Source organism: Leuresthes tenuis, unplaced genomic scaffold (genome assembly GCF_036924035.1).
Source record: "Leuresthes tenuis unplaced genomic scaffold, fLeuTen1.0.hap1 SCAF_4, whole genome shotgun sequence".
Classification (NCBI taxonomy): Eukaryota; Metazoa; Chordata; class Actinopteri; order Atheriniformes; family Atherinopsidae; genus Leuresthes; species Leuresthes tenuis.
In genome coordinates, this window is record NW_027325358.1 from 30,065,455 (window position 1) to 30,137,181 (window position 71,727).

Sequence of the window (71,727 nt, forward strand, 5' to 3'; positions counted from 1 at the left end):
CCAGTCGAGGGATCCTGTTCGTGACGCCAAAATTGTGGTGGAAATTTAGTAACGCACAGAGTCAGTTATTTTCTTCTGAGGAGATAAGAGGCTTTAATAATAATATCTTGAAAGAGAGAACAACACAGTACAGAATACAGAGTTGCTCTGACCACTGAAGCAAAAACACACAGTTATATTGCCCGCTCATCACGTCATCTGTCTTTGGTTGATAGTTGATTGTTCTTCTAACTTTCCTCCCCAACCATCAGTTTAGGTTACCCAAAAGGAGTGTATTGCTCCATCACAAGTATGCTTCTTTCACATACAGGGTAATATGAAGAATTTTATGCCTGAAACCTATTTAGACATGCAAAAATATGAAGGACAAAGCAGTTTTAACTTGGTTTGAGTGAAGGAATTCATTTTATAACAAAATCTGAAATTGTGTAGAACTCGTGAAAATAAGCTTATTCTCGGATTCCTAAAGGTTTAGTGTTGTTCTTTCCTATCCTGCAAAGTACAACGTTCTTTTTTGTTGAAAGCTATTTAGACATGGATAAATATGAAGGACAAAGCAGTTTTAACTTGGTTTGAGTGAAGGAATTAATTTTATATCAAAATCCGGAATTGTGTAGAACTCGTGAAAAGAAGCTTATTCTTGGATTCCTGAAAAAATTTAGTGTTGTTGTTTCCTATCCTGAAAAGTACTACGTTCGTTTTTGTTTAAAGGTATTTAGACATGGATAAATATGAAGGACAAAGCAGTTTTAACTTGGTTTGAGTGAAGGAATTAATTTTATATCAAAATCCGATATTGTGTAGAACTCGTCAAACGACGCTTATTCTCGGATTCCTGAAAAGGTTTAGTGTTGTTGTTTCCTATCCTGCAAAGTACAACGTTCTTTTTTGTTTAAAGCTATTTGGACATGGATAAATATGAAGGAAAAAGCAGTTTTAACTTAGTTTGAGTGAAGGAATTCATTTTATATCAAAATCCGAAATTGTGTAGAACTCGTGAAAATAAGCTTATTCTCGGATTCCTAAAGGTTTAGTGTTGTTGTTTCCTATCCTGCAAAGTACAACGTTCTTTTTTGTTTAAAGCTATTTAGACATGGATAAATATGAAGGAAAAAGCAGTTTTAACTTGGTTTGAGTGAAGGAATTCATTTTATATCAAAATCCGGAATTGTGCATTATGGCAGCAGAATTGTAGTCTGAATACCTTTATGCCAAACAGATTTGCTTTGCCAAGGGAAGTTTTATAATTGTTTATTGTTTATGTTTACAATATATAAACTAGCAGAATAATTAATTCATCCTCCTGGTCCCTCCCACCCCGGAGAGGGCAGCCAGAGACTGGCTGCAATAGGCATCCCCGCTACTTGGGACCCAACACAGGGCAGGAGGGCCTGATGTCCACCAGGCTCGGGGCCTGCAGTCACCATATTCCGGGAGCTACTGTACCCCCAGAAGGAACCCATCCCGCCCCACCCCACTCAACCCAACCCCACCCCGGAGGACCTCTACAAAAACAAACAAACAACAACAAAAATCAAACAAACAAACAAACAAATCACCCGGTTACACCAGTCGCAGCAGCCCGGGCCTGAGACCCACCATCACCCAGGCCCCCCCAGGCCCCCCCCAACAGGGATAAAGCACACCCCCATACAGACCCCCTCCTCCTCACCGCACGCCCCAACACCCTAAAAAAAACAACCACCTGCGGACACCTTGGAGTTCCCAGAGCAACAAGGCCGGCACCAGGACCTGCACCAACCCACGCATGCTGTGGCATGTCCAGGGCAACCCAGACCCCCCAGGCACAGGCAGGGCCCCGCCCCGGGCACAAGGCAGCGGCAAGCCACCAGGTCCAGGCCCAGCTCCACCACCCACGCCAGAGCGGCCCCGTCACCTGGTACCGCAAGCCCCCAAAACTGCCCTCCAAGCCCGACACACAGTCCCCCCCAGCAATGACCAACCCAGTCCCCACGACCCGAGAGACCACCAGACGCCCGAAGCCACACAGCCCCCCCCTCAGCACACACCCAACCGCCCAGAGCGACGGGACAGCAACCCACCACCAACACTATGTGATCAAGCTAATCAGAGGGGACCAGAGAGAATTAAATTCAGTTTTGAGGAAGCAGACATTGTTTCCATGCTAATATAATCTAAAAGAAAATTTCTAAACTGGTTAATACACAGATTGTTCTTCGCTTTCCAGTTCATGAGAATAGTTTTCTTTGCTATACATAACACTGTGAGGATCATGTGTGCTAAGCTAAATTCCACGTTGATGTTGTCTAAGTCACCCAGTATGCACAGTGTGGGGCATGCAGGAATGCTACACTTTAGCCATGTTGATAGGTCCGCACAGACTTCAAGCCAGAACTTCTGGACAGGCGCACAAAACCACAAAGCGTGTGCATAATCATCAGGTGTGTTATCTGTGCAATGTGAGCAGATGTTTGAGTGTGTTAGACCCATCCTGAACATCCTTTGTCCTGTATAGTGTGTTCTATGAAGAATTTTGTATTGTATGAGCTGTAAATTAGGATTTCGAGTCATTGTGAAGGTGTTCAAACATATTTGTGGCCAGAAGCTATGACTAGAACTGATGGATAAATCTGCCTCCCATTTTGAGGACGGTAGAGACATTGTGTCATCTATCTTAGACAATAATTTATATATTTTTGATAGTACTTTTGGGGTGCAGATGCTTAGAAATTCTGCTACCCTAATCGGGAGTTGTAAGTCTGGTTGGTGGAGGATATATTTCTTTGTTATTATAGACTTAAGTTGTTGATATTCTAGGAATTTATTGCTGCCTATCTCATGTTGTGATATGAGCTCATCAAATGAAATAAAATGTCCATTTTGGATTATATGTTCCAGATGTTTGATTCCTTTGATCTTCCACAGAGTAAAGTTTAGCATTTTTTTGTTTTGCAGGATGTCAGGATTGTTCCAGATGGGTGTAAGCTTACACGGGACAAGTGAAGACTTTGTTATTTTAAGAAATTCCCACCAGGCTGTCAGAGAGGTGCTGATGTTAATGCTTTTGAAACATTTGTGATTTTTTACGTTTTGACTAATAAGTGGCAGGTCAGAGATTTCCAGATTATCACACAATGCTTGTTCTATACTTATCCATGTTCATCTATTGGGCTAGGTTTAAACCATTTTGATATATACTGTAACCTATTGGCTAAGGAATAGTGCTGAAAATTAGGTAAATCTAATCCACCCTGTCCTTGGTCTTCTGTAGGGTTTTTAAACTAATACGTGGTGGTTTGTTTTTCCACAGAAATTTAGAGATGCATGAATCTAGTGACTTAAACCAAGTAGCAGGTGGTTTTATGGGGATCATTGAGAACAGATAGTTAACTTTTGGTAGTATCATCATTTTAATGGTTGTAACTCTCCCCATAAGTGATATAGGTAAGGACTTCCAACGAGAGAGATCGTCCTTTACTGTCTTTAATAATTGCACATTGAGGCGGCCTGTTGCCACTGCAGGTTCTTTCAGAGAGACTCAGAGACAGAGGACGGTTCAACGTATAGTTTATTTAACCCTTTTTCATGAATGTGGAGTCGTTCGCAGGCCTTCCCTCCCGGTTCGTGCTGCCGACTCCACTTCAATCCTCCTTACAGCTCTGAGTTTTTTAAAGAGGAGAGTGATTAGACAAGTGACTGCCGGTGTACTAATCACTCACCTAGTCCTGCTCCCCAGAGCTCTCTCCACAGCTCTCTCCTGCAGCTGATGCACCACGCCCCCTCCACATACCTCCACCGCCTGACCTTGGCCGGGGAGCGGTCCGGCCTAACCTACCCCCCCCCACACCTCGCCATGCGAGCTGTAAAGGAAGTCGGCCACCGCCATCTGTGCCCCCGGCCTATGGACCACTTTGAATTTAAAAGGCTGTAGTGCCAGATACCAGCGGGTGATCCGTGCATTGACATTTTTCATTCGGTGGAGCCACTGGAGGGGAGCAAGGTCCGAGCAAAGGGTGAATGGGCGCCCCAGCACCCACCGGATGGCCAGGCACTCCCTCTCCACCGTGTTGTATCTGGTCTCCCTCTCGGATAGTTTCTGGCTGATGTAAAGCACTGGGCGGTCAACGCCCCGCACCTGCTGGGACAGAACAGCCCCCAACCCCCTTCCTGATGCATCAGTCTGCAGGACAAATGGGAGAGAGGAGTTAGGTGTGTGGAGAAGAGGCTCCCCACAGAGTGTCTGCTTTACCCTCTCAAGTGACACCTGACACCGGATCAGAGGCACCTTTTCGGGTAAGGTTGGTCAAAGGGCTGGTCAGCTCCGCGAAGTTGGGAATAAATCGCCGGTAATATCCGGCCAGCCCCAAAAACCGCCTCACCTCTTTCTTGATCTTAGGTTTTGGGCAGGCTGCAATCGCTGCTGTCTTGTCTACCTGTGGACGCACCTGTCCGCCGCCCAAGTGGTACCCCAGATACCGTACCTCCCTCCATCCAACTGCACACTTCTTTGGGTTGGCCGTGAGCCCCGCCTGCCGCAGTGACTCCAGCACTGCCGCCATCTGCTGAACATGCTCCGCCCAGCTGTTGCTATGGATGATGACGTCATCCAGGTAAGCGGCAGCATACGCAGGAACTTACATCATGAAAAGCGAGATCAGAGGTGTTTGGCTGAGAGAAGGCCACAGTTTGCGATGCAATAATTAAAGGCCTCATGCCAGATGTCGCCACTGAAGTAAAGAACATTTACGTGGGATGGTGTGAGGGTCCTCGTTTGGCTGACGTTCGCCGATATGCTCGCCATGCTCATAACCAAGTTGAGACGCGTAAGACAACCAAAAGGGACAAGTGTGAAAAGGAGCTGCATTTGGCAGCCATGACCATGTATTACGCAGTGTGTGTAAACAGAGGACGAGGCCGAAGTCGAAGACGTGGACGTGTGGGAGAGGAGGTCGAAATGGGCCACGCCAGAGCTATGATCCGAATATTTGTTTTTACTGTGGCCAGACTGGACACTGGAAGAAGGATTGTCCACAGCTGAAAAGTGATGAAATTGGGCAAAAGGCTGACTGAGGGTGGGAGGCAGGTTCTGGACGTCACGCGGCAGCGGAGCCTCCACTAATGGGTGATAGCACAAACACACTCACACATTTTTCCTGCTCTGTGTAGTGAAGAAACGCTTGCCGACTGTGATTCACGTAGTAAAGTTTTGCATGCTATTTCCGTCCTAGAGCAAAGATATTTCTCTCAGAATATAGGAACTTATGTTCATCAGTAGTGACGTCAGGGGAGTTTGATTGTCCTCCAAAGTTAAGTGGAAACCACGTTTACTGTATGTCTGCATCAGGCCAGGTTGTGAAGGAGAAAATGACAATGCCCATTGCGTGTTGTCACTCCCGATGAGCTCTCCTTCAAACACTCATTTTTGTTATCAGAGTTGTGTCCCATTAACCTGATGGGCTGTGATCTCATGTGTAAATTAGGCATTATTTTAACTTCTACATCGGAGGGTGTTAAGGTTATGTTACAGCCTGACAAAGTTTTCACAGCAGTGCAGTTTGATTCATCGGCACTTACATATGCTTATGAGTGGAAACTTCCCAGCTCTCCTTTTTCACAACAACTAGTGGAAGAAGCAAAAGCGTTAGTTTCACCCCTTTCTGATTTCATGCAACCTACTGATTTGCACTGCACATCACACATTTCTTTGGGGCCTGACAATGACTATGAGAAGAAGTGAAAAAATATGTGCGCCTACTTTATTGGCTGTGTCGCTCACTCCAGAGCACTTCGATTTTTTTAATGTTTGTGGTACTCGCCCTCACATTTCCTTGGCCAAATGTACACACAGGCAGTGACAAGGTGTGGGAGAGTTTGTTGCTACATGTCAGAAAGAAATGGAGTGGACCGTTTCACCTGCTGATCCAAATTTGATGTTTTCTGAACGATTGTCAGCATACAAAAAAACATTTTTGAGTACAATGCATTGTCAAAGAACTGTGGACTTAATTCCTACCACAGAATCACATTTTGAAGCATGTTTTTTATCTGAAACAGATTTGTCTTCGATACCCATGTTGGCTGAAGTGCCCAATGATCTTTGGGCTAAGAGCAAATATGATGTGGGGTTGATAAAAGGCTGTGAACCAGTAATTGTCACCCCTAAATCAGACTTTTGTCCATGTAAAAAACAATACCCTTTTAAGCCTGAAGCAATTAAAGGGATTAAACCTGTTTTTCAATCTTTTCAGAAAACAGGCGTTATTGTTCCTTTTGAAAATTCACCTGTGCTTACTCCATTGTTTCCTGTTAAAAAGATTAAAGATGCTGGCCAGCCAGATGAATGGCGTTTTGTACAGGACCTCCAAGCGGTGAATGCTGCAGTTCAGCCACATGCTCCTACTGTGCCCAACCCACACACTATTTTGTCTCAAATTACATCAGATGCACAGTTTTTCTCAGTGGTTGACTTGTCGCCAGTGCACCCTGATAGCCCATTTTGGTTTGCTTTTTAGTTTGAAGGGAGATCTTGGACTTTTACCCGGTTATGCCAGGGGTACTGTGAAAGTCCCACTATTTACAATGCTGCCCTCAAAGCTAGTCTGGATTAACTTCAATCAACCACAGGCTCTGCTCTTTTGCAGTATGTGGATGACATCCTTTTATGTAGTCCATCTAAACAACAGTGTGAAAAAGACAGTGAATCTGTTGAAACATCTTCCTTCTTATGGCCATAAAGCCAGCCTTTCTAAGTTACAGTTTGTACAGGACGAATGTGTACAATGTGCACATGCTGGTTACAAATAAGAAAATACAAACAACAAACAGTTTCTGCCATGGTTCACAGCATGTGTATGATCACCTTCATCGCAGGTCTCAGTAAGGATGTTTCAATCTTCGGTGTCAGAGGTTACTAGCACTTAACACACCGGTGGAGTACAGCTTTTACTGCTGACTCTTATCTTTGTCCTTCCGGGCGTGTTGGTTAGGCTGATGTATGTCAGGGTGGAAGTCATCTACTGGTTCTGGTACCTTCTTACAGTGACTGACATGAATCCAGGTTGCTCTCTCTGCAACTTTAACAGCTGTATGAGTGACCAGTAGCACCTGGAACGGGCCTTGCCAACGTTTGGACTTCCAATGTTTCCTGCGAAGTTCCTTCACCACCTGTCATCTGGTTGGAGTGGTGTGTTTTCTGTGGCTGGAAGGGCTGCTTTTACTGTCTGTGAAACTTGAGATAGAACAGTGGAAAGGTTTCGACAGTAAGACAACATAGCATCATCACAAACAGTTGTGGAAGGGAGGGGTCTGGTTACAGGTCCCAATCCCAGGTTAGGAGGTCTGCCAAATAAAATTTCAAATGGGCTGAGATTCACTTGAGCTCTGATTCTCATTCTCATGTAGGTAAGCACAATAGGTAATGCTTTTGTCCATGGCAGACCTGTTTCTTCACAACATTTGGCTAACTTGGACTTTAATGTACCATTTTCTCTTTCCACAGCACCTCCACTCTGTGGATGATAAGCACAATGTGTGCGCAAGGTTATTCCCAGGAATTTACCAACCTCAGTCAATGCAGTGTTTACAAAATGTGTGCCATTATCACTGCTGATCTTCTCTGGAATGCCCCATCTAGGAATGATTTCTGTTTAGCAGTGCTTTAGTCACTGCATTACTGTTTGCATGTTTTGCAGGGAAAACTTCAACCCATTTACTAAACACGTCCACTATTACTAGTGCATATTTCTTTCCTTCAGCTGGTGTGAGTTCAACAAAATCCATCATCAAATGTTCAAAAGGTTTCTCTGGTGGAGGGTGTGCAACTTGCGATGTGTGTAATGCCTTTCCTACATTATGTGTGGCACAAACCATACATGACTGACAGTATTTTTGCGCATATGAACTGAACCCTTTTGTGAACCACTGAGCAGTGAGTGCATTCAGCATCCCCCCTTTTGACACATGGTCCAACCCATGTGTCAATTTTGAAAAATGAGGAAAAAAATGTTTAGGTAGACAGGGTTTACCATTAGGTCCCATCCAAACACCATCCATATGAGTTGCACCCACAGAGGACCAAATGCGTCCAGAGGACCAAATTTCATCTGCAGAGGCAAAAGTTTGCAAAGCATGGAGATCTGTGAGGGAGTCTTCTGCCTGCAAAGAGAGGGAAGAGAAAACAGGAAAAGATTTAGCTGCTTGCTTAGCTGCAGCATCAGCTCTGGCATTGCCACAAGCAACAGGATTGTCTGAGTTAGTGTGAGCCGCACACTTACAGACCGAGATTGCTGTAGGCAAAAGGATCGCATCAAGAAGATCAGAAACCTGCTTGGAGTTCAGAATAGTTTTACCATCTGATTTAAGGAAATGCCTGTGTTTCCACAGCGCACCAAAGTCATGAACAACACCAAAAGCATATCTGGAATCTGTGTAAATAGTGACAGACTTACCAGCTGCCAACTTACAAGCTTCAGTAAGTGCAATAAGCTCAGTAGTTTGAGCAGAGAAATGTTTAGGAAGAGAACCAGACAACAAAGTGTCATGTGAAGAACATACTGCAAACCAAACACAGTTAGTACCTGTGGCTGGATCACGCAAAGCTGATCCATCTACAAAAAGAATCATGTCAGAGTTTGGAAGAGGAGTCTCTAAAAGATCAGGTCGGGGTGTACAAACTTGTTCCAAAACAGCTTCACAGTCATGAGGCTCCCCATCCTCAGGAGTCGGAAGCAAAGTAGCAGGATTCAGAACAGTACAACGTTTAACAGTGACATTTGGCATATCACAGAGGTGTATCTGAGCCAACGAGTAGTTGAAAGATGTGAAGTTTTCTGCTCGAGAAGAATAATGGCAACAGCATGAGGAACCAAAACAGTCAAATTAGCGTAGCCCACAATATCTTGGGAGGCCAGGACAGCTTTCTCTGCAGCTGCAACAACACGAAGACAACCAGGCAGGCCTGCAGCCACAGAGTCCAGTTTTGCTGAGAAATGAGCCACTGGCCTTTGCCTGCCCCATGTTCCTGCATAAGAACAGATGTCATACAACCATGCTTCTCATCAACTGCCTGTATGAAAGGTTTATGAGGATCTGGAATGCCAAGTGTTGGTGCTGTTTGAAGAGCCAGCTTAAGCTGGCTAAAGGCTGATTCAGCCTCAGGAGTCCATGGAACACGATCAGCTGACTGGAGGCCTTTACCATGGATAAGAGCACCTAAGAGAGCTTCGAGAAAAGAGTAGTTAGGAATAAAGTTCCTGCAGTAAGATGTTATACCTAAGAATGACATAAGCTGTTTTTTAGTAACTGGTTTAGGAATGATCTGAACTGCAGCAACACGTTTAGGAGAAAGTGAGCGCCCATCCTTAGAAATCACATGACCCAAAAAGGTGACTTCGTCCTGTACAAACTGTAAATTAGAAAGGCTGGCTTTATGGCCATAAGAATGAAGATGTTTCAACAGATTCACTGTCTTTTTCACACTGTTGTTTAGATGGACTACATAAAAGGATGTCATCCACATACTGCAAAAGAGCAGAGCCTGTGGTTGATTGAAGTTAATCCAGACTAGCTTTGAGGGCAGCATTGTAAATAGTGGGACTTTCACAGTACCCCTGGCATAACCGGGTAAAAGTCCAAGATCTCCCTTCAAACTAAAAAGCAAACCAAAATGGGCTATCAGGGTGCACTGGCGACAAGTCAACCACTGAGAAAAACTGTGCATCTGATGTAATTTGAGACAAAATAGTGTGTGGGTTGGGCACAGTAGGAGCATGTGGCTGAACTGCAGCATTCACCGCTTGGAGGTCCTGTACAAAACGCCATTCATCTGGCTGGCCAGCATCTTTAATCTTTTTAACAGGAATCAATGGAGTAAGCACAGGTGAATTTTCAAAAGGAACAATAACGCCTGTTTTCTGAAAAGATTGAAAAACAGGTTTAATCCCTTTAATTGCTTCAGGCTTAAAAGGGTATTGTTTTTTACATGGACAAAAGTCTGATTTAGGGGTGACAATTACTGGTTCACAGCCTTTTATCAACCCCACATCATATTTGCTCTTAGCCCAAAGATCATTGGGCACTTCAGCCAACATGGGTATCGAAGACAAATCTGTTTCAGATAAAAAACATGCTTCAAAATGTGATTCTGTGGTAGGAATTAAGTCCACAGTTCTTTGACAATGCATTGTACTCAAAAATGTTTTTTTGTATGCTGACAATCGTTCAGAAAACATCAAATTTGGATCAGCAGGTGAAACGGTCCACTCCATTTATTTCTGACATGTAGCAACAAACTCTCCCACACCTTGTCACTGCCAGTGTGTACGTTTGGCCAAGGAAATGTGAGGGCGAGTGCCACAAACATTAAAAAAATCGAAGTGCTCTGGAGTGAGCGACACAGCCAATAAAGTAGGCGCACATATTTTTTCACTTCTTCTCATAGTCATTGTCAGGCTCCAAAGAAATGTGTTATGTGCAGTGCAAATCAGTAGGTTGCATGAAATCAGAAAGGGGTGAAACTAAGACTTTTGCTTCTTCCACTAGTTGTTGTGAAAAAGGAGAGCTGGGAAGTTTCCACTCATAAGCATATGTAAGTGCCGATGAATCAAACTGCACTGCTGTGAAAACTTTGTCAGGCTGTAACATAACCTTAACACCCTCTGGTGTAGAAGTTAAAATAATGCCTAATTTACACATGAGATCACAGCCCATCAGGTTAATGGGACACAACTCTGATAACAAAAATGAGTGTTTGAAGGAGAGCTCATCGGGAGTGACAACACGCAATGGGCATTGTCATTTTCTCCTTCACAACCTGGCCTGAGGCAGACATACAGTAAACGTGGTTTCCACTTAACTTTGGAGGACAATCAAACTCCCCTGACGTCACTACTGATGAACATAAGTTCCTATATTCTGAGAGAAATATCTTTGCTCTAGGACGGAAATAGCATGCAAAACTTTACTACGTGAATCACAGTCGGCAAGCGTTTCTTCACTACACAGAGCAGGAAAAATGTGTGAGTGTGTTTGTGCTATCACCCATTAGTTTGAGGCTCCGCTGCCGCGTGACGTCCAGAACCTGCCTCCCACCCTCAGTCAGCCTTTTGCCCAATTTCATCACTTTTCAACTGTGGACAGTCCTTCTTCCAGTGTCCAGTCTGGCCACAGTAAAAACAAATATTCGGATCATAGCTCTGGCGTGGCCCATTTCGACCTCCTCTCCCACACGTCCACGTCTTCGACTTCGGCCTCGTCCTCTGTTTACACCAACTGCGTAATACATGGTCATGGCTGCCAAATGCAGCTCCTTTTCACACTTGTCCCTTTTGGTTGTCTTACGCGTCTCAACTTGGTTCTGAGCATGGCGAGCATATCGGCGAACGTCAGCCAAACGAGGACCCTCACACCATCCCACGTAAATGTTCTTTACTTCAGTGGCGACATCTGGCATGAGGCCTTTAATTATTGCATCGCAAACTGTGGCCTTCTCTCAGCCAAACACCTCTGATCTCGCTTTTCATGATGTAAGGTTGGGCATTCAGACCTTGCTTCACCTGCTTTTCACCAAATATAGTCGGACATTCACACCTTCTTGCAGCCGAACATTTCCGCTCCACCTTTTAGTGTTCTATCACACCTTTTTTTTCACCGCATTTTATAGATTATGGTTGGAAATTCTCAACCACTCTCATCCGAAGACCTCTCCTCCCGCTTTTGTTAATATATTTGAACTTTAGTCGGACATTCACACCTTCTTGCAGCCGAACCACCTGTTAAAACCACCTGTTTTGATCATGTATGGTCTGGCAATACTACCTTTTCTTACCCGTTTGTGAGTAATTATGGCTGGACATTCACACCTACTTGCAGCCGAACACCACCTCTCCCGCTTTTGATGATGTATGGTCCGGCATTCTTACCTTTTCTAACACATTTTTCAGCAATTATGGTCGGAGATTCACACCTCCTTACAGCCGAACACCTCCGCTCCTGCATTTGATGGTGTATAGTCGGGCATTCTCACCCTTTCTCATCAGCTTTTTGCAAATTATGATCTAACATTCACACCTGCTTTTGATGATGTATGGTTGGGCATTCTTACCTTTTTTTTTACCCATTTTTCAGGAATTATGGGTGGACATTCAAACCTTCCTGCAGCTGAACACCTCCTCTCCCGCTTATGATCATGTGCGGTTTGATATTCGAAAATTTTCTTTCATGTTTTCTAGCAATTATTGATGGACATTCAGACCTTCTTGCAGCTGAACACCTCCGCTCCCGCTTTTGATGGTGTATAGTCGGGCTTTCGATTATTTTCTTCCCCGTTTTAAAAAAAATTATGGTTGGACATTCAGACCTTCTTGCAGCCGAAAACCTCCGCTCCCTCTTTTGATCATACATTGTCGGGCATTCGCACCTTTTCTTACCCGCTTTTTACAAACCATGGTCGGACTTTCACACCTTCTTGTAGCCGAACACATACGCTCCCACTATTGATTGTGTACAGTCGGGTATTTTAACCTTTTCTTACCCGCTTTTTACCAACTATGGTTGGACATTCCATTGCATGCAATACTCTCCCATGGTCCTGATTCATTACCCAAATCCCTTGGTCTCTGATGACCGCTGTGCTTGCTGACTTTCTCAAGGATGCGGTGTACAAAATCATCAGTCCCTTCACCAGGTTTCTGTTTGCAGGTGTAAATGTGGGACATATTGATTTTGGTTGGAAATTGAGTGGTGATGGCTTGACACAGTCTTTGGATGGCTGCTTCATATTGAGCGTTATCATTATGTCCTCGTTCACTGTTGGTAGGTCGCAAATCCAGTTGTAGCATACTGGCCTCTATTTTGCCGAGGTCGGTCGGTTTGAACTTTTTTGCCAATATGCGACGCAATTCAACCCCAGTCAGGCAGAATTGTGCGCAGAAATCTCGCAACTCGTCAGCAAAATGGGGTCCAGAAATCTCTGGATCTGGTAAGCATTGTTATGCTTCCATGATGTCAGTCTCAGTCCAGGGTCGATAAACCAGTAATGGTCCAGTGGGAACTGCAACTTTAACCATAGGCATGGTTTGAATCTGGTTTTGTTTTTTCTCACGTTTAGATCTCTGAAGTCCAGATTGTGGGTAAAGGATTTTTGTCACTTGCGTTAAAAGTTCTTGGGCAGGTATGCTGGAGAACCAAACGTCTTCCTTTTCCTCATCATCAGACCTATGTAACTGATGTTGTGAGAATGATGGAATTTCTTCCCGAGGGAGGATGGAAGAAGTCCCTTCTTCCCGAGAGCCAGAGGCTTGTGGCAGGGCTGGCTGTTGTTGTTGCAGGCGTCGTGGAGGGCAGGAGTCCAGGTCTGGATCCGGCACAGCTAATACTAAATTATTATCATCATTCCGTCATGGCATTTGTTTAACATTTTCCTTTCTTTCTCTTAATACACTTTATTTTTTCCAAAATTCTATACCTTTCTTACTTCTTATTTAAACTTAATTTTCTTTTTTTTGCTTCATCTCTTTCTCATATTTGCAAAACTTTTCTTCTAATTTTCTTATTTCTAACATACTAAAAGAACCTTCAGGTGGAAAACCTCTGGACCATATGTCTTTTTCATTTCATCATGCTCAGGTCCCCCGGTAGGGTCAAAAGTCTGAGACCTACTGTTTCCCATTCTCAGACTTGGAATGGGGAAATATATTCCTTCACTCAAAGGACGTCTCCAATGAGGACCTTAATCTGTACTCACACTTCTTCGGAGTACTTCACACTTCTTCGGACTGCTTCAAAAGTTTCACTTACCCATGAAATCTCTGTCTCACTAATGACACAACCGGGAAACCCTCTTTTATTCAAATAAAAACTAAAAAGCAGTCCTATCGTCTCAGACTATCATATTTCAAAAATGATCCCAGCGCTGGTATTCAGGAAAAGGACCTGCCAGTCCTCTCTCTCAGAAAAGGCCTTGGAGGTATGAGGCTGGAACAGCTACTTCAGTCCAGGCTGGCCATGCACTGCGATCCGGTCCAGAGACACCAGTCGAGGGATCCTGTTCGTGACGCCAAAATTGTGGTGGAAATTTAGTAACGCACAGAGTCAGTTATTTTCTTCTGAGGAGATAAGAGGCTTTAATAATAATATCTTGAAAGAGAGAACAACACAGTACAGAATACAGAGTTGCTCTGACCACTGAAGTAAAAACACACAGTTATATTGCCCGCTCATCACGTCATCTGTCTTTGGTTGATAGTTGATTGTTCTTCTAACTTTCCTCCCCAACCATCAGTTTAGGTTACCCCAAAGGAGTGTATTGCTCCATCACAAGTATGCTTCTTTCACATACAGGGTAATATGAAGAATTTTATGCCTGAAACCTATTTAGACATGCAAAAATATGAAGGACAAAGCAGTTTTAACTTGGTTTGAGTGAAGGAATTCATTTTATAACAAAATCTGAAATTGTGTAGAACTCGTGAAAATAAGTTTATTCTCGGATTCCTAAAGGTTTAGTGTTGTTCTTTCCTATCCTGCAAAGTACAACGTTCTTTTTTGTTTAAAGCTATTTAGACATGGATAAATATGAAGGACAAAGCAGTTTTAACTTGGTTTGAGTGAAGGAATTAATTTTATATCAAAATCCGGAATTGTGTAGAACTCGTGAAAAGAAGCTTATTCTTGGATTCCTGAAAAAATTTAGTGTTGTTGTTTCCTATCCTGGAAAGTACTACGTTTGTTTTTGTTTAAAGCTATTTAGACATGGATAAATATGAAGTACAAAGCAGTTTTAACTTGGTTTGAGTGAAGGATTTCATTTTATATCAAAATCCGATATTGTGTAGAACTCGTCAAACAACGCTTATTCTCGGATTCCTGAAAAGGTTTAGTGTTGTTCTTTCCTATCCTGCAAAGTACAACGTTCTTTTTTGTTTAAAGCTATTTAGACATGGATAAATATGAAGGACAAAGCAGTTTTAACTTGGTTTGAGTGAAGGAATTAATTTTATATCAAAATCCGAAATTGTGTAGAACTCGTGAAAATAAGCTTATTCTCTGATTCCTAAAGGTTTAGTGTTGTTGGCAGCAGAATTGTAGTCTGAATACCTTTATGCCAAACAGATTTGCTTTGCCAAGGGAAGTTTTGTAAATGTTTATTGTTTATGTTTACAGAGACTGGCTGCAATAGGCATCCCTGCTACCTGGGACCCAACACAGGGCAGGAGGGCCTGATGTCCATCAGGCTCGGGGCCTGCAGTCACCATATTCCGGGAGCTACTGTACCCCCAGAAGGAACCAATCCCGCCCCACACCACTCAACCCAACCCCACCCCGGAGGACCTCTACAAAAACAAACAAACAACAACAAAAATCAAACAAACAAACAAACAAATCACCCGGTCACACCAGTCGCAGCAGCCCGGGCCTGAGACCCACCATCACCCAGGCCCCCCCAGGCCCCTCCCAACAGGGGAAAAGCACACCCCCACACAGACCCCCTCCGCCTCACCGCACGCCCCAACACCCTAAAAAAACAACCACCTGCGGACACCTTGGAGTTCCCAGAGCAACGAGCCCGGCACCAGGACCTGCACCAACCCACGCATACTGTGGCATGTCCAGGGCAACCCAGACCCCCCAGGCACAGGCAGGGCCCCGCCCCGGGCACAAGGCAGCGGCAAGCCACCAGGTCAAGGCCCAGCTCCACCACCCATGCCAGAGCGGCGCGGTCACCCGGTACAGAGCCAGCAGCCACCACCCCAAGGCCCCTAAGGGACCCCGCCCCACACCGCAAGACAGCCCAACCCGCAAGCCCCCAAAACTGCCCTCCAAGCCCGACACACAGTCCCCCCTAGCAATGACCAACCCGGTCCCCACGACCCGAGAGACCACCAGACGCCCGAAGCCACACAGCCCCCCCCAGCACACACCCAACCGCCCAGAGCGATTTCTAAACTGGTTAATATACAGATTGTTCTTTGCTTTCCAGTTCATGAGAATAGTTTTCTTTGCTATACATAACACTGTGAGGATCATGTGTGCTAAGCTAAATTCCATGTTGATGTTGTCTAAGTCACCCAGTATGCACAGTGTGGGGCATGCAGGAATGCTACACTTTAGCCATGTTGATAGGTCCGCACAGACTTCAAGCCAGAACTTCTGGACAGGCGCACAAAACCACAAAGCGTGTGCATAATCATCAGATGTGTTATCTGTGCAATGTGAGCAGATGTTTGAGTGTGTTAGACCCATCCTGAACATCCTTTGTCCTGTATAGTGTGTTTTATGAAGAATTTTGTATTGTATGAGCTGTAAATTAGGATTTTGAGTCATTCTGAAGGTGTTCAAACATATTTGTGGCCAGAAGCTATGACTAGAACTGATGGATAAATCTGCCTCCCATTTTGAGGACGGTAGAGACATTGTGTCATCTATCTTAGACAATAATTTATACATTTTTGATAGTAGTTTTGGGGTGCAGATGCTTAGAAATTCTGCTACCCTAATCGGGAGTTGTAAGTCTGGTTGGTGGAGGATATATTTCTTTGTTATTATAGACTTAAGTTGTTGATATTCTAGGAATTTATTGCTGCCTATCTCATGTTGTGATATGAGCTCATCAAATGAAATAAATTGTCCATTTTGGATTATATGTTCCAGATGTTTGATTCCTTTGATCTTCCACAGAGTAAAGTTTAGCATTTTTTTGTTTTGCAGGATGTCAGGATTGTTCCAGATGGGTGTAAGCTTACACGGGACAAGTGAAGACTTTGTTATTTTAAGAAATTCCCACCAGGCTGTCAGAGAGGTGCTGATGTTAATGCTTTTGAAACATTTGTGATTTTTTACGTTTTGACTAATAAGTGGCAGGTCAGAGATTTCCAGATTATCACACAATGCTTGTTCTATATTTATCCATGTTCATCTATTGGGCTAGGTTTAAACCATTTTGATATATACCGTAACCTATTGGCTAAGGAATAGTGCTGAAAATTAGGTAAATCTAATCCACCACTGTCCTTGGTCTTCTGTAGGGTTTTTAAACTAATACGTGGTGGTTTGTTTTTCCACAGAAATTTAGAGATGCATGAATCTAGTGACTTAAACCAAGTAGCAGGTTGGTTTTATGGGGATCATTGAGAACAAATAGTTAACTTTTGGTAGTGTCATCATTTTAATGGTTGTAACTCTCCCCATAAGTGATATAGGTAAGGACTTCCAACGAGAGAGATTGTCCTCTACTGTCTTTAATAATTGCACATAAATTAGCTTTGTTAGCTCTGAGAGCCTGGAGGAAATGTTTATGCCTAAATATCTAATATTTCCTGACTGTAAAGTGATCGCAGGTATATTCTGGACCCTACAGTTAATGGGCAGAACTGTGGTCTTAGACCAATTGATAGAGTAGTCAGAAAGTGCTGAGAATTTATTTATGAGTGTGATCGTGTGAGTGAGAGACGTCTGTGAGTTCTGAAGGAAAAGTAATACATCATCAGCATAAAGACTTATTTTATGCTCAATATTTTGGGGTTGGATGTCTTTAATATTTCTATCTTGTCTGATAGCAGCTGCTAAAGGTTTGATGAAAATAGCAAAAAGTGAGGGAGAAAGTGAGCAACCCTGTCTTGTACTTCTCTGCAGACTGAAGCTTGGAGAAGTTTGATCATTTGTCCTGACACTTGCATTTGGGGAGTCAGTTATTTTCTTGTGAGGAGATAAGAGGCTTTAATAATAATATCTTGCAAGAGAGAACAACACAGTACAGAATACAGAGTTGCTCTGACCACTGAAGCAAAAACACACAGTTATATTGCCCGCTCATCACGTCATCTGTTTTTGGGTATAATTGATTGTTCTTCTAACTTTCCTCCCCAACCATCAGTTGAGGTTACCCAGACACCCTCGTAAATACCAGCCTAACCCTGTCCCCCCTAAAGTGCAGCTATCTCATTATAACAAGCCCACCATTGTAAAGAGGAATTTAAGAAAACAGGGCAGGTTGGTACCTTGCAGCTCGGTCATTTGCAGGTTATACACAGTAACACTCAATACAATGCATATAAGAATTATTTTCCATTACATTCCTCCCTTTTGATTATAATAATACCATTATATTAATCAACCCAAAAGAAACAAGGAAAATAATAACTTTATCTGTAAAACATCAGCCTGCATTTGCACACAACGTGAGTTTAAAATGCAGGCATCATAGTAATAAAGGGTCCAATGATAAACAATCAAAACATGAACAATTAAACATGATTATCTTCATCCCTCTCTAAGTCAGCGTCACTAGAGGAAAAATTTTGAAAGCAAGAAAGTTATTTGAGTCATTTGGTCTTTTTCACACTGTTGTTTAGATGGACTACATAAAAGGATGTCATCCACATACTGCAAAAGAGCAGAGCCTGTGGTTGATTGAAGTTAATCCAGACTAGCTTTGAGGGCAGCATTGTAAATAGTGGGACTTTCACAGTACCCCTGGCATAACCGGGTAAAAGTCCAAGATCTCCCTTCAAACTAAAAAGCAAACCAAAATGGGCTATCAGGGTGCACTGGCGACAAGTCAACCACTGAGAAAAACTGTGCATCTGATGTAATTTGAGACAAAATAGTGTGTGGGTTGGGCACAGTAGGAGCATGTGGCTGAACTGCAGCATTCACCGCTTGGAGGTCCTGTACAAAACGCCATTCATCTGGCTGGCCAGCATCTTCAATCTTTTTAACAGGAAACAATGGAGTAAGCACAGGTGAATTTTCAAAAGGAACAATAACGCCTGTTTTCTGAAAAGATTGAAAAACAGGTTTAATCCCTTTAATTGCTTCAGGCTTAAAAGGGTATTGTTTTTTACATGGACAAAAGTCTGATTTAGGGGTGACAATTACTGGTTCACAGCCTTTTATCAACCCCACATCATATTTGCTCTTAGCCCAAAGATCATTGGGCACTTCAGCCAACATGGGTATCGAAGACAAATCTGTTTCAGATAAAAAACATGCTTCAAAATGTGATTCTGTGGTAGGAATTAAGTCCACAGTTCTTTGACAATGCATTGTACTCAAAAATGTTTTTTTGTATGCTGACAATCGTTCAGAAAACATCAAATTTGGATCAGCAGGTGAAACAGTCCACTCCATTTCTTTCTGACATGTAGCAACAAACTCTCCCACAACTTGTCACTGCCAGTGTGTACGTTTGGCCAAGGAAATGTGAGGGCGAGTACCACAAACATTAAAAAAATCAAAGTGCTCTGGAGTCAATAAAGTAGGCGCACATATTTTTTCACTTCTTATAGTCATTGTCAGGCCCCAAAGAAATGTGTGATGTGCAGTGCAAATCAGTAGGTTGCATGAAATCAGAAAGGGGTGAAACTAACGCTTTTGCTTCTTCCACTAGTTGTTGTGAAAAAGGAGAGCTGGGAAGTTTCCACTCATAAGCATATGTAAGTGCCGATGAATCAAACTGCACTGCTGTGAAAACTTTGTCAGGCTGTAACATAACCTTAACACCCTCTGGTGTAGAAGTTAAAATAATGCCTAATTTACACATGAGATCACAGCCCATCAGGTTAATGGGACACAACTCTGATAACAAAAATGAGTGTTTGAAGGAGAGCTCATCGGGAGTGACAACACGCAATGGGCATTGTCATTTTCTCCTTCACAACCTGGCCTGATGCAGACATACATTAAACGTGGTTTCCACTTAACTTTGGAGGACAATCAAACTCCCCTGACGTCACTACTGATGAACATAAGTTCCTATATTCTGAGAGAAATATCTTTGCTCTAGGACGGAAATAGCATGCAAAACTTTACTACGTGAATCACAGTCGGCAAGCGTTGCTTCACTACACAGAGCAGGAAAAATGTGTGAGTGTGTTTGTGCTATCACCCATTAGTGGAGGCTCCGCTGCCGCGTGACGTCCAGAACCTGCCTCCCACCCTCAGTCAGCCTTTTGCCCAATTTCATCACTTTTTAGCTGTGGACAGTCCTTCTTCCAGTGTCCAGTCTGGCCACAGTAAAAACAAATATTCGGATCATAGCTCTGGCGTGGCCCATTTCGACCTCCTCTCCCACACGTCCACGTCTTCGACTTCGGCCTCGTCCTCTGTTTACACCAACTGCGTAATACATAGTCATGGTTGCCAAATGCAGCTCCTTTTCACACTTGTCCCTTTTGGTTGTCTTACGCGTCTCAACTTGGTTCTGAGCATGGCGAGCATATCGGCGAACGTCAGCCAAACGAGGACCCTCACACCATCCCACGTAAATGTTCTTTACTTCAGTGGCGACATCTATATAATATTGTCTGGGTCCCGTTAAAACATGTATTTTTCCCATCTAATTCCTTGTTTGCTTTAAAACAAGTATTCCCCATTTTCTATCCCTTCAGTAGCCAACCAGTTTGTATGGAGTACACTGGAGCAACTTGACTCATCAGTAAAACACTGCTTTTGTTGTCACCGCAAGGCTTCCCCCGTCGGTTGTTTCACTGAGACACTACTGAGTAACTACAACTCAACACAGTTTATACACATAACATTCATATACATACTAACAAACAAACAAACAATCATTTATCGCAATTTTCTCATCTCTGTTTGAACGTACACCCAGGTAAATATTCCTGTAGTCTTCTCATACCGACTATGGACCCATTCATTGTTTAACTTCACTGTTTTGCAAATCCTAATTGAATATTACACATTGACATTGAACTTTACTGGATAAGCAGGTCTTCATTGCATTCAGCAGCCTATATGTGAGCATCTATGTGTAAGCTGTTCTTCTTTGCATTTATCAGCAGCAAGCAATTCTTCACTGCACATGCATATGTAAATAGTAAAACAATTCCAATGTGTTAGCGAAACCTTCTATATCACAGTGGTTTCTAAGGTCTATTTTAAGTTCTTTGCCATCAGTGAGATGACATTGTTTACAAAGTGTGTCTAAGTATCACTGAAGATCTTTTCAGGAATTTCAAATCTAGAAATGAGTTATTTTACGCGTGATTTTGCTACTGAGAGTGCATCTGCTTGTGCACATGGAAATATTTCAGACCATTTGGTAAAAACCTCTGTTGTCACTGAGCAGAATCGTTTCCCTTAACATTAATTTAGTTCAATGAAATCTACACAATAATGAAATAATGAAATCCAAACAAATATGTTGAAAAAGATACACTGGCTTAGGGAATTATCTTCGTTTTGGTCTTAGATTGCCCTGTGGAATGTATTTTGCACATATTTGACCTGCTAGACAAAACTTTATTCATTTATTTATTCTAAAAAAAAAAATTCAATAATTAGTAAAACCATATGCTGTAAAAACCTTGTTCATTATTGCTTCCATCCCTCCTGTTAAGACATGACATGGTGCGTGGCTCAATACTGCAGCATATTTAAACAAATTCTTTGGCAGTATGGTTTTCCTTCCGGTCATTCATACGAGTCTATTGTAGATGGCAATTGAATAACATCTAATAATGCTAAAATATTTGTAGTTTATACATTTAGCTGTGGATGTCAACATACCTGTTTTTCCAATGCTGTGTTAACACATGTACAGTTGAGAAGGCATACTGACTGTCAGTGTAAACGTTAACAACCTTTTTGTTATTTAATTTACAAGCTTCAGTTAAAGCTACCAATTCGACTGCTTGAACAGAGTAATTTTTTGGTAGTGGTTGTTTTAAGAAAACTTCAGTTTCTGTTACTACTGCAAATCCTGTAGCATTTGTGCCATCAGGGTTTTTTGCTTGACCTGTTGAATAAATATAGTTATTTCTGCATTTTCATAACGTATATCAGTTAAGTCTGGCCTGGGTAAAACACTGATGGTTATTTCTGACATGCAATCATGAGGCTTTCCATCTGTGGGGTAGGTAGCAGTGTGGATGGATTAAGTGTAGCACATCTCTCGACAACAAGGTGTGGCTGTGAAAGAAGAACTGTTATGTAGGAGAGATGTCTGGTAAAGATATTTTGTTAAGTAACCATATCACAGCCACTGCATGAGGTACCTTAAGTGTTAATGGGTGAAATAACACCATTATTGTTGATGCCTGCACTGCCAATGGCTTCTGGCCATTGATTCAAAAGTACGATCTCGTCCCTTTTTCCCCCTTTCAGTGGACACTGGCCCCTAATTACCGCAATTCAGCAGGGGGTCTTTCATTAGGAGTACTGGACTCCCCCGTGCACGGTTTCAGCTCCGACCCTGGAAAGCGGAAAAAACGTTGAGATCTGGTTTGAGGACCCAATTGTTGAGAAAAGTCTCTCAATGAGACTCAGAGTTGCTGGAGTCAGTTAATGCAAATGTTTAATCTTGCAGCAAGTTCAAGAATGTGTGTGTGTATGGGTGTATGTGTGCGAACGTGTGTGAGTTTGTGTGTGTGAGAGTTTAAAGAACCTGTTATCAACAGGCAGGTCTTAACTAGTATGGCACAGGTCCAGCCTGTCTCATCTTTTTTGGAAGGTTCAGCGCTCGGCCGTAACCCTTCTGTCTGTTTGGACTCTCACATACATTCGGTTAATCATAGAAAAACGAGAACAAAACTTTTTAGCCCCTTAAATTCATAAAACAGACATGGTGCAGTTATTTCCATTCTAGAAAATAAGAGTAATCACCACCATTCCTATAAATTCTGGATATTCTAACAATCTGAATCTTTTTTAAATGTTCGATGAAGCCCTTTGCTGTTCTGTTTAGAGACTCAGCTGATCATAAACCAAGTTTTGCTCTTGAACCAAGCTTCTAAACTCTTCACCTTTTTCATTTCTCAGTTAGTATTCACTTTAAAACTGATTAAAAGAAAAATTAAATGAATGCCTATCAACAAATGTGGGATCTAAACTCTAGTGCTTTCTCTAAAATAATTTCCTTTCTCAATTCAGAAATGTGTGTGTGTAAGTCACAACACCCGTGACACCAAAACGGCTTTCTTTTCTCTCTTTTCTCTACACTCTGCACTGTGAGCACACACACCAAATCAGAAAGGCTTTTTTCTCTCTTTTCTACATTATGGACTGTGGGGACACAAAACCGCTCTCTCTCTTTTTTTTTTGATTGTGTGCCAGGGCGTTGTCTCACGTATTAGATTATGCTTAAGATACGAATAGGTTTATCAGTCACATCAGAATCCATACATACTGATCCTCCCGTAATAAAATGGTCGGATCTTATCAAACACACTTTGTTTCTTGTGACAAGTCAGCGAAACAGCGTATACACGTCAAGACACTGAATCAAGTTTGCCACAAGAACTCATAAGTTTGGCAGTATTGCTCTGCCGTCAGCAATCATACACCCATTTTATTTTCATGAGACATGTGCAGGCACCTGTTCATCTACTGTTCTATCACTATGAATTAGTTTATCTATTATCAATAAGGATACTTCTACAACTACTATCAAAGTATGTCCGGACTTCTTATGTTGTCAGTTGCTATATATGAATAAGTGGGTTGCTACTGAAAAGCATTAAGCATGTCACACAGCCCAAACATATAACATTTCAGGACACACCACACAGTTAACAACCACAGTGAAGCGTGTCAAAGCCCAAACATGTAACATTCAACAGGACACTTACACAACACATTCAAATCAAACAGTCAGACAACATACAAGAACATATACCCCAGCCGGCATTGCTCCCTGCCTATTTTCCTACAACTCACTATGTGTGCGCACACCTTTATTCACAAACTCTTCAACTTATACTCTTTTACCGAAGCTGCTACAGCTCGATTGGCCAAATACCCTTAGATCCTATTTCGGTGAATTTGACATCTGCCTTGTATGTAACAGATTAGCGGTTTAGCAGTTTTAATTTAGTTTGAGTGAAGGAATTCATTTTATAGCAAAATCCGAAATCGTGAAGAACTCATGAAAGTAAGCTTATTCTCGGATTCCTGAAACTTTAGATTTGCTCTTTCTTTTACTGCAAAGTACAACGTTGAGCAGCACTAATGAGTTGTTTCTATTTTTGGCAGGCTTTACCTTTGCGGATGAAGCCCTTTCTGTCTGTGCAAAAGAAATCTTGTTACTGTGCAGAGTGACTTCTCTGAGTAGAGTCGCCTTACTTGTTGCGACTGTGCCGATGTTCGAAGCTGGAGTGCAAAGTTGTTGCTTGAATGGTGCTCGCTGGAGCGTGTGGTAGTGTAAAGTTATACCATTTAAAAGGGCTGAAGAGTGCTCAGTGCAGCGGGTGGGCGGAGGTGCAAAGTGACACTATGGCCATAAAAAGAACACCGCTACAAGTGCGCATTGTGCCAGGAAGGGCCCTCGGACGGGAACCAGTGGACAGTTATTGCTTCTCGGCCTTTTGGCTAAGATCAAGTGTAGTATCTGTTATTATCAGTTTAATGTCTGATATGTCCTCTATGCGAGGACTACATATTAAATGGATTTTTATCAATAGGAGTTGAAAAAGGAGCTTACTCCGTTCACTCCAAGCATCGACCCGGTACTGCAGTGCCGCTGGGAACAGTGCGCTCTCCTCTGCTCTTGTGAAAAAGCAAACAGCGGTGCAGGATGGAAGTTTCTTTTAATCTGCTGAGAAAAGAGAGTGAATGCGAAGCAGACTTTAACACGGCTCTGGGAGCGAGCCGAGTGCGGGCTAACCGGGAGAATTGCTTGAAAGAAACGCGACACCGAATGAGCAGTCAGAACAAAGCCTCAATACGGTGTTCCCGTGTTGTTTGTGGCTGCCTTGTCTTTTGCACAGAGTAAAAGACAAGGCAGCCATCGAATAGGGCCCGATTGTTCCTACTTGGTCAGCCGAGGAGCAAGGGGGGGGAGCAAGCGTCTCAACCAAGCAAAGCTCACCATGGGGAAGGTGGCTATGCCAACTAGCCTGATGCCCTGCTCCCGCAGGGATGGATAATCGTACACTGGTTTCTCTTCATAATGTACAAGTCTTTCGCCTTTTACTAAAGACTCCCGTGGAGAGCAGCACTAATGAATTGTTCCTATTTTTGGCAGGCTTTACCTTTGCGGGTGAAGCCCTTTCTGTCTGTGCAAAAGAAATCTTGTTACTGTGCAGAGTGACTTCTCTGAGTAGAGTCGCCTTACTTGTTGCGACTGTGCCGATGTTGCTTGAATGGTGCTCGCTGGAGCGTGCGGTAGTGTAAAGTTATACCATTTAAAAGGGTTGAAGAGTGCTCAGTGCAGCGGGTGGGCGGAGGTGCAAAGTGACACTATGGCCATAAAAAGAACACCGCTACAAGTGCGCATTGTGCCAGGAAGGGCCCTCGGACGTGAACCAGTGGACAGTTATCGCTTCTCGGCCTTTTGGCTAAGATCAAGTGTAGTATCTGTTCTTATCAGTTTAATGTCTGATATGTCCTCTATGCGAGGACTACATATTAAATGGACTTTTATCAATAGGAGTTGAAAAAGGAGCTTACTCCGTTCACTCCAAGCATCGACCCGGTACTGCAGTGCCGCTGGGAACGGTGTGCTCTCCTCTGCTCTTGTGAAAAAGCAAACAGCGGTGCAGGATGGAAGTTTCTTTTAATCTGCTGAGAAAAGAGAGTGAATGCGAAGCAGACTTTAACACGGCTCTGGGAGCGAGCCGAGTGCGGGCTAACCAGGAGAATTGCTTGAAAGAAACGCGACACCGAATGAGCGGTCAGAACAAAGCCTCAATACGGTGTTCCTGTGGTGTTTTTATAAAATGCGGTGTAAAAAAAGGTGTGAATGCCCCATAGAAAACTAAAAGGTGGAGCGGAAGTGTTCGGCTGCAAGAAGGTGTGAATGTCCGACTACATTTGGTGAAAAGCAGGTGAAGCAAGGTCTGAATGCCCAACCTTACATCATCAAAAGCGAGATCAGAGGTTTTTGGCTGCAAGAAGGCCATAGTTTGCCAAAAGCGGGTAAGGTGCGAATGATCGGCTAAATATCAACAAAAGTGGGGGCGGAGGTCTTCGGATGCAAGTGGGTGTGAATATCCCACCATACAAGTATGGTGGAGAGGAAGCTGTGAATGGCCGACCATAGTTTGCAAAAAGCGGGTGAGAAAAGGTGCGAATGTCCAACCATACATGATCAAAACAGGGAGCGGAGGTGTTTGGCTGCGACAAGGTGTGAATAATTATTATTATTAATAATAATTAATGAAAAGCGGGCAACAAGTAGGTTCGAATGCCCAACCATACATCATCAAAAGCAGGAGTGGATGTGTTCGGCTACAAGAAGGTTTGAATGTCCGAGCATAGTTTGTAAAAAGCGGGTAAGAAAAGGTTCGAATGCCCGAACATACACCATCAAAAGAGGGAGCGGAGGTGTTCCGCTGTAAGACGGTGTGAATGTCCGACCATAGTTGGTAAAAAGTGGGTATGAAAAGGTTCGAATGCCCAAATTCGGCTGCAAAAAACTGTGTTCGGCTGCAAAAAGGTGTGAATGTTCGACTAAATTTTGTAAAAAGCGGGTAAGACAAGGTGCGAATGCCTGACAATGTATGATCAAAAGCGGGAGCGGAGGTGTTCAGCTGCAAGAAGGTCTAAATGTCCATTTTTAATTGCTAGAAAACATGAAAGAAAATTTTCGAAAATCAATCCGCACATGATCATAAGTGGGAGAGGAGGTGTTCAGCTGCAAGAAGGTGTGAATGTCCTACCATAATTGCTGAAAAATGTGTTAGAAACGGTAAGAATGCCGGACCATACATCATCAAAAGCTAGAGAGGTGGTGTTCGGCTGCAAGTAGGTGTGAATGTCTGACTAAAGTTCAAATATATTAACAAAAGCGGGAGGAGAGGTCTTCGGATGAGTGGTTGAGAATTTCCAACCATAATCTATAAAATGCGGTGAAAAAAAAGGTGTGATAGATACCTAAAAGGTGGAGCGGAAGTGTTCGGCTGCAAGAAGGTGTGAATGTTATATATATAGTTGGTGAAAAGCAGGAAAAGCAAGGTCTGAATGCCCAATCTTACATCATCAAAAGCGAGATCAGAGGTGTTTGGCGGCAAGAAAACGGGTAAGGTGTGAATGACCGACTAAATATCAACAAAAGTGGGGGCGGAGGTCTTCGGATGCAAGTGGGTGTGAATATCCCACCATACAAGTATGGTGGAGAGGAAGCTGTGAATGGCCGACCATAGTTTGCAAAAAGCGGGTGAGAAAAGGTGCGAATGTCCAACCATACATGATCAAAACAGGGAGCGGAGGTGTTTGGCTGCGACAAGGTGTGAATGTCCACCCATAATTAATGAAAAGCGGGCAACAAGTAGGTTCGAATGCCCAACCATACATCATCAAAAGCAGGAGTGGATGTGTTCGGCTACAAGAAGGTTTGAATGTCGGAGCATAGTTTGTAAAAAGCGGGTAAGAAAAGGTTCGAATGCCCGAACATACACCATCAAAAGAGGGAGCGGAGGTGTTCCGCTGTAAGACGGTGTGAATGTCCGACCATAGTTGGTAAAAAGTGGGTAAGAAAAGGTTCGAATGCCCAAATTCGGCTGCAAAAAACTGTGTTCGGCTGCAAAAAGGTGTTCGACTAAATTCGGACGTTCACAACTTCTTACAACCGAACACCTCCGCTTCCGCTTTTGATGGTATATATTCGGGCATTCGAACCTTTTCTTACCCGCTTTTTACCAACTATGGTCGGACATTCACACCGTCTTTCAGTGGAACACCTCCGCTCCCTCTTTTGATGGTGTATGTTCGGGCATTCGCACCTTTTCTTACCCGCTTTTTACAAACTATGGTCGTACATTCAAACCTTCTTGTAGCCGAAAACCTCCACTCCCTCTTTTGATCATACTTTGTCGGGCATTCGCACCTTTTCTTACCCGCTTTTTACAAACTATGCTCGGACATTCAAACCTTCTTGTAGCCAAACACATCCACTCCTGATTTTGTTGATGTATGGTTGGGCATTCGAACCTACTTGTTGCCCGCTTTTCATTAATTATGGGTGGACATTCACACCTTGTCGCAGCCAAACACCTCCGCTCCCTGTTTTGATCATGTATGGTTGGACATTCGCACCTTTTCTCACCCGCTTTTTGCAAACTATGGTCGGCCATTCACAGCTTCCTCTCCACCATACTTGTATGGTGGGATATTCACACCCACTTGCATCCGAAGACCTCCGCCCCCACTTTTGTTGATATTTATTCGGTCATTCACACCTTACCCGTTTTCTTGCCGCCAAACACCTCTGATCTCGCTTTTGATGATGTAAGATTGGGCATTCAGACCTTGCTTTTCCTGCTTTTCACCAACTATATGTATAACATTCACACCTTCTTGCAGCCGAACACTTCCGCTCCACCTTTTAGGTATCTATCACACCTTTTTTTTCACCGCATTTTATAGATTATGGTTGGAAATTCTCAACCACTCATCCGAAGACCTCTCCTCCCGCTTTTGTTAATATATTTGAACTTTAGTCAGACATTCACACCTACTTGCAGCCGAACACCACCTCTCTAGCTTTTGATGATGTATGGTCCGGCATTCTTACCGTTTCTAACACATTTTTCAGCAATTATGGTAGGACATTCACACCTTCTTGCAGCTGAACACCTCCGCTCCCGCTTTTGATCATACATTGTCAGGCATTCGCACCTTGTCTTACCCGCTTTTTACAAAATTTAGTCGAACATTCACACCTTTTTGCAGCCGAACAGTTTTTTGCAGCCGAATTTGGGCATTCGAACCTTTTCATACCCACTTTTTACCAACTATGGTCGGACATTCACACCGTCTTACAGCCGAACACCTCTTCTCCCGCTTTTGATGATGAATGGTCCGGCATTCTTACCTTTTCTAACACATTTTTCAGCAATTATTGTCGGTCATTCACACCTTTCTCATCAGCTTTTTGCAAATTATGATCTGACATTCACACCTACTTGCAGCCGAACACCTCGGCTTCCGCTTTTGATGGTGTATATTTTGGCATTCGAACCTTTTCTTACCCGCTTTTTACCAACTATGGTCGGACATTCACACCTTCTTACAGCGGAACACCTCCGCTCCCTCTTTTGATGGTGTATGTTCTGGCATTCGAACCTTTTCTTACCCACTTTCTACAAACTATGCTCGGACATTCACACCTTCTTGCAGCGAAACACCTCCGCTCCCTCTTTTGATGGTGTATGTTCGGGCATTCGAACCTTTTCTTACCCGCTTTTTACAAACTATGCTCCGACATTCAAACCTTCTTGTAGCCGAACACATCCACTCCTGCTTTTGATGATGTATGGTTGGGCATTCGAACCTACTTGTTGCCCGCTTTTCATTAATTATGGGTGGACATTCACACCTTGTCGCAGCCAAACACCTCCGCTCCCTGTTTTGATCATGTATGGTTGGACATTCGCACCTTTTCTCACCCGCTTTTTGCAAACTATGGTCGGCCATTCACAGCTTCCTCTCCACCATACTTGTATGGTGGGATATTCACACCCACTTGCATCCGAAGACCTCCGCCCCCACTTTTGTTGATATTTAGCCGATCATTCGCACCTTACCCGCTTTTGGCCAACTATGGCCTTCTTGCAGCCAAAAACCTCTGATCTCGCTTTTGATGATGTAAGGTTGGGCATTCAGACCTTGCTTCACCTGCTTTTCACCAAATATAGTCGGACATTCACACCTTCTTGCAGCCGAACACTTCCGCTCCACCTTTTAGTTTTCTATGGGGCATTCACACCTTTTTTTACACCGCATTTTATAAAAACACCACGGGAACACCGTATTGAGGCTTTGTTCTGACCGCTCATTCGGTGTCGCGTATCTTTCAAGCAATTCTCCTGGTTAGCCCGCACTCGGCTCGCTCCCAGAGCCGTGTTAAAGTCTGCTTCGCATTCACTCTCTTTTCTCAGCAGATTAAAAGAAACTTCCTTCCTGCACCGCTGTTTGCTTTTTCACAAGAGCAGAGGAGACCGCACCGTTCCCAGCGGCACTGCAATACCGGGTCGATGCTTGGAGTGAACGGAGCAAGCTCCTTTTTCAACTCCTATTGATAAAAATCCATTTAATATGTAGTCCTTGCATAGACATATCACATATTAAACTGATAAGTACAGATACTACACTTGATCTTAGCCAAAAGGCCGAGAAGCGATATCTGTCCACTGGTTCACGTCCGAGGGCCCTTCCTGGCACAATGCGCACTTGTAGCGGTGTTCTTTTTATGGCCATAGTGTCACTTTGCACCTCCGCCCACCCGCTGCACTGAGCACTCTTCAGCCCTTTTAAATGGTATAACTTTACACTACCACACGCTCCAGCGAGCACCATTAAAGCAACAACTTTGCACTCCAGCTTCGAACATCGGCACAGTCGCAACAAGTAAGGCGACTCTACTCAGAGAAGTCACTCTGCACAGTAACAAGATTTCTTTTGCACAGACAGAAAGGGCTTCATCCGCAAAGGTAAAGCCTGCCAAAAATAGAAACAACTCATTAGTGCTGCTCAACGTTGTACTTTGCAGTAAAAGAAAGAGCAAATCTAAAGTTTCAGGAATCCGAGAATAAGCTTACTTTCATGAGTTCTTCACGATTTCGGATTTTGCTATAAAATGAATTCCTTCACTCAAACTAAATTAAAACTGCTAAACCGCTAATCTGTTACATACAAGGCAGATGTCAAATTCACCGAAATAGGATCTAAGGGTTGAGAAGACTACAGGAATATTTACCTGGGTGTACGTTCAAACAGAGATGAGAAAATTGCGATAAATTATTGTTTGTTTGTTTGTTAGTATGTATATGAATGTTATGTGTATAAACTGTGTTGAGTTGTAGTTACTCAGTAGTGTCTCAGTGAAACAACCGACGGGGGAAGCCTTGCAGTGACAACAAAAGCAGTGTTTTACTGATCAGTCAAGTTGCTCCAGTGTACTCCATACAAACTGGTTGGTTACTGAAGGGATAGAAAATGGGGAATACTTGTTTTAAAGCAAACAAGGAATTAGATGGGAAAAATACATGTTTTAACGGGACCCAGACAATATTATATAGATGTCGCCACTGAAGTAAAGAACATTTACGTGGGATGGTGTGAGGGTCCTCGTTTGGCTGACGTTCGCCGATATGCTCGCCATGCTCAGAACCAAGTTGAGACGCGTAAGACAACCAAAAGGGACAAGTGTGAAAAGGAGCTGCATTTGGCAACCATGACCATGTATTACGTAGTTTGTGTAAACAGAGGACGAGGCCGAAGTCGAAGACGTGGACGTGTGGGAGAGGAGGTCGAAATGGGCCACGCCAGAGCTATGATCCGAATATTTGTTTTTACTGTGGCCAGACTGGACACTGGAAGAAGGACTGTCCACAGCTAAAAAGTGATGAAATTGGGCAAAAGGCTGACTGAGGGTGGGAGGCAGGTTCTGGACGTCACGCGGCAGCGGAGCCTCCACTAATGGGTGATAGCACAAACACACTCACACATTTTTCCTGCTCTGTGTAGTGAAGCAACGCTTGCCGACTGTGATTCACGTAGTAAAGTTTTGCATGCTATTTCCGTCCTAGAGCAAAGATATTTCTCTCAGAATATAGGAACTTATGTTCATCAGTAGTGACGTCAGGGGAGTTTGATTGCCCTCCAAAGTTAAGTGGAAACCACGTTTACTGTATGTCTGCATCAGGCCAGGTTGTGAAGGAGAAAATGACAATGCCCATTGCGTGTTGTCACTCCCGATGAGCTCTCCTTCAAACACTCATTTTTGTTATCAGAGTTGTGTCCCATTAACCTGATGGGCTGTGATCTCATGTGTAAATTAGGCATTATTTTAACTTCTACACCAGAGGGTGTTAAGGTTATGTTACAGCCTGACAAAGTTTTCACAGCAGTGCAGTTTGATTCATCGGCACTTACATATGCTTATGAGTGGAAACTTCCCAGCTCTCCTTTTTCACAACAACTAGTGGAAGAAGCAAAAGCGTTAGTTTCACCCCTTTCTGATTTCATGCAACCTACTGATTTGCACTGCACATCACACATTTCTTTGGGGCCTGACAATGACTATGAGAAGAAGTGAAAAAATATGTGCGCCTACTTTATTGGCTGTGTCGCTCACTCCAGAGCACTTCGATTTTTTTAATGTTTGTGGTACTCGCCCTCACATTTCCTTGGCCAAACGTACACACTGGCAGTGACAAGGTGTGGGAGAGTTTGTTGCTACATGTCAGAAAGAAATGGAGTGGACTGTTTCACCTGCTGATCCAAATTTGATGTTTTCTGAACGATTGTCAGCATACAAAAAAACATTTTTGAGTACAATGCATTGTCAAAGAACTGTGGACTTAATTCCTATCACAGAATCACATTTTGAAGCATGTTTTTTATCTGAAACAGATTTGTCTTCGATACCCATGTTGGCTGAAGTGCCCAATGATCTTTGGGCTAAGAGCAAATATGATGTGGGGTTGATAAAAGGCTGTGAACCAGTAATTGTCACCCCTAAATCAGACTTTTGTCCATGTAAAAAACAATACCTTTTTAAGCCTGAAGCAATTAAAGGGATTAAACCTGTTTTTCAATCTTTTCAGAAAACAGGCGTTATTGTTCCTTTTGAAAATTCACCTGTGCTTACTCCATTGTTTCCTGTTAAAAAGATTAAAGATGCTGGCCAGCCAGATGAATGGCGTTTTGTACAGGACCTCCAAGCGGTGAATGCTGCAGTTCAGCCACATGCTCCTACTGTGCCCAACCCACACACTATTTTGTCTCAAATTACATCAGATGCACAGTTTTTCTCAGTGGTTGACTTGTCGCCAGTGCACCCTGATAGCCCATTTTGGTTTGCTTTTTAGTTTGAAGGGAGATCTTGGACTTTTACCCGGTTATGCCAGGGGTACTGTGAAAGTCCCACTATTTACAATGCTGCCCTCAAAGCTAGTCTGGATTAACTTCAATCAACCACAGGCTCTGCTCTTTTGCAGTATGTGGATGACATCCTTTTATGTAGTCCATCTAAACAACAGTGTGAAAAAGACCAAATGACTCAAATAACTTTCTTGCTTTCAAAATTTTTCCTCTAGTGACGCTGAGAGGGATGAAGATAATCATGTTTAATTGTTCATGTTTTGATTGTTTATCATTGGACCCTTTATTAATATGATGCCTCCATTTTAAACTCACGTTGTGTGCAAATGCAGGCTGATGTTTTACAGATAAAGTTATTATTTTCCTTGTTTCTTTTGGGTTGATTAATATAATGGTATTATTATAATCAAAAGGGAGGAATGTAATGGAAAATAATTCTTATATGCATTGTATTGAGTGTTACTGTGTATAACCTGCAAATGACCGAGCTGCAAGGTACCACCCTGCCCTGTTTTCTTAAATTCCTCTTTACAATGGTGGGCTTGTTATAATGAGATAGCTGCACTTTAGGGGGGACAGGGTTAGGCTGGTATTTACGAGTGTGTCTGGGTAACCTCAACTGATGGTTGGGGAGGAAAGTTAGAAGAACAATCAATTATACCCAAAAACAGATGACGTGATGAGCGGGCAATATAACTGTGTGTTTTTGCTTCAGTGGTCAGAGCAACTCTGTATTCTGTACTGTGTTGTTCTCTCTTGCAAGATATTATTATTAAAGCCTCTTATCTCCTCACAAGAAAATAACTGACTCCCCAAATGCAAGTGTCAGGACAAATGATCAAACTTCTCCAAGCTTCAGTCTGCAGAGAAGTACAAGACAGGGTTGCTCACTTTCTCCCTCACTTTTTGCTATTTTCATCAAACCTTAAGCAGCTGCTATCAGACAAGATAGAAATATTAAAGACAACCAACCCCAAAATATTGAGAATAAAATAAGTCTTTATGCTGATGATGTATTACTTTTTCTTCAGAACTCACAGACGTCTCTCACTCACACGATCACACTCATAAATAAATTCTCAGCACTTTCTGACTGTAGGGTCCAGAATATACCTGCGATCACTTTACAGTCAGGAAATATTAGATATTTAGGCATAAACATTTCCTCCAGGCTCTCAGAGCTAACAAAGCTAATTTATGTGCAATTATTAAAGACAGTAGAGGACAATCTCTCTCGTTGGAAGTCCTTACCTATATCACTTATGGGGAGAGTTACAACCATTAAAATGATGATACTACCAAAAGTTAACTATTTGTTCTCAATGATCCCCATAAAACCAACCTGCTACTTGGTTTAAGTCACTAGATTCATGCATCTCCAAATTTCTGTGGAAAAACAAACCACCACGTATTAGTTTAAAAACCCTACAGAAGACCAAGGACAGTGGTGGATTAGATTTACCTAATTTTCAGCACTATTCCTTAGCCAATAGGTTACGGTATATATCAAAATGGTTTAAACCTAGCCCAATAGATGAACATGGATAAATATAGAACAAGCATTGTGTGATAATCTGGAAATCTCTGACCTGCCACTTATTAGTCAAAACGTAAAACATCAGAAATGTTTCAAAAGCATTAACATCAGCACCTCTCTGACAGCCTGGTGGGAATTTCTTAAAATAACAAAGTCTTCACTTGTCCCGTGTAAGCTTACACCCATCTGGAACAATCCTGACATCCTGCAAAACAAAAAAATGCTAAACTTTACTCTGTGGAAGATCAAAGGAATCAAACATCTGGAACATATAATCCAAAATGGACATTTTATTTCATTTGATGAGCTCATATCACAACATGAGATAGGCAGCAATAAATTCCTAGAATATCAACAACTTAAGTCTATAATAACAAAGAAATATATCCTCCACCAACCAGACTTACAACTCCCGATTAGGGTAGCAGAATTTCTAAGCATCTGCACCCCAAAACTACTATCAAAAATATATAAATTATTGTCTAAGATAGATGACACAATGTCTCTACCGTCCTCAAAATGGGAGGCAGATTTATCCATCAGTTCTAGTCATAGCTTCTGGCCACAAATATGTTTGAACACCTTCAGAATGACTCAAAATCCTAATTTACAGCTCATACAATACAAAATTCTTCATAGAACACACTATACAGCTTAAAGGATGTTCAGGATGGGTCTAACACACTCAAACATCTGCTCACATTGCACAGATAACACATCTGATGATTATGCACACGCTTTGTGGTTTTGTGCGCCTGTCCAGAAGTTCTGGCTTGAAGTCTGTGCGGACCTATCAACATGGCTAAAGTGTAGCATTCCTGCATGCCCCACACTGTGCATACTGGGTGACTTAGACAACATCAACGTGGAATTTAGCTTAGCACACATGATCCTCACAGTGTTATGTATAGCAAAGAAAACTATTCTCATGAACTGGAAAGCGAAGAACAATCTGTGTATTAACCAGTTTAGAAATCGCTCTGGGCGGTTGAGTGTGTGCTGGGGGGGGCTGTGTGGCTTCGGGCGTCTGGTGGTCTCTCGGATCGTGGGGACCGGTTTGGTCATTGCTAGGGGGCACTGTGTGTCAGGCTTGGAGGGCAGTTTTGGGGGCTTGCGGGTTGGGCTGTCTTGCGGTGTGGGGCGGGGTCCCTTAGGGGCCTTGGGGTGGTGGCTGCTGGCTCTGTACCGGGTGACCGGGCCGCTCTGGCGTGGGTGGTGGAGCTGGGCCTTGACCTGGTGGCTTGCCGCTGCCTTGTGCCCGGGGCGGGGCCCTGCCTGTGCCTGGGGGGTCTGGGTTGCCCTGGACATGCCACAGTATGCGTGGGTTGGTGCAGGTCCTGGTGCCGGGCTTGTTGCTCTGGGAACTCCAAGGTGTCCGCAGGTGGTTGTTTTTTTTAGGGTGTTGGGGCGTGCGGTGAGGGGGAGGGGGTCTGTGTGGGGGTGTGCTTTTCCCCTGTTGGGAGGGGCCTGGGGGGGCCTGGGTGATGGTGGGTCTCAGGCCCGGGCTGCTGCGACTGGTGTGACCGGGTGATTTGTTTGTTTGTTTGTTTGATTTTTGTTGTTGTTTGTTTGTTTTTGTAGAGGTCCTCCGGGGTGGGGTTGGGTTGAGTGGTGTGGGGCGGGATTGGTTCCTTCTGGGGGTACAGTAGCTCCCGGAATATAGTGACTGCAGGCCCCGAGCCTGATGGACATCAGGCCCTCCTGCCCTGTGTTGGGTCCCAGGTAGCGGGGATGCCTATTGCAGCCAGTCTCTGTAAACATAAACAATAAACATTTAAAAAACTTCCCTTGGCAAAGCAAATCTGTTTGGCATAAAGGTATTCAGACTACAATTCTGCTGCCAACAACACTAAACCTTTAGGAATCCGAGAATAAGCTTATTTTCACGAGTTCTACACAATTTCGGATTTTGATATAAAATGAATTCCTTCACTCAAACCAAGTTAAAACTGCTTTGTCCTTCATATTTATCCATGTCTAAATAGCTTTAAACAAAAAAGAACGTTGTACTTTGCAGGATAGGAAAGAACAACACTAAACCTTTTCAGGAATCCGAGAATAAGCGTCGTTTGACGAGTTCTACACAATATCGGATTTTGATATAAAATGAATTCCTTCACTCAAACCAAGTTAAAACTGCTTTGTACTTCATATTTATCCATGTCTAAATAGCTTTAAACAAAAACAAACGTAGTACTTTTCAGGATAGGAAACAACAACACTAAATTTTTTCAGGAATTCAAGAATAAGCTTCTTTTCACGAGTTCTACACAATTCCGGATTTTGATATAAAATTAATTCCTTCACTCAAACCAAGTTAAAACTGCTTTGTCCTTCATATTTATCCATGTCTAAATAGCTTTAAACAAAAAAGAACGTTGTACTTTGCAGGATAGGAAAGAACAACACTAAACCTTTAGGAATCCGAGAATAAGCTTATTTTCACGAGTTCTACACAATTTCAGATTTTGTTATAAAATGAATTCCTTCACTCAAACCAAGTTAAAACTGCTTTGTCCTTCATATTTTTGCATGTCTAAATAGGTTTCAGGCATAAAATTCTTCATATTACCCTGTATGTGAAAGAAGCATACTTGTGATGGAGCAATACACTCCTTTTGGGTAACCTAAACTGATGGTTGGGGAGGAAAGTTAGAAGAACAATCAACTATCAAACAAAGACAGATGACGTGATGAGCGGGCAATATAACTGTGTGTTTTTACTTCAGTGGTCATAGCAACTCTGTATTCTGTACTGTGTTGTTCTCTCTTTCAAGATATTATTATTAAAGCCTCTTATCTCCTCAGAAGAAAATAACTGACTCTGTGCGTTACTAAATTTCCACCACAATTTTGGCGTCACGAACAGGATCCCTCGACTGGTGTCTCTGGACCGGATCGCAGTGCATGGCCAGCCTGGACTGAAGTAGCTGTTCCAGCCTCATACCTCCAAGGCCTTTTCTGAGAGAGAGGACTGGCAGGTCCTTTTCCTGAATACCAGCGCTGGGATCATTTTTGAAATATGATAGTCTGAGACGATAGGACTGCTTTTTAGTTTTTATTTGAATAAAAGAGGGTTTCCCGGTTGTGTCATTAGTGAGACAGAGATTTCATGGGTAAGTGAAACTTTTGAAGCAGTCCGAAGAAGTGTGAAGTACTCCGAAGAAGTGTGAGTACAGATTAAGGTCCTCATTGGAGACGTCCTTTGAGTGAAGGAATATATTTCCCCATTCCAAGTCTGAGAATGGGAAACAGTAGATCTCAGACTTTTGACCCTACCGGGGGACCTGAGCATGATGAAATGAAAAAGACATATGGTCCAGAGGTTTTCCACCTGAAGGTTCTTTTAGTATGTTAGAAATAAGAAAATTAGAAGAAAAGTTTTGCAAATATGAGAAAGAGATGAAGCAAAAAAAAGAAAATTAAGTTTAAATAAGAAGTAAGAAAGGTATAGAATTTTGGAAAAAATAAAGTGTATTAAGAGAAAGAAAGGAAAATGTTAAACAAATGCCATGACGGAATGATGATAATAATTTAGTATTAGCTGTGCCGGATCCAGACCTGGACTCCTGCCCTCCACGACGCCTGCAACAACAACAGCCAGCCCTGCCACAAGCCTCTGGCTCTCGGGAAGAAGGGACTTCTTCCATCCTCCCTCGGGAAGAAATTGAGGTCTGATGATGAGGAAAAGGAAGACGTTTGGTTCTCCAGCGTACCTGCCCAAGAACTTTTAACGCAAGTGACAAAAATCCTTTACCCACAATCTGGACTTCAGAGATCTAAACGTGAGAAAAAACAAAACCAGATTCAAACCATGCCTATGGTTAAAGTTGCAGTTCCCACTGGACCATTACTGGTTTATCGACCCTGGACTGAGACTGACATCATGGAAGCATAACAATGCTTACCAGATCCAGAGATTTCTGGACCCCATTTTGCTGACGAGTTGCGAGATTTCTGCGCACAATTCTGCCTGACTGGGGTTGAATTGCGTCGCATATTGGCAAAAAAGTTCAAACCGACCGACCTCGGCAAAATAGAGGCCAGTATGCTACAACTGGATTTGCGACCTACCAACAGTGAACGAGGACATAATGATAACGCTCAATATGAAGCAGCCATCCAAAGACTGTGTCAAGCCATCACCACTCAATTTCCAACCAAAATCAATATGTCCCACATTTACACCTGCAAACAGAAACCTGGTGAAGGGACTGATGATTTTGTACACCGCATCCTTGAGAAAGTCAGCAAGCACAGCGGTCATCAGAGACCAAGGGATTTGGGTAATGAATCAGGACCATGGGAGAGTATTGCATGCAATGGAATGTCCGACCATAGTTGGTAAAAAGCGGGTAAGAAAAGGTTAAAATACCCGACTGTACACAATCAATAGTGGGAGCGTATGTGTTCGGCTACAAGAAGGTGTGAAAGTCCGACCATGGTTTGTAAAAAGCGGGTAAGACAAGGTGCGAATGCCTGACAATGTATGATCAAAAGAGGGAGCGGAGGTGTTCGGCTGCAAGGTCTGAATTTCCAACCATAATTTGTAAACACCGTTGAAGAAAAGCCTCGAAAGCCCGACTATACACCATCAAAAGCGGGAGCAGAGGTGTTCAGCTGCACACAATCAGGTTTTTGCAAATTATGATCTGACATTCACACATGCTTTTGATGATGTATGGTTGGGCATTCGCACCTTTTTTTACCCATTTTTCAGGAATTATGGGTGGACATTCACACCTTCTTGCAGCTGAACACCTCCTCTCCCGCATATGATCATGTGCGGTTTGATATTCGAAAATTTTCTTTCATGTTTTCTAGCAATTATTGATGGACATTCAGACATTCTTGCAGCTGAACCCCTCTGCTCCCGCTTCTGATGGTGTATAGTCGGGCTTTCGAGCCTTTTCTTCCCCGGTTTTTACAAATTATGGTTGGACATTCAGACCTTCTTTTAGCCGAAAACCTCCGCTCCCTCTTTTGATCATACATTGTTGGGCATTCGCACCTTTTCTTACCCGCTATTTACAAAAAATGGTCGGCCATTCACACCTTGTAGCCGAACACATTCGCTCCCGCTATTGATTGTGTACAGTCGGGTATTTTAACCAACTACGGTCGGACATTCACACCTTCTTATGGCGGAACACCTCCGCTCCCTCTTTTGATGGTGTATGTTCGGGCATTCGAACCTTTTCTTACCCGCTTTTTACAAACTATGCTCTTACATTCAAACCTTCTTGTAGCCTAACACATCCAGTCCTGCTTTTGATGATGTATGGTTGGGCATTCGCACCTTTTTTTTTACCCATTTTTGAGGAATTATGGGTGGACATTCACACCTTCTTGCAGCTGAACACCTCCTCTCCCACTTATGATCATGTGCGGTTGGATATTCGAAAATTTTTTTTCATGTTTTCTAGCAATTATTGATGGACATTCAGACCTTCTTGCAGTTGAACACCTCCGCTCCCGCTTTTGATGGTGTATAGTTGGGCTTCTGAGCCTTTTTCTTCCCCGGTTTTTACAAATTATGGTTGGACATTTAGACCTTCTTGCAGCCGAAAACCTCCGTTCCCTCTTTTGATCATACATTGTCGGGCATTCGCACCTTTTCTTACCCGCTTTTTACCAATTATGGTCGGATATTCACACCTTCTTACAGCGGAAAACCTCCGCTCCCTTTTTTGGTCTGGCAATACTACCTTTTCTTACCCGTTTTTGAGTAATTATGGCTGGACATTCACAGCTTCTTGCAGCCGAACACCTCTTCTCCCGCTTTTGATGATGAATGGTCCGGCATTCTTACCTTTTCTAACACATTTTTCAGCAATTATTGTCGGTCATTCACACCTTTCTCATCAGCTTTTTGCAAATTATGATCTGACATTCACACCTACTTGCAGCCGAACACCTCGGCTTCCGCTTTTGATGGTGTATATTTTGGCATTCGAACCTTTTCTTACCCGCTTTTTACCAACTATGGTCGGACATTCACACCTTCTTACAGCGGAACACCTCCGCTCCCTCTTTTGATGGTGTATGTTCTGGCATTCGAACCTTTTCTTACCCACTTTCTACAAACTATGCTCGGACATTCACACCTTCTTGCAGCGAAACACCTCCGCTCCCTCTTTTGATTGTGTATGTACGGGCATTCGAACCTTTTCTTACCCGCCTTTTACAAACTATGGTCGGACATTCAAACCTTCTTGTGGCCGAACACATCCACTTCTGCTTTTGATGATGTATAGTTGGGCATTCACGTCTTTTCTTACCCATTTTTCAGTAATTATTGGTGGACTTTCACACCTTCTTGTAGCCGAACAACTCCGCTTCCGCTATTGATTGTGTACAGTCGGGTTTTTTAACCTTTTCTTACCCGCTTTTTACCAACTATGGCCGGACATTCGCAGCATCTTACAGCGGAACACCTCCGCTCCCTCTTTTGATTGTGTATGTTCGGACATTCGCACCTTGTCTTACCCGCTTTTTATAAAATTTAGTCGAACATTCACACCTTTTTGCAGCCGAACACAGTTTTTTGCAGCCGAATTTGGGCATTCGAACCTTTTCATACCCACTTTTTACCAACTATGGTCGGACATTCACACCGTCTTACAGCGGAACACCTCCGCTCCCTCTTTTGATGGTGTATGTTCGGGCATTCGAACCTTTTCTTACCCGCTTTTTACAAACTATGCTCCGACATTCAAACCTTCTTGTAGCCGAACACATCCACTCCTGCTTTTGATGATGTATGGTTGGGCATTCGAACCTACTTGTTGCCCGCTTTTCATTAATTATGGGTGGACATTCACACCTTGTCGCAGCCAAACACCTCCGCTCCCTGTTTTGATCATGTATGGTTGGACATTCGCACCTTTTCTCACCCGCATTTTGCAAACTATGGTCGGCCATTCACAGCTTCCTCTCCACCATACTTGTATGGTGGGATATTCACACCCACTTGCATCCGAAGACCTCCGCCCCCACTTTTGTTGATATTTAGCCGATCATTCGCACCTTACCCGCTTTTGGCCAACTATGGCCTTCTTGCAGCCAAAAACCTCTGATCTCGCTTTTGATGATGTAAGGTTGGGCATTCAGACCTTGCTTCACCTGCTTTTCATCAAATATAGTCGGACATTCACACCTTCTTGCAGCCGAACACTTCCGCTCCACCTTTTAGTTTTCTATGGGGCATTCACACCTTTTTTTACACCGCATTTTATAAAAACACCACAGGAACACCGTATTGAGGCTTTGTTCTGACCGCTCATTCGGTGTCGCGTTTCTTTCAAGCAATTCTCCTGGTTAGCCCGCACTCGGCTCGCTCCCAGAGCCGTGTTAAAGTCTGCTTCGCATTCACTCTCTTTTCTCAGCAGATTAAAAGAAACTTCCATCCTGCACCGCTGTTTGCTTTTTCACAAGAGCAGAGGAGAGCGCACCGTTCCCAGCAGCACTGCAGTACCGGGTCGATGCTTGGAGTGAACGGAGCAAGCTCCTTTTTCAACTCCTATTGATAAAAATCCATTTAATATGTAGTCCTTGCATAGACATATCACATATTAAACTGATAAGTACAGATACTACACTTGATCTTAGCCAAAAGGCCGAGAAGCGATATCTGTCCACTGGTTCACGTCCGAGGGCCCTTCCTGGCACAATGCGCACTTGTAGCGGTGTTCTTTTTATGGCCATAGTGTCACTTTGCACCTCCGCCCACCCGCTGCACTGAGCACTCTTCAGCCCTTTTAAATGGTATAACTTTACACTACCACACGCTCCAGCGAGCACCATTCAAGCAACAACTTTGCACTCCAGCTTCGAACATCGGCACAAGTAAGGCGACTCTACTCAGAGAAGTCACTCTGCACAGTAACAAGATTTCTTTTGCACAGACAGAAAGGGCTTCATCCGCAAAGGTAAAGCCTGCCAAAAATAGAAACAACTCATTAGTGCTGCTCAACGTTGTACTTTGCAGTAAAAGAAAGAGCAAATCTAAAGTTTCAGGAATCCGAGAATAAGCTTACTTTCATGAGTTCTTCACGATTTCGGATTTTGCTATAAAATGAATTCCTTCACTCAAACTAAATTAAAACTGCTAAACCGCTAATCTGTTACATACAAGGCAGATGTCAAATTCACCGAAATAGGATCTAAGGGTATTTGGCCAATCGAGCTGTAGCAGCTTCGGTAAAAGAGTATAAGTTGAAGAGTTTGTGAATAAAGGTGTGCGCACACATAGTGAGTTGTATGAAAATAGGCAGGGAGCAATGCCGGCTGGGGTATATGTTCTTGTATGTTGTCTGACTGTTTGATTTGAATGTGTTGCGTAAGTGTTCTGTTGAATGTTACATGTTTGGGCTTTGACACGCTTCACTGTGGTTGTTAACTGTGTGGTGTGTCCTGAAATGTTATATGTTTGGGCTGTGTGACATGCTTAATGCTTTTCAGTAGCAACCCACTTATTCATATATAGCAACTGACAACATAAGAAGTCCGGACATACTTTGATAGTAGTTGTAGAAGTATCCTTATTGATAATAGATAAACTAATTCATAGTGATAGAACAGTAGATGAACAGGTGCCTGCACATGTCTCATGAAAATAAAATGGGTGTATGATTGCTGACGGCAGAGCAATACTGCCAAACTTATGAGTTCTTGTGGCAAACTTGATTCAGTGTCTTGACGTGTATACGCTGTTTCGCTGACTTGTCACAAGAAACAAAGTGTGTTTGATAAGATCCGACCATTTTATTACGGGAGGATCAGTATGTATGGATTCTGATGTGACTGATAAACCCATTCGTATCTTAAGCATAATCTAATACGTGAGACAACGCCCTGGCACACAATCAAAAAAAAAAAGAGAGAGAGCGGTTTTGTGTCCCCACAGTCCATAATGTAGAAAAGAGAGAAAAAAGCCTTTCTGATTTGGTGTGTGTGCTCACAGTGCAGAGTGTAGAGAAAAGAGAGAAAAGAAAGCCGTTTTGGTGTCACGGGTGTTGTGACTTACACACACACATTTCTGAATTGAGAAAGGAAATTATTTTAGAGAAAGCACTAGAGTTTAGATCCCACATTTGTTGATAGGCATTCATTTAATTTTTCTTTTAATCAGTTTTAAAGTGAATACTAACTGAGAAATGAAAAAGGTGAAGAGTTTAGAAGCTTGGTTCAAGAGCAAAACTTGGTTTATGATCAGCTGAGTCTCTAAACAGAACAGCAAAGGGCTTCATCGAATATTTAAAAAAGATTCAGATTGTTAGAATATCCAGAATTTATAGGAATGGTGGTGATTACTCTTATTTTCTAGAATGGAAATAACTGCACCATGTCTGTTTTATGAATTTAAGGGGCTAAAAAGTTTTGTTCTCGTTTTTCTATGATTAACCGAATGTATGTGAGAGTCCAAACAGACAGAAGGGTTACGGCCGAGCGCTGGACCTTCCAAAAAAGATGAGACAGGCTGGACCTGTGCCATACTAGTTAAGACCTGCCTGTGGATAACAGGTTCTTTAAACTCTCACACACACAAACTCACACACGTTTGCACACATACACCCATACACACACACATTCTTGAACTTGCTGCAAGATTAAACATTTGCATTAACTGACTCCAGCAACTCTGAGTCTCATTGAGAGACTTTTCTCAACAATTGGGTCCTCAAACCAGATCTAAACGTTTTTTCCGCTTTCCAGGGTCGGAGCTGAAACCGTGCACGGGGGAGTCCAGTACTCCTAATGAAAGACCCCCTGCTGAATTGCGGTAATTAGGGGCCAGTGTCCACTGAAAGGGGGAAAAAGGGACGAGATCGTACTTTTGAATCAATGGCCAGAAGCCATTGGCAGTGCAGGCATCAACAATAATGGTGTTATTTCACCCATTAACACTTAAGGTACCTCATGCAGTGGCTGTGATATGGTTACTTAACAAAATATCTTTACCAGACATCTCTCCTACATAACAGTTCTTCTTTCACAGCCACACCTTGTTGTCACACTGCTACCTACCCCACAGATGGAAAGCCTCATGATTGCATGTCAGAAATAACCATCAGTGTTTTACCCAGGCCAGACTTAACTGATATACGTTATGAAAATGCAGAAATAACTATATTTATTCAACAGGTCAAGCAAAAAACCCTGATGGCACAAATGCTACAGGATTTGCAGTAGTAACAGAAACTGAAGTTTTCTTAAAACAACCACTACCAAAAAATTACTCTGTTCAAGCAGTCGAATTGGTAGCTTTAACTGAAGCTTGTAAATTAAATAACAAAAAGGTTGTTAACGTTTACACTGACAGTCAGTATGCCTTCTCAACTGTACATGTGTTAACACAGCATTGGAAAAACAGGTATGTTGACATCCACAGCTAAATGTATAAACTACAAATATTTTAGCATTATTAGATGTTATTCAATTGCCATCTACAATAGACTCGTATGAATGACCGGAAGGAAAACCATACTGCCAAAGAATTTGTTTAAATATGCTGCAGTATTGAGCCACGCACCATGTCATGTCTCAACAGGAGGGATGGAAGCAATAATGAACAAGGTTTTTACAGCATATGGTTTTACTAATTATTGAATTTTTTTTTTTAGAATAAATAAATGAATAAAGTTTTGTCTAGCAGGTCAAATATGTGCAAAATACATTCCACAGGGCAATCTAAGACCAAAACGAAGATAATTCCCTAAGCCAGTGTATCTTTTTCAACATATTTGTTTGGATTTCATTATTTCATTATTGTGTAGATTTCATTGAACTAAATTAATGTTAAGGGAAACGATTCTGCTCAGTGACAACAGAGGTTTTTACCAAATGGTCTGAAATATTTCCATGTGCACAAGCAGATGCACTCTCAGTAGCAAAATCACGCGTAAAATAACTCATTTCTAGATTTGAAATTCCTGAAAAGATCTTCAGTGATAATTTGACACACTTTGTAAACTATGTCATCTCACTGATGGCAAAGAACTTAAAATAGATCTTAGAAACCACTGTGATATAGAAGGTTTCGCTAACACATTGGAATTGTTTTACTATTTACATATGCATGTGCAGTGAAGAATTGCTTGCTGCTGATAAATGCAAAGAAGAACAGCTTACACATAGATGCTCACATATAGGCTGCTGAATGCAATGAAGACCTGCTTATCCAGTAAAGTTCAATGTCAATGTGTAATATTCAATTAGGATTTGCAAAACAGTGAAGTTAAACAATGAATGGGTCCATAGTCGGTATGAGAAGACTACAGGAATATTTACCTGGGTGTACGTTCAAACAGAGATGAGAAAATTGCGATAAATTATTGTTTGTTTGTTTGTTAGTATGTATATGAATGTTATGTGTATAAACTGTGTTGAGTTGTAGTTACTCAGTAGTGTCTCAGTGAAACAACCGACGGGGGAAGCCTTGCGGTGACAACAAAAGCAGTGTTTTACTGATCAGTCAAGTTGCTCCAGTGTACTCCATACAAACTGGTTGGCTACTGAAGGGATAGAAAATGGGGAATACTTGTTTTAAAGCAAACAAGGAATTAGATGGGAAAAATACATGTTTTAACGGGACCCAGACAATATTATATAGATGTCGCCACTGAAGTAAAGAACATTTACGTGGGATGGTGTGAGGGTCCTCGTTTGGCTGACGTTCGCTGATATGCTCGCCATGCTCAGAACCAAGTTGAGACGCGTAAGACAACCAAAAGGGACAAGTGTGAAAAGGAGCTGCATTTGGCAACCATGACCATGTATTACGCAGTTGGTGTAAACAGAGGACGAGGCCGAAGTCGAAGACGTGGACGTGTGGGAGAGGAGGTCAAAATGGGCCACGCCAGAGCTATGATCCGAATATTTGTTTTTACTGTGGCCAGACTGGACACTGGAAGAAGGACTGTCCACAGCTAAAAAGTGATGAAATTGGGCAAAAGGCTGACTGAGGGTGGGAGGCAGGTTCTGGACGTCACGCGGCAGCGGAGCCTCCACTAATGGGTGATAGCACAAACACACTCACACATTTTTCCTGCTCTGTGTAGTGAAGCAACGCTTGCCGACTGTGATTCACGTAGTAAAGTTTTGCATGCTATTTCCGTCCTAGAGCAAAGATATTTCTCTCAGAATATAGGAACTTATGTTCATCAGTAGTGACGTCAGGGGAGTTTGATTGCCCTCCAAAGTTAAGTGGAAACCACGTTTACTGTATGTCTGCATCAGGCCAGGTTGTGAAGGAGAAAATGACAATGCCCATTGCGTGTTGTCACTCCCGATGAGCTCTCCTTCAAACACTCATTTTTGTTATCAGAGTTGTGTCCCATTAACCTGATGGGCTGTGATCTCATGTGTAAATTAGGCATTATTTTAACTTCTACACCAGAGGGTGTTAAGGTTATGTTACAGCCTGACAAAGTTTTCACAGCAGTGCAGTTTGATTCATCGGCACTTACATATGCTTATGAGTGGAAACTTCCCAGCTCTCCTTTTTCACAACAACTAGTGGAAGAAGCAAAAGCGTTAGTTTCACCCCTTTCTGATTTCATGCAACCTACTGATTTGCACTGCACATCACACATTTCTTTGGGGCCTGACAATGACTATGAGAAGAAGTGAAAAAATATGTGCGCCTACTTTATTGGCTGTGTCGCTCACTCCAGAGCACTTCGATTTTTTTAATGTTTGTGGTACTCGCCCTCACATTTCCTTGGCCAAACGTACACACAGGCAGTGACAAGGTGTGGGAGAGTTTGTTGCTACATGTCAGAAAGAAATGGAGTGGACCGTTTCACCTGCTGATCCAAATTTGATGTTTTCTGAACGATTGTCAGCACACAAAAAAAACATTTTTGAGTACAATGCATTGTCAAAGAACTGTGGACTTAATTCCTACCACAGAATCACATTTTGAAGCATGTTTTTTATCTGAAACAGATTTGTCTTCGATACCCATGTTGGCTGAAGTGCCCAATGATCTTTGGGCTAAGAGCAAATATGATGTGGGGTTGATAAAAGGCTGTGAACCAGTAATTGTCACCCCTAAATCAGACTTTTGTCCATGTAAAAAACAATACCCTTTTAAGCCTGAAGCAATTAAAGGGATTAAACCTGTTTTTCAATCTTTTCAGAAAACAGGCGTTATTGTTCCTTTTGAAAATTCACCTGTGCTTACTCCATTGATTCCTGTTAAAAAGATTAAAGATGCTGGCCAGCCAGATGAATGGCGTTTTGTACAGGACCTCCAAGCGGTGAATGCTGCAGTTCAGCCACATGCTCCTACTGTGCCCAACCCACACACTATTTTGTCTCAAATTACATCAGATGCACAGTTTTTCTCAGTGGTTGACTTGTCGCCAGTGCACCCTGATAGCCCATTTTGGTTTGCTTTTTAGTTTGAAGGGAGATCTTGGACTTTTACCCGGTTATGCCAGGGGTACTGTGAAAGTCCCACTATTTACAATGCTGCCCTCAAAGCTAGTCTGGATTAACTTCAATCAACCACAGGCTCTGCTCTTTTGCAGTATGTGGATGACATCCTTTTATGTAGTCCATCTAAACAACAGTGTGAAAAAGACAGTGAATCTGTTGAAACATCTTCATTCTTATGGCCATAAAGCCAGCCTTTCTAATTTACAGTTTGTACAGGACGAAGTCACCTTTTTGGGTCATGTGATTTCTAAGGATGGGGGCTCACTTTCTCCTAAACGTGTTGCTGCAGTTCAGATCATTCCTAAACCGGTTACTAAAAAACAGCTTATGTCATTCTTAGGTATAACATCTTACTGCAGGAACTTTATTCCTAACTACTCTTTTCTCGAAGCTCTCTTAGGTGCTCTTATCCATGGTAAAGGCCTCCAGTCAGCTGATCGTGTTCCATGGACTCCTGAGGCTGAATCAGCCTTTAGTCAGCTTAAGCTGGCTCTTCAAACAGCACCAACACTTGGCATTCCAGATCCTCATAAACCTTTCATACAGGCAGTTGATGAGAAGCATGGTTGTATGACATCTGTTCTTATGCAGGAACATGGGGCAGGCAAAGGCCAGTGGCTCATTTCTCAGCAAAACTGGACTCTGTGGCTGCAGGCCTGCCTGGTTGTCTTCGTGTTGTTGCAGCTGCAGAGAAAGCTGTCCTGGCCTCCCAAGATATTGTGGGCTACGCTAATTTGACTGTTTTGGTTCCTCATGCTGTTGCCATTATTCTTCTCGAGCAGAAAACTTCACATCTTTCAACTGCTCGTTGGCTCAGATACACCTCTGTGATATGCCAAATGTCACTGTTAAACGTTGTACTGTTCTGAATCCTGCTACTTTGCTTCCGACTCCTGAGGATGGGGAGCCTCATGACTGTGAAGCTGTTTTGGAACAAGTTTGTACACCCCGACCTGATCTTTTAGAGACTCCTCTTCCAAACTCTGACATGAAAAAATATGTGCGCCTACTTTATTGACTCCAGAGCACTTCGATTTTTTTAATATTTGTGGTACTCGACCTCACATTTCCTTGGCCAAACGTACACACTGGCAGTGACAAGGTGTGGGAGAGTTTGTTGCTACATGTCAGAAAGAAATGGAGTGGACTGTTTCACCTGCTGATCCAAATTTGATGTTTTCTGAACGATTGTCAGCATACAAAAAAACATTTTTGAGTACAATGCATTGTCAAAGAACTGTGGACTTAATTCCTACCACAGAATCACATTTTGAAGCATGTTTTTTATCTGAAACAGATTTGTCTTCGATACCCATGTTGGCTGAAGTGCCCAATGATCTTTGGGCTAAGAGCAAATATGATGTGGGGTTGATAAAAGGCTGTGAACCAGTAATTGTCACCCCTAAATCAGACTTTTGTCCATGTAAAAAACAATACCCTTTTAAGCCTGAAGCAATTAAAGGGATTAAACCTGTTTTTCAATCTTTTCAGAAAACAGGCGTTATTGTTCCTTTTGAAAATTCACCTGTGCTTACTCCATTGTTTCCTGTTAAAAAGATTAAAGATGCTGGCCAGCCAGATGAATGGCGTTTTGTACAGGACCTCCAAGCGGTGAATGCTGCAGTTCAGCCACATGCTCCTACTGTGCCCAACCCACACACTATTTTGTCTCAAATTACATCAGATGCACAGTTTTTCTCAGTGGTTGACTTGTCGCCAGTGCACCCTGATAGCCCATTTTGGTTTGCTTTTTAGTTTGAAGGGAGATCTTGGACTTTTACCCGGTTATGCCAGGGGTACTGTGAAAGTCCCACTATTTACAATGCTGCCCTCAAAGCTAGTCTGGATTAACTTCAATCAACCACAGGCTCTGCTCTTTTGCAGTATGTGGATGACATCCTTTTATGTAGTCCATCTAAACAACAGTGTGAAAAAGACCAAATGACTCAAATAACTTTCTTGCTTTCAAAATTTTTCCTCTAGTGACGCTGACTTAGAGAGGGATGAAGATAATCATGTTTAATTGTTCATGTTTTGATTGTTTATCATTGGAGCCTTTATTACTATGATGCCTGCATTTTAAACTCACGTTGTGTGCAAATGCAGGCTGGTGTTTTACAGATAAAGTTATTATTTTCCTTGTTTCTTTTGGGTTGATTAATATAATGGTATTATTATAATCAAAAGGGAGGAATGTAATGGAAAATAATTCTTATATGCATTGTATTGAGTGTTACTGTGTATAACCTGCAAATGACCGAGCTGCAAGGTACCACCCTGCCCTGTTTTCTTAAATTCCTCTTTACAATGGTGGGCTTGTTATAATGAGATAGCTGCACTTTAGGGGGGACAGGGTTAGGCTGGTATTTACGAGTGTGTCTGGGTAACCTCAACTGATGGTTGGGGAGGAAAGTTAGAAGAACAATCAATTATACCCAAAAACAGATGACGTGATGAGCGGGCAATATAACTGTGTGTTTTTGCTTCAGTGGTCAGAGCAACTCTGTATTCTGTACTGTGTTGTTCTCTCTTGCAAGATATTATTATTAAAGCCTCTTATCTCCTCACAAGAAAATAACTGACTCCCCAAATGCAAGTGTCAGGACAAATGATCAAACTTCTCCAAGCTTCAGTCTGCAGAGAAGTACAAGACAGGGTTGCTCACTTTCTCCCTCACTTTTTGCTATTTTCATCAAACCTTAAGCAGCTGCTATCAGACAAGATAGAAATATTAAAGACAACCAACCCCAAAATATTGAGCATAAAATAAGTCTTTATGCTGATGATGTATTACTTTTCCTTCAGAACTCACAGACGTCTCTCACTCACACGATCACACTCATAAATAAATTCTCAGCACTTTCTGACTACTCTATCAATTGGTCTAAGACCACAGTTCTGCCCATTAACTGTAGGGTCCAGAATATACCTGCGATCACTTTACAGTCAGGAAATATTAGATATTTAGGCATAAACATTTCCTCCAGGCTCTCAGAGCTAACAAAGCTAATTTATGTGCAATTATTAAAGACAGTAGAGGACAATCTCTCTCGTTGCAAGTCCTTACCTATATCAATTATGGGGAGAGTTACAACCATTAAAATGATGATACTACCAAAAGTTAACTATTTGTTCTCAATGATCCCCATAAAACCAACCTGCTACTTGGTTTAAGTCACTAGATTCATGCATCTCCAAATTTCTGTGGAAAAACAAACCACCACGTATTAGTTTAAAAACCCTACAGAAGACCAAGGACAGTGGTGGATTAGATTTACCTAATTTTCAGCACTATTCCTTAGCCAATAGGTTACGGTATATATCAAAATGGTTTAAACCTAACCCAATAGATGAACATGGATAAATATAGAACAAGCATTGCGTGATAATCTGGAAATCTCTGACCTGCCACTTATTAGTCAAAACGTAAAAAATCACAAATGTTTCAAAAGCATTAACATCAGCACCTCTCTGACAGCCTGGTGGGAATTTCTTAAAATAACAAAGTCTTCACTTGTCCCGTGTAAGCTTACACCCATCTGGAACAATCCTGACATCCTGCAAAACAAAAAAATGCTAAACTTTACTCTGTGGAAGATCAAAGGAATCAAACATCTGGAACATATAATCCAAAATGGACATTTTATTTCATTTGATGAGCTCATATCACAACATGAGATAGGCAGCAATAAATTCCTAGAATATCAACAACTTAAGTCTATAATAACAAAGAAATATATCCTCCACCAACCAGACTTACAACTCCCGATTAGGGTAGCAGAATTTCTAAGCATCTGCACCCCAAAACTACTATCAAAAATATATAAATTATTGTCTAAGATAGATGACACAATGTCTCTACCGTCCTCAAAATGGGAGGCAGATTTATCCATCAGTTCTAGTCATAGCTTCTGGCCACAAATATGTTTGAACACCTTCAGAATGACTCAAAATCCTAATTTACAGCTCATACAATACAAAATTCTTCATAGAACACACTATACAGCTTAAAGGATGTTCAGGATGGGTCTAACACACTCAAACATCTGCTCACATTGCACAGATAACACATCTGATGATTATGCACACGCTTTGTGGTTTTGTGCGCCTGTCCAGAAGTTCTGGCTTGAAGTCTGTGCGGACCTATCAACATGGCTAAAGTGTAGCATTCCTGCATGCCCCACACTGTGCATACTGGGTGACTTAGACAACATCAACGTGGAATTTAGCTTAGCACACATGATCCTCACAGTGTTATGTATAGCAAAGAAAACTATTCTCATGAACTGGAAAGCGAAGAACAATCTGTGTATTAACCAGTTTAGAAATCGCTCTGGGCGGTTGAGTGTGTGCTGGGGGGGGCTGTGTGGCTTCGGGCGTCTGGTGGTCTCTCGGATCGTGGGGACCGGTTTGGTCATTGCTAGGGGGCACTGTGTGTCAGGCTTGGAGGGCAGTTTTGGGGGCTTGCGGGTTGGGCTGTCTTGCGGTGTGGGGCGGGGTCCCTTAGGGGCCTTGGGGTGGTGGCTGCTGGCTCTGTACCGGGTGACCGGGCCGCTCTGGCGTGGGTGGTGGAGCTGGGCCTTGACCTGGTGGCTTGCCGCTGCCCTGTGCCCGGGGCGGGGCCCTGCCTGTGCCTGGGGGGTCTGGGTTGCCCTGGACATGCCACAGTATGCGTGGGTTGGTGCAGGTCCTGGTGCCGGGCTTGTTGCTCTGGGAACTCCAAGGTGTCCGCAGGTGGTTGTTTTTTTTAGGGTGTTGGGGCGTGCGGTGAGGGGGAGGGGATCTGTGTGGGGGTGTGCTTTTCCCCTGTTGGGAGGGGCCTGGGGGGGCCTGGGTGATGGTGGGTCTCAGGCCCGGGCTGCTGCGACTGGTGTGACCGGGTGATTTGTTTGTTTGTTTGTTTGATTTTTGTTGTTGTTTGTTTGTTTTTGTAGAGGTCCTCCGGGGTGGGGTGGGGTTGGGTTGAGTGGTGTGGGGCGGGATTGGTTCCTTCTGGGGGTACAGTAGCTCCCGGAATATGGTGACTGCAGGCCCTGAGCCTGATGGACATCAGGCCCTCCTGCCCTGTGTTGGGTCCCAGGTAGCGGGGATGCCTATTGCAGCCAGTCTCTGTAAACATAAACAATAAACATTTATAAAACTTCCCTTGGCAAAGCAAATCTGTTTGGCATAAAGGTATTCAGACTACAATTCTGCTGCCAACAACACTAAACCTTTAGGAATCCGAGAATAAGCTTATTTTCACGAGTTCTACACAATTTCGGATTTTGATATAAAATGAATTCCTTCACTCAAACCAAGTTAAAACTGCTTTGTCCTTCATATTTATCCATGTCTAAATAGCTTTAAACAAAAAAGAACGTTGTACTTTTCAGGATAGGAAAGAACAACACTAAACCTTTTCAGGAATCCGAGAATAAGCGTCGTTTGACGAGTTCTACACAATATCGGATTTTGATATAAAATGAATTCCTTCACTCAAACCAAGTTAAAACTGCTTTGTACTTCATATTTATCCATGTCTAAATAGCTTTAAACAAAAACAAACGTAGTACTTTTCAGGATAGGAAACAACAACACTAAATTTTTTCAGGAATCCAAGAATAAGCTTCTTTTCACGAGTTCTACACAATTCCGGATTTTGATATAAAATTAATTCCTTCACTCAAACCAAGTTAAAACTGCTTTGTCCTTCATATTTATCCATGTCTAAATAGCTTTAAACAAAAAAGAACGTTGTACTTTGCAGGATAGGAAAGAACAACACTAAACCTTTAGGAATCCGAGAATAAGCTTATTTTCACGAGTTCTACACAATTTCAGATTTTGTTATAAAATGAATTCCTTCACTCAAACCAAGTTAAAACTGCTTTGTCCTTCATATTTTTGCATGTCTAAATAGGTTTCAGGCATAAAATTCTTCATATTACCCTGTATGTGAAAGAAGCATACTTGTGATGGAGCAATACACTCCTTTGGGGTAACCTAAACTGATGGTTGGGGAGGAAAGTTAGAAGAACAATCAACTATCAACCAAAGACAGATGACGTGATGAGCGGGCAATATAACTGTGTGTTTTTACTTCAGTGGTCAGAGCAACTCTGTATTCTGTACTGTGTTGTTCTCTCTTTCAAGATATTATTATTAAAGCCTCTTATCTCCTCAGAAGAAAATAACTGACTCTGTGCGTTACTAAATTTCCACCACAATTTTGGCGTCACGAACAGGATCCCTCGACTGGTGTCTCTGGACCGGATCGCAGTGCATGGCCAGCCTGGACTGAAGTAGCTGTTCCAGCCTCATACCTCCAAGGCCTTTTCTGAGAGAGAGGACTGGCAGGTCCTTTTCCTGAATACCAGCGCTGGGATCATTTTTGAAATATGATAGTCTGAGACGATAGGACTGCTTTTTAGTTTTTATTTGAATAAAAGAGGGTTTCCCGGTTGTGTCATTAGTGAGACAGAGATTTCATGGGTAAGTGAAACTTTTGAAGCAGTCCGAAGAAGTGTGAAGTACTCCGAAGAAGTGTGAGTACAGATTAAGGTCCTCATTGGAGACGTCCTTTGAGTGAAGGAATATATTTCCCCATTCCAAGTCTGAGAATGGGAAACAGTAGATCTCAGACTTTTGACCCTACCGGGGGACCTGAGCATGATGAAATGAAAAAGACATATGGTCCAGAGGTTTTCCACCTGAAGGTTCTTTTAGTATGTTAGAAATAAGAAAATTAGAAGAAAAGTTTTGCAAATATGAGAAAGAGATGAAGCAAAAAAAAGAAAATTAAGTTTAAATAAGAAGTAAGAAAGGTATAGAATTTTGGAAAAAATAAAGTGTATTAAGAGAAAGAAAGGAAAATGTTAAACAAATGCCATGACGGAATGATGATAATAATTTAGTATTAGCTGTGCCGGATCCAGACCTGGACTCCTGCCCTCCACGACGCCTGCAACAACAACAGCCAGCCCTGCCACAAGCCTCTGGCTCTCGGGAAGAAGGGACTTCTTCCATCCTCCCTCGGGAAGAAATTCCATCATTCTCACAACATCAGTTACATAGGTCTGATGATGAGGAAAAGGAAGACGTTTGGTTCTCCAGCGTACCTGCCCAAGAACTTTTAACGCAAGTGACAAAAATCCTTTACCCACAATCTGGACTTCAGAGATCTAAACGTGAGAAAAAACAAAACCAGATTCAAACCATGCCTATGGTTAAAGTTGCAGTTCCCACTGGACCATTACTGGTTTATCGACCCTGGACTGAGACTGACATCATGGAAGCATAACAATGCTTACCAGATGCAGAGATTTCTGGACCCCATTTTGCTGACGAGTTGCGAGATTTCTGCGCACAATTCTGCCTGACTGGGGTTGAATTGCGTCGCATATTGGCAAAAAAGTTCAAACCGACCGACCTCGGCAAAATAGAGGCCAGTATGCTACAACTGGATTTGCGACCTACCAACAGTGAACGAGGACATAATGATAACGCTCAATATGAAGCAGCCATCCAAAGACTGTGTCAAGCCATCACCACTCAATTTCCAACCAAAATCAATATGTCCCACATTTACACCTGCAAACAGAAACCTGGTGAAGGGACTGATGATTTTGTACACCGCATCCTTGAGAAAGTCAGCAAGCACAGCGGTCATCAGAGACCAAGGGATTTGGGTAATGAATCAGGACCATGGGAGAGTATTGCATGCAATGGAATGTCCGACCATAGTTGGTAAAAAGCGGGTAAGAAAAGGTTAAAATACCCGACTGTACACAATCAATAGTGGGAGCGTATGTGTTCGGCTACAAGAAGGTGTGAAAGTCCGACCATGGTTTGTAAAAAGCGGGTAAGAAAAGGTGCGAATGCCCGACAATGTATGATCAAAAGAGGGAGCGGAGGTTTTCGGCTGCAAGAAGGTCTGAATGTCCAACCATAATTTTTTTAAAAACGGGGAAGAAAATAATCGAAAGCCCGACTATACACCATCAAAAGCGGGAGCGGAGGTGTTCAGCTGCAAGAAGGTCTGAATGTCCATCAATAATTGCTAGAAAACATGAAAGAAAATTTTCGAATATCAAACCGCACATGATCATAAGCGGGAGAGGAGGTGTTCAGCTGCAGGAAGGTTTGAATGTCCACCCATAATTCCTGAAAAATGGGTGAAAAAAAAGGTAAGAATGCCCAACCATACATCATCAAAAGCAGGTGTGAATGTTAGATCATAATTTGCAAAAAGCTGATGAGAAAGGGTGAGAATGCCCGACTATACACCTTCAAATGCAGGAGCGGAGGTGTTCGGCTGTAAGGAGGTGTGAATCTCCGACCATAATTGCTGAAAAATGTGTTAGAAAAGGTAAGAATGCCGGAGCATACATCATCAAAAGCGGGAGAGGTGGTGTTCGGCTGCAAGTAGGTGTGAATGTCCAGCCATAATTACTCACAAACGGGTAAGAAAAGGTAGTATTGCCAGACCATACATGATCAAAACAGGGAGCGGAGGTGGTTCGGCTGAGAGAAGGTGTGAATGTCCGACTAAAGTTCAAATATATTAACAAAAGCGGGAGGAGAGGTCTTCGGATGAGAGTGGTTGAGAATTTCCAACCATAATCTATAAAATGCGGTGAAAAAAAAGGTGTGATAGAACACTAAAAGGTGGAGCGGAAGTGTTCGGCTGCAAGAAGGTGTGAATGTCCGACTATATTTGGTGAAAAGCAGGTGAAGCAAGGTCTGAATGCCCAACCTTACATCATGAAAAGCGAGATCAGAGGTGTTTGGCTGAGAGAAGGCCACAGTTTGCGATGCAATAATTAAAGGCCTCATGCCAGATGTCGCCACTGAAGTAAAGAACATTTACGTGGGATGGTGTGAGGGTCCTCGTTTGGCTGACGTTCGCCGATATGCTCGCCATGCTCAGAACCAAGTTGAGACGCGTAAGACAACCAAAAGGGACAAGTGTGAAAAGGAGCTGCATTTGGCAGCCATGACCATGTATTACGCAGTTGGTGTAAACAGAGGACGAGGCCGAAGTCGAAGACGTGGACGTGTGGGAGAGGAGGTCGAAATGGGCCAGAGCTATGATCCGAATATTTGTTTTTACTGTGGCCAGACTGGACACTGGAAGAAGGACTGTCCACAGCTGAAAAGTGATGAAATTGGGCAAAAGACTGACTGAGGGTGGGAGGCAGGTTCTGGACGTCACGCGTCAGCGGAGCCTCCACTAATGGGTGATAGCACAAACACACTCACACATTTTTCCTGCTCTGTGTAGTGAAGAAACGCTTGCCGACTGTGATTCACGTAGTAAAGTTTTGCATGCTATTTCCGTCCTAGAGCAAAGATATTTCTCTCAGAATATAGGAACTTATGTTCATCAGTAGTGACGTCAGGGGAGTTTGATTGTCCTCCAAAGTTAAGTGGAAACCACGTTTACTGTATGTCTGCATCAGGCCAGGTTGTGAAGGAGAAAATGACAATGCCCATTGCGTGTTGTCACTTCTTCAAACACTCATTTTTGTTATCAGAGTTGTGTCCCATTAACCTGATGGGCTGTGATCTCATGTGTAAATTAGGCATTATTTTAACTTCTACACCAGAGGGTGTTAAGGTTATGTTACAGCCTGACAAAGTTTTCACAGCAGTGCAGTTTGATTCATCGGCACTTACATATGCTTATGAGTGGAAACTTCCCAGCTCTCCTTTTTCACAACAACTAGTGGAAGAAGCAAAAGCGTTAGTTTCACCCCTTTCTGATTTCATGCAACCTACTGATTTGCACTGCACATCACACATTTCTTTGGGGCCTGACAATGACTATGAGAAGAAGTGAAAAAATATGTGCGCCTACTTTATTGGCTGTGTCGCTCACTCCAGAGCACTTCGATTTTTTTAATGTTTGTGGTACTCGCCCTCACATTTCCTTGGCCAAACGTACACACAGGCAGTGACAAGGTGTGGGAGAGTTTGTTGCTACATGTCAGAAAGAAATGGAGTGGACCGTTTCACCTGCTGATCCAAATTTGATGTTTTCTGAACGATTGTCAGCATACAAAAAAACATTTTTGAGTACAATGCATTGTCAAAGAACTGTGGACTTAATTCCTACCACAGAATCACATTTTGAAGCATGTTTTTTATCTGAAACAGATTTGTCTTCGATACCCATGTTGGCTGAAGTGCCCAATGATCTTTGGGCTAAGAGCAAATATGATGTGGGGTTGATAAAAGGCTGTGAACCAGTAATTGTCACCCCTAAATCAGACTTTTGTCCATGTAAAAAACAATACCCTTTTAAGCCTGAAGCAATTAAAGGGATTAAACCTGTTTTTCAATCTTTTCAGAAAACAGGCGTTATTGTTCCTTTTGAAAATTCACCTGTGCTTACTCCATTGATTCCTGTTAAAAAGATTAAAGATGCTGGCCAGCCAGATGAATGGCGTTTTGTACAGGACCTCCAAGCGGTGAATGCTGCAGTTCAGCCACATGCTCCTACTGTGCCCAACCCACACACTATTTTGTCTCAAATTACATCAGATGCACAGTTTTTCTCAGTGGTTGACTTGTCGCCAGTGCACCCTGATAGCCCATTTTGGTTTGCTTTTTAGTTTGAAGGGAGATCTTGGACTTTTACCCGGTTATGCCAGGGGTACTGTGAAAGTCCCACTATTTACAATGCTGCCCTCAAAGCTAGTCTGGATTAACTTCAATCAACCACAGGCTCTGCTCTTTTGCAGTATGTGGATGACATCCTTTTATGTAGTCCATCTAAACAACAGTGTGAAAAAGACAGTGAATCTGTTGAAACATCTTCATTCTTATGGCCATAAAGCCAGCCTTTCTAATTTACAGTTTGTACAGGACGAAGTCACCTTTTTGGGTCATGTGATTTCTAAGGATGGGGGCTCACTTTCTCCTAAACGTGTTGCTGCAGTTCAGTTACTAAAAAACAGCTTATGTCATTCTTAGGTATAACATCTTACTGCAGGAACTTTATTCCTAACTACTCTTTTCTCGAAGCTCTCTTAGGTGCTCTTATCCATGGTAAAGGCCTCCAGTCAGCTGATCGTGTTCCATGGACTCCTGAGGCTGAATCAGCCTTTAGTCAGCTTAAGCTGGCTCTTCAAACAGCACCAACACTTGGCATTCCAGATCCTCATAAACCTTTCATACAGGCAGTTGATGAGAAGCATGGTTGTATGACATCTGTTCTTATGCAGGAACATGGGGCAGGCAAAGGCCAGTGGCTCATTTCTCAGCAAAACTGGACTCTGTGGCTGCAGGCCTGCCTGGTTGTCTTCGTGTTGTTGCAGCTGCAGAGAAAGCTGTCCTGGCCTCCCAAGATATTGTGGGCTACGCTAATTTGACTGTTTTGGTTCCTCATGCTGTTGCCATTATTCTTCTCGAGCAGAAAACTTCACATCTTTCAACTGCTCGTTGGCTCAGATACACCTCTGTGATATGCCAAATGTCACTGTTAAACGTTGTACTGTTCTGAATCCTGCTACTTTGCTTCCGACTCCTGAGGATGGGGAGCCTCATGACTGTGAAGCTGTTTTGGAACAAGTTTGTACACCCCGACCTGATCTTTTAGAGACTCCTCTTCCAAACTCTGACATGATTCTTTTTGTAGATGGATCAGCTTTGCGTGATCCAGCCACAGGTACTAACTGTGTTTGGTTTGCAGTATGTTCTTCACATGACACTTTGTTGTCTGGTTCTCTTCCTAAACATTTCTCTGCTCAAACTACTGAGCTTATTGCACTTACTGAAGCTTGTAAGTTGGCAGCTGGTAAGTCTGTCACTATTTACACAGATTCCAGATATGCTTTTGGTGTTGTTCATGACTTTGGTGCGCTGTGGAAACACAGGCATTTCCTTAAATCAGATGGTAAAACTATTCTGAACTCCAAGCAGGTTTCTGATCTTCTTGATGCGATCCTTTTGCCTACAGCAATCTCGGTCTGTAAGTGTGCGGCTCACACTAACTCAGACGATCCTGTTGCTTGTGGCAATGCCAGAGCTGATGCTGCAGCTAAGCAAGCAGCTAAATCTTTTCCTGTTTTCTCTTCCCTCTCTTTGCAGGCAGAAGACTCCCTCACAGATCTCCATGCTTTGCAAACTTTTGCCTCTGCAGATGAAATTTGGTCCTCTGGACGCATTTGGTCCTCTGTGGGTGCAACTCATATGGATGGTGTTTGGATGGGACCTAATGGTAAACCCTGTCTACCTAAACATTTTTTTCCTCATTTTTCAAAATTGACACATGGGTTGGACCATGTGTCAAAAGGGGGGATGCTGAATGCACTCACTGCTCAGTGGTTCACAAAAGGGTTCAGTTCATATGCGCAAAAATACTGTCAGTCATGTATGGTTTGTGCCACACATAATGTAGGAAAGGCATTACACACATCGCAAGTTGCACACCCTCCACCAGAGAAACCTTTTGAACATTTGATGATGGATTTTGTTGAACTCACACCAGCTGAAGGAAAGAAATATGCACTAGTAATAGTGGACGTGTTTAGTAAATGGGTTGAAGTTTTCCCTGCAAAACATGCAAACAGTAATGCAGTGACTAAAGCACTGCTAAACAGAAATCATTCCTAGATGGGGCATTCCAGAGAAGATCAGCAGTGATAATGGCACACATTTTGTAAACACTGCATTGACTGAGGTTGGTAAATTCCTGGGAATAACCTTGCGCACACATTGTGCTTATCATCCACAGAGTGGAGGTGCTGTGGAAAGAGAAAATGGTACATTAAAGTCCAAGTTAGCCAAATGTTGTGAAGAAACAGGTCTGCCATGGACAAAAGCATTACCTATTGTGCTTACCTACATGAGAATGAGAATCAGAGCTCAAGTGAATCTCAGCCCATTTGAAATTTTATTTGGCAGACCTCCTAACCTGGGATTGGGACCTGTAACCAGACCCCTCCCTTCCACAACTGTTTGTGATGATGCTATGTTGTCTTACTGTCGAAACCTTTCCACTGTTCTATCTCAAGTTTCACAGAAAGTAAAAGCAGCCCTTCCAGCCACAGAAAACACACCACTCCAACCAGATGACAGGTGGAGTGTTACTACTGCAAATCCTGTAGCATTTGTGCCATCAGGGTTTTTTGCTTGACCTGTTGAATAAATATAGTTATTTCTGCATTTTCATAACGTATATCAGTTAAGTCTGGCCTGGGTAAACCACTGATGGTTATTTCTGACATGCAATCATGAGGCTTTCCATCTGTGGGGTAGGTAGCAGTGTGGATGGATTAAGTGTAGCACATCTCTTGACAACAAGGTGTGGCTGTGAAAGAAGAACTGTTATGTAGGAGAGATGTCTGGTAAAGATATTTTGTTAAGTAACCATATCACAGCCACTGCATGAGGTACCTTAAGTGTTAATGGGTGAAATAACACCATTATTGTTGATGCCTGCACTGCCAATGGCTTCTGGCCATTGATTCAAAAGTACGATCTCGTCCCTTTTTCCCCCTTTCAGTGGACACTGGCCCCGAATTACCGCAATTCAGCAGGGGGTCTTTCATTAGGAGTACTGGACTCCCCCGTGCACGGTTTCAGCTCCGACCCTGGAAAGCGGAAAAAACGTTTAGATCTGGTTTGAGGACCCAATTGTTGAGAAAAGTCTCTCAATGAGACTCAGAGTTGCTGGAGTCAGTTAATGCAAATGTTTAATCTTGCAGCAAGTTTAAGAATGTGTGTGTGTATGGGTGTATGTGTGCGAACGTGTGTGAGTTTGTGTGTGTGAGAGTTTAAAGAACCTGTTATCAACAGGCAGGTCTTAACTAGTATGGCACAGGTCCAGCCTGTCTCATCTTTTTTGGAAGGTCCAGCGCTCGGCCGTAACCCTTCTGTCTGTTTGGACTCTCACATACATTCGGTTAATCATAGAAAAACGAGAACAAAACTTTTTAGCCCCTTAAATTCATAAAACAGACATGGTGCAGTTATTTCCATTCTAGAAAATAAGAGTAATCACCACCATTCCTATAAATTCTGGATATTCTAACAATCTGAATCTTTTTTAAATGTTCGATGAAGCCCTTTGCTGTTCTATTTAGAGACTCAGCTGATCATAAACCAAGTTTTGCTCTTGAACCAAGATTCTAAACTCTTCACCTTTTTCATTTCTCAGTTAGTATTCACTTTAAAACTGATTAAAAGAAAAATTAAATGAATGCGTATCAACAAATGTGGGATCTAAACTCTAGTGCTTTCTCTAAAATAATTTCCTTTCTCAATTCAGAAATGTGTGTGTGTAAGTCACAACACCCGTGACACCAAAACGGCTTTCTTTTCTCTCTTTTCTCTACACTCTGCACTGTGAGCACACACACCAAATCAGAAAGGCTTTTTTCTCTCTTTTCTACATTATGGACTGTGGGGACACAAAACCGCTCTCTCTCTTTTTTTTTTTGATTGTGTGCCAGGGCGTTGTCTCACGTATTAGATTATGCTTAAGATACGAATGGGTCTATCAGTCACATCAGAATCCATACATACTGATCCTCCCGTAATAAAATGGTCGGATCTTATCAAACACACTTTGTTTCTTGTGACAAGTCAGCGAAACAGCGTATACACGTCAAGACACTGAATCAAGTTTGCCACAAGAACTCATAAGTTTGGCAGTATTGCTCTGCCGTCAGCAATCATACACCCATTTTATTTTCATGAGACATGTGCAGGCACCTGTTCATCTACTGTTCTATCACTATGAATTAGTTTATCTATTATCAATAAGGATACTTCTACAACTACTATCAAAGTATGTCCGGACTTCTTATGTTGTCAGTTGCTATATATGAATAAGTGGGTTGCTACTGAAAAGCATTAAGCATGTCACACAGCCCAAACATATAACATTTCAGGACACACCACACAGTTAACAACCACAGTGAAGCGTGTCAAAGCCCAAACATGTAACATTCAACAGGACACTTACACAACACATTCAAATCAAACAGTCAGACAACATACAAGAACATATACCCCAGCCGGCATTGCTCCCTGCCTATTTTCCTACAACTCACTATGTGTGCGCACACCTTTATTCACAAACTCTTCAACTTATACTCTTTTACCGAAGCTGCTACAGCTCGATTGGCCAAATACCCTTAGATCCTATTTCGGTGAATTTGACATCTGCCTTGTATGTAACAGATTAGCGGTTTAGCAGTTTTAATTTAGTTTGAGTGAAGGAATTCATTTTATAGCAAAATCCAAAATCGTGAAGAACTCATGAAAGTAAGCTTATTCTCGGATTCCTGAAACTTTAGATTTGCTCTTTCTTTTACTGCAAAGTACAACGTTGAGCAGCACTAATGAGTTGTTTCTATTTTTGGCAGGCTTTACCTTTGCGGATGAAGCCCTTTCTGTCTGTGCAAAAGAAATCTTGTTACTGTGCAGAGTGACTTCTCTGAGTAGAGTCGCCTTACTTGTTGCGACTGTGCCGATGTTCGAAGCTGGAGTGCAAAGTTGTTGCTTGAATGGTGCTCGCTGGAGCGTGTGGTAGTGTAAAGTTATACCATTTAAAAGGGCTGAAGAGTGCTCAGTGCAGCGGGTGGGCGGAGGTGCAAAGTGACACTATGGCCATAAAAAGAACACCGCTACAAGTGCGCATTGTGCCAGGAAGGGCCCTCGGACGGGAACCAGTGGACAGTTATCGCTTCTCGGCCTTTTGGCTAAGATCAAGTGTAGTATCTGTTATTATCAGTTTAATGTCTGATATGTCCTCTATGCGAGGACTACATATTAAATGGATTTTTATCAATAGGAGTTGAAAAAGGAGCTTACTCCGTTCACTCCAAGCATCGACCCGGTACTGCAGTGCCGCTGGGAACAGTGCGCTCTCCTCTGCTCTTGTGAAAAAGCAAACAGCGGTGCAGGATGGAAGTTTCTTTTAATCTGCTGAGAAAAGAGAGTGAATGCGAAGCAGACTTTAACACGGCTCTGGGAGCGAGCCGAGTGCGGGCTAACCGGGAGAATTGCTTGAAAGAAACGCGACACCGAATGAGCAGTCAGAACAAAGCCTCAATACGGTGTTCCCGTGTTGTTTGTGGCTGCCTTGTCTTTTGCACAGAGTAAAAGACAAGGCAGCCATCGAATAGGGCCCGATTGTTCCTACTTGGTCAGCCGAGGAGCAAGGGGGGGGAGCAAGCGTCTCAACCAAGCAAAGCTCACCATGGGGAAGGTGGCTATGCCAACTAGCCTGATGCCCTGCTCCCGCAGTGATGGATAATCGTACACTGGTTTCTCTTCATAATGTACAAGTCTTTCGCCTTTTACTAAAGACTCCCGTGGAGAGCAGCACTAATGAATTGTTCCTATTTTTGGCAGGCTTTACCTTTGCGGGTGAAGCCCTTTCTGTCTGTGCAAAAGAAATCTTGTTACTGTGCAGAGTGACTTCTCTGAGTAGAGTCGCCTTACTTGTTGCGACTGTGCCGATGTTGCTTGAATGGTGCTCGCTGGAGCGTGCGGTAGTGTAAAGTTATACCATTTAAAAGGGTTGAAGAGTGCTCAGTGCAGCGGGTGGGCGGAGGTGCAAAGTGACACTATGGCCATAAAAAGAACACCGCTACAAGTGCGCATTGTGCCAGGAAGGGCCCTCGGACGTGAACCAGTGGACAGTTATCGCTTCTCGGCCTTTTGGCTAAGATCAAGTGTAGTATCTGTTCTTATCAGTTTAATGTCTGATATGTCCTCTATGCGAAGACTACATATTAAATGGATTTTTATCAATAGGAGTTGAAAAAGGAGCTTGCTCCGTTCACTCCAAGCATCGACCTGGTACTGCAGTGCCGCTGGGAACGGTGCGCTCTCCTCTGCTCTTGTGAAAAAGCAAGCAGCGGTGCAGGATGGAAGTTTCTTTTAATCTGCTGAGAAAAGAGAGTGAATGCGAAGCAGACTTTAACACGGCTCTGGGAGCGAGCCGAGTGCGGGCTAACCAGGAGAATTGCTTGAAAGAAACGCGACACCGAATGAGCGGTCAGAACAAAGCCTCAATACGGTGTTCCTGTGGTGTTTTTATAAAATGCGGTGTAAAAAAAGGTGTGAATGCCCCATAGAAAACTAAAAGGTGGAGCGGAAGTGTTCGGCTGCAAGAAGGTGTGAATGTCCGACTATATTTGGTGAAAAGCAGGTGAAGCAAGGTCTGAATGCCCAACCTTACATCATCAAAAGCGAGATCAGAGGTTTTTGGCTGCAAGAAGGCCATAGTTTGCCAAAAGCGGGTAAGGTGCGAATGATCGGCTAAATATCAACAAAAGTGGGGGCGGAGGTCTTCGGATGCAAGTGGGTGTGAATATCCCACCATACAAGTATGGTGGAGAGGAAGCTGTGAATGGCCGACCATAGTTTGCAAAAAGCGGGTGAGAAAAGGTGCGAATGTCCAACCATACATGATCAAAACAGGGAGCGGAGGTGTTTGGCTGCGACAAGGTGTGAATGTCCACCCATAATTAATGAAAAGCGGGCAACAAGTAGGTTCGAATGCCCAACCATACATCATCAAAAGCAGGAGTGGATGTGTTCGGCTACAAGAAGGTTTGAATGTCCGAGCATAGTTTGTAAAAAGCGGGTAAGAAAAGGTTCGAATGCCCGAACATACACCATCAAAAGAGGGAGCGGAGGTGTTCCGCTGTAAGACGGTGTGAATGTCCGACCATAGTTGGTAAAAAGTGGGTATGAAAAGGTTCGAATGCCCAAATTCGGCTGCAAAAAACTGTGTTCGGCTGCAAAAAGGTGTGAATGTTCGACTAAATTTTGTAAAAAGCGGGTAAGACAAGGTGCGAATGCCTGACAATACCCGCTTTTTACAAACTATGCTCGGACATTCAAACCTTCTTGTAGCCAAACACATCCACTCCTGATTTTGTTGATGTATGGATGGGCATTCGAACCTACTTGTTGCCCGCTTTTCATTAATTATGTGTGGACATTCACACCTTGTCTCAGCCAAACACCTCCGCTCCCTGTTTTGATCATGTATGGTTGGACATTCGCACCTTTTCTCACCCGCTTTTTGCAAACTATGGTCGGCCATTCACAGCTTCCTCTCCACCATACTTGTATGGTGGGATATTCACACCCACTTGCATCCGAAGACCTCCGCCCCCACTTTTGTTGATATTTAGTCGGTCATTCACACCTTACCCGTTTTCTTGCCGCCAAACACCTCTGATCTCGCTTTTGATGATGTAAGATTGGGCATTCAGACCTTGCTTTTCCTGCTTTTCACCAACTATATATATAACATTCACACCTTCTTGCAGCCGAACACTTCCGCTCCACCTTTTAGGTATCTATCACACCTTTTTTTTCACCGCATTTTATAGATTATGGTTGGAAATTCTCAACCACTCATCCGAAGACCTCTCCTCCCGCTTTTGTTAATATATTTGAACTTTAGTCAGACATTCACACCTACTTGCAGCCGAACACCACCTCTCTAGCTTTTGATGATGTATGGTCCGGCATTCTTACCGTTTCTAACACATTTTTCAGCAATTATGGTAGGACATTCACACCTTCTTGCAGCTGAACACCTCCTCTCCCACTTATGATCATGTGCGGATTGATTTTCGAAAATTTTCTTTCATGTTTTCTAGCAATTAAAAATGGACATTTAGACCTTCTTGCAGCTGAACACCTCCGCTCCCGCTTTTGATCATACATTGTCAGGCATTCGCACCTTGTCTTACCCGCTTTTTACAAAATTTAGTCGAACATTCACACCTTTTTGCAGCCGAACACAGTTTTTTGCAGCCGAATTTGGGCATTCGAACCTTTTCATACCCACTTTTTACCAACTATGGTCGGACATTCACACCGTCTTACAGCGGAACACCTCCGCTCCCTCTTTTGATGGTGTATGTTCGGGCATTCGAACCTTTTCTTACCCGCTTTTTACAAACTATGCTCGGACATTCAAACCTTCTTGTAGCCGAACACATCCACTCCTGCTTTTGATGATGTATGGTTGGGCATTCGAACCTACTTGTTGCCTGCTTTTCATTAATTATGGGTGGACATTCACACCTTGTCGCAGCCAAACACCTCCGCTCCCTGTTTTGATCATGTATGGTTGGACATTCGCACCTTTTCTCACCCGCTTTTTGCAAACTATGGTCGGCCATTCACAGCTTCCTCTCCACCATACTTGTATGGTGGGATATTCACACCCACTTGCATCCGAAGACCTCCGCCCCCACTTTTGTTGATATTTAGCCGATCATTCGCACCTTACCCGCTTTTGGCAAACTATGGCCTTCTTGCAGCCAAAAACCTCTGATCTCGCTTTTGATGATGTAAGGTTGGGCATTCAGACCTTGCTTCACCTGCTTTTCACCAAATATAGTCGGACATTCACACCTTCTTGCAGCCGAACACTTCCGCTCCACCTTTTAGTTTTCTATGGGGCATTCACACCTTTTTTTACACCGCATTTTATAAAAACACCACAGGAACACCGTATTGAGGCTTTGTTCTGACCGCTCATTCGGTGTCGCGTTTCTTTCAAGCAATTCTCCTGGTTAGCCCGCACTCGGCTCGCTCCCAGAGCCGTGTTAAAGTCTGCTTCGCATTCACTCTCTTTTCTCAGCAGATTAAAAGAAACTTCCATCCTGCACCGCTGTTTGCTTTTTCACAAGAGCAGAGGAGAGCACACCGTTCCCAGCGGCACTGCAGTACCGGGTCGATGCTTGGAGTGAACGGAGTAAGCTCCTTTTTCAACTCCTATTGATAAAAATCCATTTAATATGTAGTCCTTGCATAGACATATCACATATTAAACTGATAAGAACAGATACTACACTTGATCTTAGCCAAAAGGCCGAGAAGCAATATCTGTCCACTGGTTCACGTCCGAGGGCCCTTCCTGGCACAATGCGCACTTGTAGCGGTGTTCGTTTTATGGCCATAGTGTCACTTTGCACCTCCGCCCACCCGCTGCACTGAGCACTCTTCAACCCTTTTAAATGGTATAACTTTACACTACCGCACGCTCCAGCGAGCACCATTCAAGCAACATCGGCACAGTCGCAACAAGTAAGGCGACTCTCCTCAGAGAAGTCACTCTGCACAGTAACAAGATTTCTTTTGCACAGACAGAAAGGGCTTCACCCCCAAAGGTAAAGCCTGCCAAAAATAGAAACAATTCATTAGTGCTGCTCTCCACAGAAGTCTTTAGTAAAAGGCGAAGGACTTGTACGTTATGAAGAGAAACCAGAGTACGATTATCCATCACTGCGGGAGCAGGGCATCAGGCTAGTTGGCATAGCCACCTTCCCCATGGTGAGCTTTGCTTGGTTGAGACGCTTGCTCCCCCCCCTTGCTCCTCGGCTGACCAAGTTGGAACAATCGGGCCCTATTCGATGGCTGCCTTGTCTTTTACTCTGTGCCAAAGACAAGGCAGCCACAAACAACACGGGAACACCGTATTGAGGCTTTGTTCTGACTGCTCATTCGGTGTCGCGTTTCTTTCAAGCAATTCTCCCGGTTAGCCCGCACTCGGCTCGCTCCCAGAGCCGTGTTAAAGTCTGCTTCGCATTCACTCTCTTTTCTCAGCAGATTAAAAGAAAGTTTCATCTTAGGCTCCCTGAAACTTCCATCCTGCACCGCTGCTTGCTTTTTCACAAGAGCAGAGGAGAGCGCACCGTTCCCAGCGGCACTGCAGTACCGGGTCGATGCTTGGAGTGAACGGAGCAAGCTCCTTTTTCAACTCCTATTGATAAAAATCCATTTAATATGTAGTCCTCGCATAGAGGACATATCAGACATTAAACTGATAAGAACAGATACTACACTTGATCTTAGCCAAAAGGCCGAGAAGCGATAACTGTCCACTGGTTCACGTCCGAGGGCCCTTCCTGGCACAATGCGCACTTGTAGCGGTGTTCTTTTTATGGCCATAGTGTCACTTTGCACCTCCGCCCACCCGCTGCACTGAGCACTCTTCAACCCTTTTAAATGGTATAACTTTACACTACCGCACGCTCCAGCGAGCACCATTCAAGCAACATCGGCACAGTCGCAACAAGTAAGGCGACTCTACTCAGAGAAGTCACTCTGCACAGTAACAAGATTTCTTTAGCACAGACAGAAAGGGCTTCACCCGCAAAGGTAAAGCCTGCCAAAAATAGGAACAATTCATTAGTGCTGCTCTCCACGGGAGTCTTTAGTAAAAGGCGAAAGACTTGTACATTATGAAGAGAAACCAGTGTACGATTATCCATCACTGCGGGAGCAGGGCATCAGGCTAGTTGGCATAGCCACCTTCCCCATGGTGAGCTTTGCTTGGTTGAGACGCTTGCTCCCCCCCCTTGCTCCTCGGCTGACCAAGTAGGAACAATCGGGCCCTATTCGATGGCTGACTTGTCTTTTACTCTGTGCAAAAGACAAGGCAGCCACAAACAACACGGGAACACCGTATTGAGGCTTTGTTCTGACTGCTCATTCGGTGTCGCGTTTCTTTCAAGCAATTCTCCCGGTTAGCCCGCACTCGGCTCGCTCCCAGAGCCGTGTTAAAGTCTGCTTCGCATTCACTCTCTTTTCTCAGCAGATTAAAAGAAACTTCCATCCTGCACCGCTGTTTGCTTTTTCACAAGAGCAGAGGAGAGCGCACTGTTCCCAGCGGCACTGCAGTACCGGGTCGATGCTTGGAGTGAACGGAGTAAGCTCCTTTTTCAACTCCTATTGATAAAAATCCATTTAATATGTAGTCCTCGCATAGAGGACATATCAGACATTAAACTGATAATAACAGATACTACACTTGATCTTAGCCAAAAGGCCGAGAAGCGATAACTGTCCACTGGTTCCCGTCCGAGGGCCCTTCCTGGCACAATGCGCACTTGTAGCGGTGTTCTTTTTATGGCCATAGTGTCACTTTGCACCTCCGCCCACCCGCTGCACTGAGCACTCTTCAGCCCTTTTAAATGGTATAACTTTACACTACCACACGCTCCAGCGAGCACCATTCAAGCAACAACTTTGCACTCCAGCTTCGAACATCGGCACAGTCGCAACAAGTAAGGCGACTCTACTCAGAGAAGTCACTCTGCACAGTAACAAGATTTCTTTTGCACAGACAGAAAGGGCTTCATCCGCAAAGGTAAAGCCTGCCAAAAATAGAAACAACTCATTAGTGCTGCTCAACGTTGTACTTTGCAGTAAAAGAAAGAGCAAATCTAAAGTTTCAGGAATCCGAGAATAAGCTTACTTTCATGAGTTCTTCACGATTTTGGATTTTGCTATAAAATGAATTCCTTCACTCAAACTAAATTAAAACTGCTAAACCGCTAATCTGTTACATACAAGGCAGATGTCAAATTCACCGAAATAGGATCTAAGGGTATTTGGCCAATCGAGCTGTAGCAGATTCGGTAAAAGAGTATAAGTTGAAGAGTTTGTGAATAAAGGTGTGCGCACACATAGTGAGTTGTAGGAAAATAGGCAGGGAGCAATGCCGGCTGGGGTATATGTTCTTGTATGTTGTCTGACTGTTTGATTTGAATGTGTTGTGTAAGTGTCCTGTTGAATGTTACATGTTTGGGCTTTGACACGCTTCACTGTGGTTGTTAACTGTGTGGTGTGTCCTGAAATGTTATATGTTTGGGCTGTGTGACATGCTTAATGCTTTTCAGTAGCAACCCACTTATTCATATATAGCAACTGACAACATAAGAAGTCCGGACATACTTTGATAGTAGTTGTAGAAGTATCCTTATTGATAATAGATAAACTAATTCATAGTGATAGAACAGTAGATGAACAGGTGCCTGCACATGTCTCATGAAAATAAAATGGGTGTATGATTGCTGACGGCAGAGCAATACTGCCAAACTTATGAGTTCTTGTGGCAAACTTGATTCAGTGTCTTGACGTGTATACGCTGTTTCGCTGACTTGTCACAAGAAACAAAGTGTGTTTGATAAGATCCGACCATTTTATTACGGGAGGATCAGTATGTATGGATTCTGATGTGACTGATAAACCCATTCGTATCTTAAGCATAATCTAATACGTGAGACAACGCCCTGGCACACAATCAAAAAAAAAAAGAGAGAGAGCGGTTTTGTGTCCCCACAGTCCATAATGTAGAAAAGAGAGAAAAAAGCCTTTCTGATTTGGTGTGTGTGCTCACAGTGCAGAGTGTAGAGAAAAGAGAGAAAAGAAAGCCGTTTTGGTGTCACGGGTGTTGTGACTTACACACACACATTTCTGAATTGAGAAAGGAAATTATTTTAGAGAAAGCACTAGAGTTTAGATCCCACATTTGTTGATACGCATTCATTTAATTTTTCTTTTAATCAGTTTTAAAGTGAATACTAACTGAGAAATGAAAAAGGTGAAGAGTTTAGAATCTTGGTTCAAGAGCAAAACTTGGTTTATGATCAGCTGAGTCTCTAAATAGAACAGCAAAGGGCTTCATCGAACATTTAAAAAAGATTCAGATTGTTAGAATATCCAGAATTTATAGGAATGGTGGTGATTACTCTTATTTTCTAGAATGGAAATAACTGCACCATGTCTGTTTTATGAATTTAAGGGGCTAAAAAGTTTTGTTCTCGTTTTTCTATGATTAACCGAATGTATGTGAGAGTCCAAACAGACAGAAGGGTTACGGCCGAGCGCTGGACCTTCCAAAAAAGATGAGACAGGCTGGACCTGTGCCATACTAGTTAAGACCTGCCTGTTGATAACAGGTTCTTTAAACTCTCACACACACAAACTCACACACGTTCGCACACATACACCCATACACACACACATTCTTGAACTTGCTGCAAGATTAAACATTTGCATTAACTGACTCCAGCAACTCTGAGTCTCATTGAGAGACTTTTCTCAACAATTGGGTCCTCAAACCAGATCTCAACGTTTTTTCCGCTTTCCAGGGTCGGAGCTGAAACCGTGCACGGGGGAGTCCAGTACTCCTAATGAAAGACCCCCTGCTGAATTGCGGTAAT

The 71,727-nt window shown here is 43.0% G+C and overlaps 13 non-coding genes across 13 annotated transcripts; 6 read left to right on the forward strand and 7 right to left on the reverse strand.

Annotated features, from left to right (window-relative positions):
* The first annotated feature begins 24,286 nt into the window (after positions 1-24,286).
* On the forward strand, positions 24,287-24,477 carry LOC140306107 (U2 spliceosomal RNA). Its single transcript, XR_011915467.1, has one exon. It is a non-coding gene; the product is annotated as a U2 spliceosomal RNA (small nuclear RNA).
* A 388-nt stretch (positions 24,478-24,865) lies between these two features.
* LOC140306349 (U5 spliceosomal RNA) lies at positions 24,866-24,979 on the forward strand. The gene has a single exon (XR_011915665.1). It is a non-coding gene; the product is annotated as a U5 spliceosomal RNA (small nuclear RNA).
* A 275-nt stretch (positions 24,980-25,254) lies between these two features.
* On the forward strand, positions 25,255-25,445 carry LOC140306072 (U2 spliceosomal RNA). The gene has a single exon (XR_011915434.1). It is a non-coding gene; the product is annotated as a U2 spliceosomal RNA (small nuclear RNA).
* A 4,426-nt stretch (positions 25,446-29,871) lies between these two features.
* Positions 29,872-30,059, reverse strand: LOC140306126 (U2 spliceosomal RNA). Its single transcript, XR_011915484.1, has one exon. It is a non-coding gene; the product is annotated as a U2 spliceosomal RNA (small nuclear RNA).
* Positions 30,060-41,743: 11,684 nt separating this feature from the next.
* LOC140306149 (U2 spliceosomal RNA) lies at positions 41,744-41,931 on the reverse strand. Its single transcript, XR_011915504.1, has one exon. It is a non-coding gene; the product is annotated as a U2 spliceosomal RNA (small nuclear RNA).
* A 21,490-nt stretch (positions 41,932-63,421) lies between these two features.
* LOC140306088 (U2 spliceosomal RNA) lies at positions 63,422-63,612 on the forward strand. Its single transcript, XR_011915449.1, has one exon. It is a non-coding gene; the product is annotated as a U2 spliceosomal RNA (small nuclear RNA).
* Positions 63,613-64,000: 388 nt separating this feature from the next.
* LOC140306351 (U5 spliceosomal RNA) lies at positions 64,001-64,114 on the forward strand. The gene has a single exon (XR_011915668.1). It is a non-coding gene; the product is annotated as a U5 spliceosomal RNA (small nuclear RNA).
* A 275-nt stretch (positions 64,115-64,389) lies between these two features.
* Positions 64,390-64,580, forward strand: LOC140306058 (U2 spliceosomal RNA). Its single transcript, XR_011915421.1, has one exon. It is a non-coding gene; the product is annotated as a U2 spliceosomal RNA (small nuclear RNA).
* Positions 64,581-67,413: 2,833 nt separating this feature from the next.
* Positions 67,414-67,601, reverse strand: LOC140306195 (U2 spliceosomal RNA). Its single transcript, XR_011915546.1, has one exon. It is a non-coding gene; the product is annotated as a U2 spliceosomal RNA (small nuclear RNA).
* A 275-nt stretch (positions 67,602-67,876) lies between these two features.
* On the reverse strand, positions 67,877-67,990 carry LOC140306321 (U5 spliceosomal RNA). The gene has a single exon (XR_011915640.1). It is a non-coding gene; the product is annotated as a U5 spliceosomal RNA (small nuclear RNA).
* Positions 67,991-68,401: 411 nt separating this feature from the next.
* Positions 68,402-68,592, reverse strand: LOC140306215 (U2 spliceosomal RNA). Its single transcript, XR_011915564.1, has one exon. It is a non-coding gene; the product is annotated as a U2 spliceosomal RNA (small nuclear RNA).
* Positions 68,593-68,867: 275 nt separating this feature from the next.
* Positions 68,868-68,981, reverse strand: LOC140306352 (U5 spliceosomal RNA). The gene has a single exon (XR_011915669.1). It is a non-coding gene; the product is annotated as a U5 spliceosomal RNA (small nuclear RNA).
* Positions 68,982-69,369: 388 nt separating this feature from the next.
* On the reverse strand, positions 69,370-69,560 carry LOC140306089 (U2 spliceosomal RNA). Its single transcript, XR_011915450.1, has one exon. It is a non-coding gene; the product is annotated as a U2 spliceosomal RNA (small nuclear RNA).
* Between the last annotated feature and the right edge of the window lie 2,167 nt (positions 69,561-71,727).